Source organism: Bidens hawaiensis, unplaced genomic scaffold, assembly GCF_021521415.1.
Source record: "Bidens hawaiensis isolate Kalapana, Puna unplaced genomic scaffold, B.hawaiensis_p1.1 tig00012646_1, whole genome shotgun sequence".
NCBI lineage: Eukaryota > Viridiplantae > Streptophyta > Magnoliopsida > Asterales > Asteraceae > Bidens > Bidens hawaiensis.
In genome coordinates, this window is record NW_027492046.1 from 611182 (window position 1) to 683270 (window position 72089).

Sequence of the window (72089 nt, forward strand, 5' to 3'; positions counted from 1 at the left end):
CAGCTTGCAACTCGGGTGGGTCATGGTTCAACCTCGACATCAATTCTTTGTTTAGTCTGCTTTGAGTTTCCCTGGCCTGCTATATTTAGCAAAGCCATGACCGTTGAACTTGTTGAGAACTCGTACTGACATGGCGACGTATGAGACCAAAATAGTGTTTCAGTTTTTTTTTTTTTCGTTTAGGCTCGCGAATGTACTCAAACTCGATAAGTGAATCTCGGGCACGTTGATGACCGTGTCGTACCGATCATGCAAAAACCTAATTTACCTATAGACAGGGTAAGTCAGGTATCGAATCCAGAAGAGTATGTTGTCAAGGCCATCCGTTTGGTTGTTTATTTAATTATAAAGAAACATTTTTTAAGTTTTGTCGAGTGCTGATCACACTAGCAGGTTTTGTTTGGAAGCAACAAACACTTAAACGAGTTTAACAATTAACGATAACAGAATCACACGTATGGTTCAAGCATGCAACACGGCCAAAGAACATAGATGGACGATATCTTATTAGGGTTCGTAAAATAGAACATATAGGTCAAAACCCTTTTTTTCACGTTTTTATGTCCATGGCGTATCGCGACGGACATATACACGTTGCATAGCGAAACGCGGTCAAAGAAAACCATATATTCAGATTCCTTTCGTCGAGAAACCCGGTCGTAACGAATATTTTAGCCCAAGATATGCTCGTTTTACTTTTTGGTTGTTTTTGATAGGGAAACGCGGTCAAAGAAAACCACATATTCAGATTCCTTTCGTCGAGAAACCCGGTCGTAACGAATATTTTAGCCCAAGATATGCTCGTTTTACTTTTTGGTTGTTTTTTATCAACCCATCTTGTTCGGTCCAACCCAACCCAAGCATTATTAAAAGCAAATGATTTGAGTCATTTGACCCATAACATGATCCAATCAATACTTACTATTTATGTAAGGTATGAACCCAATATGATGGACGATTGATGTGATTTGAATTTTGATTGGTTGGATATATGACTTTTTATATATGCCTGTTCAAAAAACATGTATTTGAGTTTGATAATACTTACCGTGATGTAATTTTTAGATGGTTGGATTTTATTGGATTGAACAATATAAAAAACACCGATTTTTATATGGTAATTCATTATGACTCATTCAATATTATTCAAATGAAAACAAGACACAATACAATGATCTCACACCCATGTATAGCTTAGATCAAGTTTCACTTGCTTTTTCATTTCAGATTATCAGTTCCAACCAGATTTGAATTAAGGACATCCATCCATCACATATGTTTTTGTATTATCCAGGGTGGGTTCTATTTTATTTTATCTTGATAGATGTTATGTAAAAGGATAGATTAATTACTACAAATAGAGTTCTTAAATTGTATATCTACATGTCCTGAAAGGTGCTTGGAAATGTAAAAAGCAGAGATTATTAAATTTCAAGTTGGGAGGAATTGAAGTAAATAATAATTGCAAACTTCAAATTGCAATTAATTTGAAGGCAAAAGCTACTATTACGAAGAAAACTTTATATAAGAAAAGATAGGCATAGTGGCTCTAATATTCTAAATGAGAGGTTCTTGTTGTACTAAGGAATCAGGTGAAACCTGGTTAGTACTTGGCCACCAAATAGTAGGATTTCATCTATTATGTATATGTATATGTTTATGTGTGTGTTAAACAGAGAATAGTTACTAGAAACAACAACATTCATAAGAAATTCTAATTTGGGCCAATGCAGGAGTCAATCACACAAATGGCTGGCAATGAAAGGGAAATTGAACACACAAATACACAATCAAAATCAAAACCAAAAGCCTTTCAAAATGCTCTCTTCTCTTCTCTTGTGCTCCACTTTATTATATTTATGTTATCATGTGGATCACCCAGCCCCTCCTCCTTTTGCCTACTCATCAACAGCCAAAGGAACAGATTCCGCCTTCAAACACACAAATCACCATGCTTAATTAACTATACTAATACTGCATATTATTGATAATCAAATTAAATATATTTGGGGCCTGCTTACCATTTTACGGTACTTGAGAGCATAGAACATTTCGAGATAACGACGGATCTCAAGCCTGTCAAGCTTTGACACATGCTTCCAGAATCCGTAAACTCCGGCCAATGTCAGCAACCTGTCCGAGTAGATCTGCCATGTGTATCTACAAAACAAACAAATACATGTTTTTATGTTTATGTTTATGTTTATGTTTACTTGCTTAGGTTTAATCGCTTGCTTGCTTACTTCTCCTGGATACGCTGCAGGCCACCCTTGGAAATGGTCTCCCAGTACGAAGGATCTTGTTTGGTCTTCTCAAAGAAATTGACAAGCAACTCGGTGACCTGGTCCCCATGATACGGGTCGATATGGAACCCAGATTTCCCATGAACAATGATCTCAGCAGGGCCCCCGTGAAGTGTTGCAAACGTGGGCAGCCCACAGGTCATGGCCTCCACCACCGTCAGCCCGAATGCCTCATAAAACGCAGGCTGAATAAACGCTCCCCTCGTGTCTGCAATCACACGATACAACTCCCCGTTCCTCACTCTGTTCATCTGGGAAGATATCCATCTGAACTGGCCGTTGAGCTTGTAGTTCTCGATCAGCTCGTGCATCTTCTTCATCTGCGCCTGCTCTTCAAGGTCTTTAGACTCCTTCCTTCTGTCACCACCCACCACAACAAGGTTCACCAGCTCACGAAGCCGGTCATTCTTGGAGTACCACTCCACCAGTCCTGTTAGGTTCTTCACATTGTCGAGTCTGGCCATGGTGAACAGAATCGGCTTACTCTTGTCTTTCAACACACATCTGCATCACGTTCCATTCTATTCTGTTAGCATGACCACATGTTTGAATCAGAAAATGAATCCAACTAACTTACAGGTGTTCTTCATTCTCAACAGAACTGAAGAGAAGCTCATCGATTTCAGGGTGGAGGGCTGTGAGCCTCTTGTCTTTCTCGGTGTAAGAGTAGTAGATCCCCATATCAGCACCAGGGGATACAATATTGAACTTGGGGTCAAAAACATCAATCCCATGGACCACCCTGTACAGTCCAGGCATTGTGAAGGCGGTATGGGACTCGTACTGTCCAACTGTGTCCTTGCTGAAAACAACAACATATGTCAACACATGTTAAGCAGTAGCAATTTGAAAAGTATGTATGTATTACCTTCCAGCAATCTCTTGGAAAGTACTGGTGATGATGAAGTCGGTATGGTTCATTGCAATAAGATCAGCTGTGAACTGAGAAGAGAAATGATACTTGTTGTCAAAGTTCTTCCAGTAGATATCAGAATCAGGGTACTTGGTTTTCTCCAGGGCATGAGCAATGGTGCATTGAGTCACACCCAACTTGTGAGCCAGCAAAGAGGCAACCAGATTGCCCTCACTGTAGTTACCGATGATCAAATCTGGTTTTGCCTGCAGCTCTGCGGTAACTTCCTTAGCAACATCCTCGGTGAAGGTCTCAATGTATGGCCACACCTCAAAGCGAGAGATCCATTTGCGAAGAATTCCCTTTTCGGTTCTAAAGGGGACTCGGAGGATGTGAGAGTGCTCTGCTCCAAACACTTTCTCAAGACGCTGCCCGCAGGTGGTGCCTACAGCATCAGGGAGGAGCCTTGTGACAATGAGGATGCGAGGAACGATATCAAGGCCTTGCTCCTTTATCCTCCTCAGCATCTCCTTCTCCAAGGCGGGAACCTGATCCAGAATGTAAACCACCTGGCCACCGGTGTCCGGGTACCCCAACACGTTCTCCTGGGCGAAGTAGCCATGGGGAGAAAGGATGACGACGTTGAACACCATGGGGATTCTTCCAAGGAACTTCTCGAGCGTGCAGGCGTCAGGGGCCTCCAGGAGGTCCAGCAGCATCTGGATCATCTCCGTGACGCCCTCGGCTTTGTTGCCCCAGCCTCTCTCCAAGCCGATCTCTTGGAACTTATGCTCGAACTCAGAGTATGGAGTGGATGCGTCCAGCGTAGACAGGTACTCGGAGGCCTTCCTCAGCACCGATTGGAGAGCATTCATGAAGAAACACTAATCGACCCCGGGCAGATTACGGATAATCTGGGGGTTAAATAGATGTTTCCCACGAGGGTTGTGTCCGGCAAGATGGTTATTCTTCCGATGACCTGCAAAACAGACACCGTGAGCTCGTCACTGAGAAGGGGGGGGGGGGGTACCTCCTTGTGACCACCCTCCGGCGTGAGAATCAGACTAGATTGCTCTTGAATATAAGTGTATATTAAGAGAAATGACTAGAGCAGATATCAGATAATATATGGAGATATAAGATGATGATACCGTTCCAAGGTGTTGGAGTATTTATAGCCGAAGGTAGGTTTCCAAGCAGGTACAGCCGGCTAAATAGTATTCCTGTTTTACCAACTGTGGGCTACGCACGTGCCATGCTGATGGTTGGTGGGTAGGCAGCGGCTGATAGTGACCAGGCCGGCTGTGTACTATTCCTTTTCCACCAACTGCAGGCTATGGACGTGCCCCGACAGGGGTTGGTGAGTAGGCAGCGGCTGATAGTGACTTTAAGTACTAGAGCGTGCTGCCCGTCGTACTGTTGTCAGTGAGCTGTCGCAGCTTTGGTCAGATCTTTTGTCCATACCTTGGCAGGTACAGTACAAAAGATCCTCCAGTATCGTATGGACTGGCTCATTTGGGCGGGAGTATTCCCGACTTTTGGCGGGAGTGTTCCCGGCTTGCTCATTCCTTCTTCAGGTGACATTATTGAATTATTTTGAGAGTTAGTGCCTTGTGCGTGTAGCCTTGCTGTGCGGGTAGCCTTCCCTGATGGCTAGTATCCGTAGCTGCGAGAACAGGCGGAGTACGTCGACCATTGGGAGGCGTTTCCTGCGGGAGCAGCTTGCGTACTGCGCGTAAGGACGTCGCGTCTCTGAGCATGGTGGGTCCTGCGGATCCAGTTGGTCTTTGCGCAGACGTCCCTCCTAAGGTGAGTCTTGCGGGTCCAACCGCGGAGACGTCCCTCTTTGAGGTGAGTCTTGCGGGTCCGACTGCGCAGACGTCTCTGAGGTGAGTCTTACGGGTCCAACTGGGCTCTGCTGGGACCTACCTCTTCAAGTCCCCCCAGTCCAATGTTCTTCTCATGAATTGTTAATAAGGTGAACTTTTGGACTTAAGCAAAGGGGTTTTGAAAAGGGTTTAGTTTTAAGGTTCTCCGCGGGGATTCTTCCCGCGGGTTTCCTAATGTCACGTGCAGAATTTCCCACTGTTCTGCTTGATCTTTGGGTATGATTCGGGTAGGTGTGTAACCTCCTCGCAAGTCAGGAGCGTTGAGTTTCACTTGTGTGGATTCTCCACGGGGTTTTGGTAGTTTTAAACATAGTGATCAATTATGTTAAACAACCAATTCCATCTTGGAGCTTCCAACAATCTAGTTCTCAACGTTCCCGCTATGCGGGGATGTTATATCCCTTTCCGCAAGCATGGCCCAGAAGATCCTTCTTGGTTTCAATTCCCTACGGAGTGCTAAGTATGTGAAGGGTTTCGCCTTAACACTGTACCCGCACTCGTCTTATAGTTACTTTACTTCCAAGGTATTCCTGGCTTCAATTCCCTGCGGGTGCTAAGTATGTGAAGGGTTTTGCCTTGACACTGTACCCGCACCCGTCTTATAGTTACTTGGTTGCCGAGGTATACTTGGCTTCAATTACCTGCGGGTGCTAAGTATGTGAAGGGTTTTGCCTTGACACTGTACCCGCACCCGTCTTATAGTTACTTGGTTTCCAAGGTAAGGGGTATAGTCCCGCTTACTTTTGAATCTTTTTGAAATTCGAAGAGTTGGTGAAAGGATAAGAACAGTCTAACCGTTGAAGGGACGTCAGCGTGGTCTGACGGTTTCTTCTGACAGTTTCAGGACGTGCATGAAGTTATGGCGACGTGACAGTATATGGTCATTCCAGACGCTTTTTCAGGCGCGTGGGCGCTAGTTTTCGGGCGCGTGGCCGCGAAGTTTACGGCGCGCGTCCTGTCGACAGTTGTTGTCAGCTTGCTTTTTCCACGTGTCATAGTTTCATTGCACCTGCGTTTTCCTCTCTCTTCCGCATTAAATTCATCGCATTCATTGCGATGAGTATATAAAGGGAGGAGAGGATGCATCTCAACTCACAGTTTCACTTCTCTCTTCTTCTGCTAAACGATTTCCGGCGAATACTCTAACTTTTCTGTCGAGCATTCTCCTGAAATCGTTCTTCTTTACATCTAAAACATGTCTTCTACTCATGATCCTGAGGTTACTGTCGAGGAGTCCGATGTATACCTCGAGAATCCTTCGTCCACGTCGGACAAGGATGACAAGAGTACTGCTGGTGAGTGCCAGTGTGCTCTTTCCGTCGACGCCTATCAGTACATGGTCAGGAAGTTCATGCTCGAGCCTTTCGAGCCTGAGTTTCCTGGGCCTCATCAGACGGTGTACGATGCCCCCAAATGCAAGATAGGGGTATATGATGCGTTCTTCGTCTATGGGAATCTCAGGTTCCCATTGACGAAGTTTGTATACCGTGTTTTGGAAAGACACGGTGTGCACCTGACGGAGGTACATCCAATGGCGATCGCCAAGATCCGTCATTTTTAATGGGTGTGCCTCATTCTTGGTGTGGAGCCCCACGTCGACCGCCCGATGACCTTCTACTCCTGGAGGTGCATCCAAGGCTGGTACACCTTGGTCACCCGGATCAAGGGTTTGAAGATCTGTGCTACCGAGCGCAGTCTTCGGTCTTGGAAGCGGGAGTTCTTCTACATCTCTGCCCGTGTCGTCCCCATAGCGAGGACATTCAAGAACGGGAGAGCACTTCCGAGCCTTCACGCCTCCAACTACCAGGAGGCGGAATGGTTTTCCAAGATTTCCCGGATCCAGACTCCGGTTTACCGCTTTGCGGAGTCCGGGATGGTTATGCTCGGGATGAGCCGGGTGTGGAAGGATGCTGGGGCGGAGGCGCCACAGATTCCCATTGTCCTCGAATACGGTTTGAACTCTATCCCGTACGGTATGCTTCATATCTTTTTGCTGATTTAGGGTTTTTCTTCTAACTGTTTCTGTCTATTTTCAGAGGGAAACAACTTGCAATCTCTTCTGCAGCCGCGGGAGAGCGGTGGTCCCGCTCGGATGGGTACTCGTGCTCTTGATGAGAACGAGTTGCCCATCCTTGAGCAAACTGCGGATCGGTTTGTGGAGGTCTACCCGCCGTGCCACGAGATACTGAGCGCCACGCGGCCAGGTAAAAGATTATTTAACCCTCGCCCTCTCAATGCTCAAACCTCTGCTGGAATTCCTCTAATTTTGTCATCTTCTGATGAGGAATCCGCAGATGGTCCTTTCTTCGCGAGGAAGAAGGCTGCTGGCGGGAAAGGCAAGGCGAAGGTTGCCTCCGCCGATCAGGGGAACCGGTCTGACTCGGAGACCGAGAGTGAGGAGGTGGCGGGGAACCCTGGTGGTGGTGAGACAACTGTCTCGGAGGTTGAGACAGCTGTCACCTCCGATCCGCCCAGTACGACGACGGTGACCGGCGTGAAGAGGCCGGCTCCATCTGGTTCGTCCCCGCCTGTCAGAACCTTCAAGCTCAAGAAAACTCGTAAGTGTAAATTAATCTTACCCGCAATTCTTTCCGCCATTGTTTTTAATATCGTCTTCATGCAGGCGTGGATGCTACCGCATTCCAAAGTGATGCGGGGAGGAGCAGTTCTGGACCCATGACGGTAGGTTTGGTCAACCTACCCGAGGCGATGACCCAGGCGGCTACGCCTGTTTGCAGTATTGGTTCAGTTGCTCATCCTGTTGAGGCAACTGTTCCAACTGTAACATCATCCCCGCCGGCTGTCAGTGCGATCTTCACGGAATCCTTCACTGAGCCGGCGGTGATTATTTCCGCGGGCTCCTTCGCAGCGGCGGCCACGGTTGTGAGTTCACCTCCAGTGAGTTCACCTCCGATGGTCTCTACCGCGGCGGCTTCAACCGTGCCTCCGGCACCGGCGACTACCTCGTCCCCGGCCGGTTCAGCAGGTATGTTCGGGGCTTCTAGCCAATCTCTGCCTCCTTCCCATCTGCCTGACCTCTTGGATGGTTATCCGTTAGGTTCGGGTGATGGGTTTGGCGGCTACCGGCCTGTTATCGACCCTACAGGCGCGTAGGGTTATTTTGGCCTTTTTATATTTTTATCATCTTTTCCTAACTGTTTTTTGTTTTTGCAGTGTCGGATTCGAATGAGGTGTATGTTCCACGGTGGAACATCCGCCGGGGAACAACCCTTCGGACGGCTGTGGACTGCGTCGAGTGGGCGCGTCACGCGGCCCCAAGTGGCGCGTTGGGGGAAGCCATGTCTAGCTACCAGGAGGTTAGGCTGACAAATGAGCTTCGGATTCTCCTTGCCCGGATGCAGCCACGCGTCGAGTTGCTTTGTCGTGAAAATGACAAGTTAAAGGTTGCGCGTATCCAAGAAGTGGCTCAGGCGCGGGCTATCCGGGAGGAGAACAGGAGACTTTCCGCAATTGCTGCGAGAAGGAAAAGGCCTTCAAGGCCCTCGAGGTTGAAGTGCAGGCCCGGCTCGAGGCCCGTTCCAAGGCTACCCAAGCTGTTAACGAACAACTTCGGTTGGCTAAGGAAACTGCGCGGAACGCGACCGAGAGGGCCACCAAGGCTGAAGCCGTTGCTGAACCTCTGCGCGCCGAAAATGAGGAGCTTAAAGCCAAACTAGAGAGGCTTCAGCAGGCTCATGATGCTTTGGCTATGGAAGACGCCAAGAAGCTCCAAGAGATCTTGGATCAGAGGGGTATGCTTGACCACACTGAGCGTAAGCTAAAGGGCGTTGAATAGGCTGCTGCTAAGGAAGTGTTGCTTGCCAACCTTAACAAAAATGAAGCCGAACGCGCCCTTAACCAAGCTCAAGCTGCCCTCCAGGAGGCTCTGATCACCAAGGAATGGCTTCTACGAGAAGCGTTATCGCAGGTATGCGTAGCTTCATAATATCTTTACGCTTTTCTTTGTACTTAGAAAAGGTTTTGATACTGTTTTTTTTCTTGTAGGTTGTGCATCGGATCTTCACGAACACATCTTATGACGATGCCATGAGCGCAGCCCTCAACGCTTCTCATGAGGATGGGGAAAAGGCTGGCTTCCTGCTTGGTCTAGGGTTTGTTGAGAAGGGCATTCCGCCTTCCAACTTCCCTCTATATGATGTGGATACTGAACTTGCTTATGACCAAGCAGTGAACCAGTATGCTGCCTTCCCGCATCCGGTGGTGGAGAAGGTGAAAGAAATTGCTGCTGCTGATGATGGGCTAACCATTCTCAAGACTTTCCTTGAACCGCCACAGCCAACTGATGGTGCGGGTACAAGTGGGTTTGGAGGGAGTGGTCCTGAAGTTTGAACCTTGAGATCCCTTCCCACCGTTAGGATAGATTTATATTTCTGTAGGCGGGTAGATACCCGGCCATTGTAATGTTTGAATTTTTTATGAAATATAAATGTTTGTGCGGGTAGGACCGCCAATTTTACTGGATGACTTGCTTTATAAACGTTATATGACTTGCTCATGCATATTATAGCTTAATTTGGCACTTGTTTTGCCGCATAAACAATATATGATTCGCTCGTGCATACTTTAGTTTAACAGCAATTTTCCAAGTGTTTTGAATAAGTTAACTGTTCGACGCGCGGTTGTCAATAGGTTAGTGTTTAGTTTCCTCTATCATGATTGTGCGGGTAGGACCGTCACTTTCATTTAGTGGGATGACCAGTCTTCACCTATAACTGACCTGCGTGAAGGTTTGCCGTTTTTTGTGTTTATGCGGGTTTTGCCGCCGTCCACACGCAACGACGTCTCCACTTATTTATGCGGTGAATACCGGCATATCAGTGTTTTGAATAAGTTAACCGTTCGATGCGCGGTTGTCAATAGGTTAGTGTTCAGTTTCCTATATCATGATTGTGCGGGTAGGACCGTCACTTTCATTTAGTGGGATGACCAAACTTTACCTATAACTGACCTGCGTGAAGGTTTGCCGTTTTTTGTGTTTATGCGGGTTTTGCCGCCGTCCACACGCAACGACGTCTCCACTTATTTATGCGGTGAATACCGGCATATCAGTGTTTTGAATAAGTTAACCGTTCGACGTGCGGTTGTCAATAGGTTAAAGTTCATTTTCCTCTATCATGATTGTGCGGATAGGACCGGCACTTTCATTTAGTGGGATGACCAAACTTTACCTATAACTGACCTGCGTGAAGGTTGTCATCTGTTTGAAATTTTTGCCGTTTTTTGTGTTTATGCGGGTTTTGCCGCCGTCCATATCAGTGTGGAAAGTTTATAAATGTAAGATCATCAGCGTCAATGTGATAAGGAGAATCATTTCCATTAGAAGTGGCTCTAGGCCTTTTCTTTACAAGTTTGGAATTGATCTACATGCAGCCTGTGTAATTGAGCTCATTTCCATGTTCTTGGGATGGTAGTGTCATCGAGCCTTTCGAGCCGATATGCACTTGGTTCGAATCTCGTTGTTTACGCAGTATGTAGTCTCCAACATTGAAGCTGCAGTTTCATTCGTGTTTTTCCCAACTGGGGTTCAACACGCATTAGCCTGCTCAGCGTTCATTACGCCACGAGGTGCGTGAGTGTCCCATCTCTGACAAATGCTTCGACGATGTCCTTCAAGTCTAAGCATTCCTCGGTGGTGTGGCCTCTTGTCCTGTGGAAGTCACAGAATTTGCTTTGATCAGCGTTTGGACGCTGTCGGATAATTGGAGCCTCTGGCCATGAGAGCCTCTCAGTGGCGAATATGTCGATGACGCTTTTGGTGAGTGGTGTCCATCTGGAGTTCCGGTTCGACGACTGCATGTTGTCCTTTCCGCCTAACCGAGGGTGCGAGCCGGATGAGGTGTCAAAGTTTACCCTTGACTGCCAAATACCTAGCTTCCTCTTTTTGTTTAGTCGGGCGGTAAGGACGTTGTTTTCTCTTGTTTTCTGGGTGTAGAGGTTTGTGCTTTGGGGAAGATCTCTACCCAGTTGCTTTTCTGTTTCCTCGAAGCGTTTAGCTGCTGTCATGATGGCATCCCATGTGGATGGCATGCCGTCTTTACCCGTTAAGGTGCGGATGAGCTCTGGATCTTTCGCGCTCTGGATGAAAGCAGCGCGAACAAGATCTTCGCTAATAGCGCCCAGACTCAGCTTCTTTGAGTTGAAGCGAGTGATGAAGTCTAGCAAATATTCATCTTCCTCTCGGATGCAGTTGAGGATCGTCCATTGTTCTTCCGTGTACTTTCTTTGTTGACTGAAGTGTTGGCTGAACTTCTGTTGGAAGTCTGCCCAATCGTAGATGTGGTGGACCGGTAGACGGTCAAACCACGCTCTAGCCGCTCCAACCAGCGTCATCTGGAACATATAACACCACGTGGGTTCCGTCCAGTTGCTGACGGTTGCCCCCGCTATGAATCTGTTCAAATGATCGTCTGGGTCAGATATACCATCATAAGTGCCGATGTTGGACATCTGTTTGGCACTTCTCGGGGCGATTGCTTCCGCAATGTCCCTTGCAAACTTGGATGTTCCCGCATTTGCAGCAGTTGGTCTAAAGGTTTTGGAGAAGTCGCGTGGGTTTCCCCCCGCGTTCCTTGGTTTGAAGGTGACTCCGAAATTTCTTCTCGGTTGGAAGTCCGTTTCCTTACGCTTCCCTTTCGCCCTATGGCGAGGGTTTGCGTCGGTGTCGGATTCCTCCGAGTACTCGCACTCACTACTCATGTTGAGCTGTTGAGTGCTTCCAAATTCGTCAGCCTGTTGGATGGAACGTAAGCGTTCGTCCAACTCAGCTTGGAATTCCTTCTGACGTGCTTCCGCCCACGCTTTAACTTGTTCAAGTGTTTAGCGGGGGAGCCTCGTCTGTTGTCTTTCCACCTGGGTATCAATGAATCCCAGGGGATGATTGTTTACTGCACTTGCCCCGGCTTGGGTAACCGGGGTAGTGTTCGTAAAATTTACTGCACTTGCCCTGGCTTGGGTAACCGGGGTAGTGTTCGTAAAATTTGTGTGCTCGCCGGTGTTCCCCCCAGTAGCTGAGGTTGTGGTTACCGGAGTTTCTTGGTCACTCGTTGGCATTGGCAACGGAGTAACCTTAACCATCTTTCCAGAAGTTTTGAAAAAAAAACTGAAAAAGATTCAAGTTCTATCTTTTATGCACGGATGGCGCCAATGAAGAAACACTAATCGACCCCGGGCAGATTACGGATAATCTGGGGGTTAAATAGATGTTTCCCACGAGGGTTGTGTCCGGCAAGATGGTTATTCTTCCGATGACCTGCAAAACAGACACCGTGAGCTCGTCACTGAGAAGGGGGGGTACCTCCTTGTGACCACCCTCCGGCGTGAGAATCAGACTAGATTGCTCTTGAATATAAGTGTATATTAAGAGAAATGACTAGAGCAGATATCAGATAATATATGGAGATATAAGATGATGATACCGTTCCAAGGTGTTGGAGTATTTATAGCCGAAGGTAGGTTTCCAAGCAGGTACAGCCGGCTAAATAGTATTCCTGTTCTACCAACTGTGGGCTACGCACGTGCCATGCTGATGGTTGGTGGGTAGGCAGCGGCTGATAGTGACCAGGCCGGCTGTGTACTATTCCTTTTCCACCAACTGCAGGCTATGGACGTGCCCCGACAGGGGTTGGTGAGTAGGCAGCGGCTGATAGTGACTTTAAGTACTAGAGCGTGCTGCCCGTCGTACTGTTGTCAGTGAGCTGTCGCAGCTTTGGTCAGATCTTTTGTCCATACCTTGGCAGGTACAGTACAAAAGATCCTCCAGTATCGTACGGACTGGCTCATTTGGGCGGGAGTATTCCCGGCTTTTGGCGGGAGTGTTCCCGGCTTGCTCATTCCTTCTTCAGGTGACATTATTGAATTATTTTGAGAGTTAGTGCCTTGTGCGTGTAGCCTTGCTGTGCGGGTAGCCTTCCCTGATGGCTAGTATCCGTAGCTGCGAGAACAGGCGGAGTACGTCGACCATTGGGAGGCGTTTCCTGCGGGAGCAGCTTGCGTACTGCGCGTAAGGACGTCGCGTCTCTGAGCATGGTGGGTCCTGCGGATCCAGTTGGTCTTTGCGCAGACGTCCCTCATAAGGTGAGTCTTGTGGGTCCAACCGCGCAGACGTCCCTCTTTGAGGTGAGTCTTGCGGGTCCGACTGCGCAGACGTCTCTGAGGTGAGTCTTGCGGGTCCAACTGGGCTCTGCTGGGACTTACCTCTTCAATTCAGGTTTTGGATGCGATCATTGAGCATCATTGTCTTGCCCTTGCAGTGGTGGGTTCGTAGGAAATCGAGGAGCGGGTGCATGCTGTCCTTGTCATGAAACATCTTAGCAGAGAGATGCCTGTTGACGAACTCCACCCCGTTCCCAATGGACTTGGTGAGGGTGGGGCGGGGGAAAGAGGCCGTGAAAGGTTCGAAGTCCAGTTCCAGAACGAAGTTGCCGTTGGAGGTTCCATCCACCAGTTCCTCTTTGAAGTGAATGTACTCGGGAACACTCAGCTCCTCCACCACCAGGGCGTTGACATTGACTCGAACATACTCCCATACACCCGGCCGGAGACGAATAGCAAGGGCCACCCATGGAGGCAGCACAATCGCTTCCTGGGTGGACTTGAGGACCTCATAAAAGGCGCCGTCATGGATGAGTTTGCTCTGATCCTCTTTGCAGATCTCTTCAAACTCTGACATCAGCTGGTGGGGCTTCAATATTCCTTTACCATGGCTTTCAATCCTGAACACAAACATATATATATGCTCTGATGATTAATTAATTAAGCTGCTACTACTACTACGAATAATAATTAAGAAGAGGATGTATATACCTTGAAAGGACCATAAGGATTTCATTACGATGGGTGGCGAGAGTAGAATCGAGGCGCTCACGAAGACTGTGAACACGGGTCAGTACACGTTCGGCCATCTTCAACTCAACTGCAGAGGAGGTTTACAGATCGATCAAGAGTATGTTTACAAGTGCACGGAACTGTTCTGATGGATTGATTGATTGATTTGTCAAGTCAAATATGATTATTATGTAATTGTATTATCCGCATACCAAACATTTTATTTTATTTTATTTAGTAAAATGGAATTCATAGCTAAATTTCTCTAGAAACATTAAGTTAAAAGATGCAGAAAGAAAAATGAAGAAAAAAATGCATACCTGAGTACTAAAAGAAAAATAACGAAACCAACGAAACAGAGGATGGGATATAGAAGAACGGAGTGAAATGGGATGAGAAGAAGAGTGGAGGAAGGAGAGTTTAAATAGGCAAACCCAAACCAAACCAAAGCAGAAAGTGGATAACACGCACTCTTCACTTTTTCCTGGATAACCTTTGCTTTCTCTACTTTCACTTGTACTTTTTTATTCATTTATTTGTTTGTTTATTTCGGCAGGCACCTTCTATTATACGTCATCGTCACATGTTTTTCTTAGAAACACAGATGAATTCACAAAATTAGTTTCACTTTTAACTAAAGCTAATTCCTTCAAATTAAATCACACAAAAGAATGTTTCACTTTTTATTGAAATTGAAATACATACAAAGAAAACCAAACCCCCCCCCCCCCCCCATCATCAAGTCATCCAATTCATATATTCACTTCCTCACTTACCAAGTAATTAATACCTACCACTCCATTTCCTGCCGTCACGACTTACTTTGATGTCGATTAGGGGACTCACGCTGATCCATTTAAGGGTATTGCATGTACCTTGGCAACAACTTGATTTCGTGGTCCCCTAAATGGCAATCCGCTATTTCCCGATCAGGTGTTAAAGTTGAATATTGGAAGGAGGTAATGCAGAAATAAGTTGGTTACAAAATTTCCAAGTCTAAAAGATGAATACATTTATCTTATTAAAAATATATATGTACCTAAACGTAGTATGTAAATGAATACAAATGTGAAACACACGTTATTAATAGCATTTTCAGCCTGTTCTCTAAAAAATATGTGAATGAGATTTGTAAATTATATGGTATGGTTATGAGTGGTTGTGAGTAGAGGAGAGAGAAAATGTTATGTGGGAAAGTTAAATTTGAGGTTTTACTGTTTATATTTAATACCGTATAATTTTTTAATATTTTTTAAAAATAATTATAAGTGGAGAAAAGAGAAAAGATAATAATAAAGATAAAGATATAAAAAGTATTATTTTATTAAATAGAAGAGGGAAAAACAGTGATTATTAATATAATTATGATATATATGGTAGGGAATAGATTGAGAATGCTCTAAAAATTGCGTTCATGAACTTAATCAAGATTTACCCATCTAGATCTTCCAAGCAAGTGGATGAGCACTTTATCAAACTTATTGATAATGTGCCATACTACATGACCATCAAATAGTTAATCTTGTCTAGAGAAAAAGTTAATCTTTTATAGTATAAATACTAGTTCAATGTAAAGGAGAAAATGCATCTCATACATACACATTCATAAGTGATATATTTCACTACTTTCTCTCTTTACTAAAATTTTCTAAAGTTCTCAAGTTTTAGCACTAATCTTGTGTTAATTCTTGTAAAATCATAACACGTTATCAGCACGAGCAGCTTATATCCTAATCAAGAAATGTATTAGACACAAAGGTATCCACATAAATATCATAAACACTTCTTTAATTTTATATATTATAAATATACACACACATACATATATAAAGTAATACCAATAATAAGTAAGAATAAAGAATGTTATTAAAATTTGACAACAATGAGACTACTAACAATCTAACTTTTATTTATGCATCTAACATTTAATTAAGCATCTAACTTTTACTAACTTTTATTTACGCATCTAACTTTTCATTATGCATCTAACTTTTACTTTCATCGCAACTAACTTTTATTTATATATGCACACTAATATTCCAGTTAAAGCTTACATTTATTTATGTTTACTAACATTTTTATTCTTATCATTGTGCGTACTAATTATATACTTTATAAAATAAACTTCATTTAATATCTTATTTATTATCTTACTTTAAAATAATTAATATTATATATATATATATAACCGTTATGCAACGGTTATAACGGTAATATTACCGTTATCAAACGGGTATAAAATTACCCTATAAATTTTCAATTTTCAATCTCGTTTCTTTCACCATAAACACTCTTCAACTCAAGATACTCAAGATAATTTTCAAGAAATGATCCATCCGGTTTTGGTGTTAACCACCATAATATTGATAATCCTATTGTTCTTAATTTGTAATCTCCCACCTAAGGAGTTTGATTTTTTCATTTTCCTTTATCTATTTCTAGCTCTACCTTTGTATTTTCTTTCAATTTTAGTAAGTATGTAATCCTAATGTTTATCTTATTTGTGTTTAGTAATAAAATGGCAAGCATCGCAAAACTTGAACTTCCAGCTCTTAACATCACCGGAGATAATTATATGTCGTGGACGGCACATGTTAAACGACATCTCAAATCAATAGGTGTTTTGAAAACGATAATGGAGGGAAATAATTGCGAAGAACAAGACAGGGCAAAAGTCGATGTCTTCCTCCACAAACACATTGATGAGATGTTACAATTTGAGTATTAAAATTGTGAGGATTCATACATTTTGTGGAAGATTAAAAAAGCAGATTTGACCATCAAAGGGAAGTTCTACTTCCCACTGCTAGAGATGAATTGAACAACCTCAGGTTCCAAGATTTAAAAAAAGTAAATGAGTACACCTCTGCTTTGTTCAGAATATGCTCAACGTTCCGATTTTGTGGGCAAACTGTTAGAGGAGGATATGTTGGAGAAAACTTTCTCCACATTTCATGCATCAAATATATTTGCAACAACAATATAGGTTGCAAAATTTTAAAAGATATTCCGATCTAAATTCATTTCTCCTCGTAGCAGAAAAGAATAACGAGCTTTTAATGAAAAATCATCAATCTCATCCCACCGAATCACTAGCAATCCCAGAAGCAAATGTTGCTACTAATAATGATACTAAAGACTCTGGGAAAAAGTGGGTACGAAGCTGTGGTCGTGGCCATTTTGATAAAAGTTATTTTAATGGTCGAAACCGTCTTTTCAAAAGTAATAATAATTACCGAGGAAATTTTCATGGCCGTGGACGTGTTCGTGGCCTTAATCAAAGAACTACCAATTATCACGCTCCACAAAAATAGCAATTCCAACCAACACAATAAATGGAATGAAGCTGGTAGGTTCGAAAACAATAGCACTTCATGTTTTAGATGTAGTAGTACAAACCACTGGTCAAAGGCTTGTCGCACAGCTCCACATCTATGTGAACTTTACCAAGCCTCTCTCAAAAGAAAAGAGAAGGAAGTGAACCATGTGGACAACTTTGATGATCTCGGTGTTGAGCTGAACACTGCAGACTTTGATGATCTCGGTGGACAACTCTTTACTTGGAATTAATTTTGTATTCACATCATAATCATAATCATAATCATAATCATAATCATAATTAACCAATATATCTAAGTGGTTTTTAGATATTCAGATAGTTATCCTATTTAGGGTTGAATCGATCGGACATATCACATATGTCTCCATCTCCCCACGCATCTCCACTCATGAGTCATGACCCACAACAATCACGAATGAATGCATCACATCCCATCTCATGACATTCCATAATAGCTATTATGCATGTGTCACACTTTTTACTCTTTAACACATCTATTATGTACATATATATTACATGTAAAATTAAACCTAATCCACCAATAATATTAGTAATAGACGGTGATATACTAATTGAAAACAAGAAATAAATCATATGGTGTTGATCGCGCAAGATTAAAAAAAATATATGATGTGATACTCTTGTAATTCAGTGAAACGGTATGTGCAAATCAACTCTTGAAAACATAAAAATGATACAAAATGGTAAAAGTTTAGTGAATATATTGGTGATTACACTACATGTACTGAGTATACTTTGGTGTGTGCATTATGTTAATCACATGCACTGCGCATGTCACTAGTGATACTATTACTTTAGTTGTATTGAGATCTCGTTTGAATTTGATTTTTATTAGAAGCAAACGATGTTTTAATTGTGATACCTTATTTGGACATATGCATTTACCCCTATGTGTCACAAATTAAATAATATGAATTGGAAAAAGGTATAACTGATACTCCAGATTTAACCCAGTAGATGTGAAATCAACAAACGTTAAGGGATGCATGAAATTCTCTCAAGCACAACACGTCACCTGACTAAACAATAAATATTATCCCTTTATATATATTATTATTATATTATATATATAACATTCACGTCCTAATTATTCAGCCACATGGGAATCAAAATCATTTCATATAATCACTTTCTTTTACTCCTAGATTATAATAATAACCAACCAGTTATTTATAATTTTGGTTCTGTCGACAGAAGAAAAATAAAATGTAAAATTTGAAAGAAAAAAAAAATTCCAAAGTATTAGATTAGAATTATTGGGTTGTGGAGCCTGGTATTATTTTATTGATTAGGATTGGGCCATGGTTTTAAATAGTGGGGCAGCCCTGGTGATGTTCATGTTTAAACTAACATATGAACAATCAAGTCCAAGCTACATACGTGCCTCATCATCGATCACCACAATTGCTAGCTATCATCTTTTTTGGGGCATGAGACGGCACCACCACATAAATATCAACCATGGATTATGGATATGGAATTCGCTAGCGTAGCATGCAATAATTAACATGGAAGCTAATCATGTTATTGGACAACTAAAGAGCGACCTTAACTCTTTCGTTCATGTAGTACAAAGGCAATATTAATCTCCATTTAGGATTGAAAACAAAGCTTCTATACCCATCAATAATAACTATTAATATTATACTAGTGTGACAGAATTGATGGTGAAATTGACTTTTTTTTTTAATTAAAATACTTTCTTAGTATAGAACCTTTACTAAAAATATTTATTGAAAATATGAAATAAATGTTAAAACTGTTAAACTTGGGACAAGTGAACCGATAATCAAAAACCAACCAACAACAACAACCGATTTGCTCAAAATTTGAGAGTGACTCTTTTTGATTAATGAAAACAAGAAAATAAAAAGTGCATAAAAGAAATAAAGAACTAATTGGGTTTATATAACCACCCGTACAAGACTCCTACCCAAACTCAAACACTTCAAATTTTAAAACTTAAACAAAGACTAATAGATTAATGCAAATAATGGATAAACCAAAAACTTAAACTTAAAAGATAAAGATAAATTTTGATCTCCTCCAAGCCACCCCATGAGACCAACCTATCCACCCAACAAGTCAATGATGCATATCGTTTAATACTCCCTCTCAACATCGACTGTATTCATTCCCATCGTAGCATAGAACTCATTCATTTTAGCACTCGGTAACCCCTTCGTGAACACATCTGCTACTTGCTTACTTATATCCACATACATGTGGATACAAGTAATGATGATTCAACACCTTGTCACGAACAAAATGATGATAATGTACCTCCACGTGCTTAGTACGCGCATGAAACACCGGGTTCTCGGCCAAGCCGACTTGTTATCACAAAACAACTCCACTTCATACTCAATATTCTGTCCCAAATCTTTTAACAAACGAACCAGCCATACCAACTCTTGAGCCGCTAGTGCAGAAGCACGGTACTCCGCTTCGGTAGTTGAAAGAGACACTGTCGGTTTTCTCTTACTACACCATGATATGACACTTGAACCGAACATAAACACATACCCCGACGTCGACCTTCTACTTCCCGGATCGCCGGCGTAATCGACATCACAAAAACCTCTAAGTTTAGCATACGACTCCTTCTTAAATTCAACACCCATCCTGTAAGTTGATTTAACATACCTCAAAACTCTTTACATGGCATACATATGAGGCTTTCTTGGAGTTTGCATAAACCTACTTAAAACACCAACCGCAAACGCGATATCGGGCCTTGTCAACGTGAGATATACCAAACTTCCCACCATGCGCCTATACTCGGACGGATATTCTAGTTCAGTTCCTTCGTCCGGATACAACTTTGCATTCACATCGATTGGAGTTGACGCCGGTTTGCAACAATTCATACCAAATTTTTGTAGCAAATTAATTACATACCTCCTTTGATGCAAAACCACAGACCCTTTTTTGTATTCAAGCTCTAGCCCAAGAAAATGTTGTAACCGACCTAGATCTTTCAACTTGAACCGCGTGTTAAGGTTTTCTTTTAGTTGATTAATCACCTCTTCGAAATCACCGGTGATTATTAAATCATCAACATAAACCAATACTACCACCACCTTTTTTCCAAAGGTCTTAACGAACAAACTTGAATCTGAGGTCGTGATGGAAAACCCATTGTGTTCGAGAAATTCAGCCATCTTCCCGAACCACGCCCGCGGCGACTGCTTTAGACCATACAAAGCTTTCTTTAATCTACAAACATAATTTGGATTACTCGAGCTAACGAACCCAGCCGGTTGTGTCATTTGTATGGTATGATCTAAGCTTCCGTATTAGAAAGCATTATTAATATCCATCTGCCACATATTCCACCCTTTGCTTACAGCCAAAGCTATGACGGTTCGGACAGTTGTTAATTTTGCAACCGGGCTAAAAGTTTCTTCGTAGTCTAAACCGTATTGTTGTGAGAACCCCCGGGCCACGAGCCGAGATTTACATCTTTCCACTGTGACGTCTGGTCTACGCTTCACTTTTTAGACCCATTTACACGAAATTGGCTTCACTTCTTCCGGTAACGGAACCAATTCCCATGTTTGATTTCCTTCAAGAGCTGACATCTCGGCTCGCATTGCTTCGACCCACTCTGCTTTCTTACTCGCTTCATCAAACGAGTCCGGCTCGACAACCTGTTCTTCAACCATTGCTACATTAGCATATCGTGGGTTTGGCTTCCGATCTCGAGTCGATCTTCTAGACGGTACTTCTTCTTTTTGAACTTGATCGCTTACCTCAGTTGTCTCATGACTTGTACTAGCCTCATCATTATCTCCATTAGAATTATCATAAAAATTCAAACTTACTTGAGACAATTCTTCTTTCAAAACTTCGGTATCGGGTAAAGCTTGTCTACTTGACGACCACCAAGCCGACATCTCATCAAACACCACATTACGAGAGATGTAACACTTCTTTGTTGTCGAATCCAAACAGCGCCACCCTTTTCGTTGAGAATCGTATCCCACAAAAATACACCGAACAACTTTCTCCTCTAATTTATGACGTAGGTGGCTGGGAATAAACAAGTAACTCACACACCCAAACACTTTCAGATGCTTAACACTCGGTTTTCTTCCAAACATCCTTTCATAAGGTGATGTGTACTCCAGTCCTTGTTGTGGCAGCCGATTAATTACATAGGTTGCTGTCATCATTGACTCGGCCCAATAACCTCATGGTACATTCTTATCGTGCAACATACTTCCCGAAACTTCAGCTAAATGCCGATTCTTTCTCTCCGATACACCATTCTGTTGAGGCGTATTTGAACACGTAAGTTGTCTCCCAATCTTGTTTCTTTTCAGAAAATCATTGAACTCGTGCGACGTGTATTCGCCACCATTATCGGACCTTAGAACCTTTATTTCTTTTCCTGTTATTCGTTCGACTTCTAGCTTGAATTCTTTGAATTTCTCAAACGCTTCGGACTTCTGTACCATAAAATATAGCCACATCAAACGTGAATAATCATCAATAAACGTGATTATAAAGCGCTTACCACTTATCGATGGTTGATTCACAGCCCCAAAAACATCCGTATGGACAAGGTCGAGAGGAGCACTCGACTTAGTCTCGGATTCATCAAACGTTGTTGTTTCGCCTTCCCAAATTGGCATCCAGCACATACATGATCCGGGTGCACTTCATAAGCCGGCAAATCCCTTACCGTTTGCTTCTTCATCATAATATCGAGTTTATCGAACCAGACATGACCGAGCCGTCGATGCCATAAATCGGCGTTTTCGTTACTTCGGGTCTTCTCTACATAAGCAATTCAGCCGAGAGAACATACATTGTCTCGTTTCTTTTACCTTGTAAAACCGGTTTACTTGGAGTTTCAAAGTGGTCGAACACTTTAACATCGTTCGGCCCGAACAACACGTAATGACCTGCATCAGTAAGTTGAGGGACTGACAACAAATTCTTCTTCATACCGGGCACGTGATACACATCTTTCAGTGTTAAATCGTTTTTACTTGAACCGGCCAGGAACGCCACGTCTCCGATATGCGCGATCGAATGTTTTGAGTTATCAGCAAAAACAACCACTTTGCTTCCACCATATTTTATTTGATTCAATAACTTGCCTTTTTCCCCGGTCATGTGGTTCGAGCATCCGGAATCAACAATCCAGTCATCAAATTTATTTGCTTTCGGTTGAACAGTTCCCGTGTAAGCATGCGCATCGGTTTCTTAAGCGAAGTATGCTTCGACATCCCACTCATCATCTAGTTCAACTTCCGCATTATTCCCTTCTTCTTGATTCTTTCCTGGACAATTTTGAGCTATGTGACCCTTTCTTCCGCACTGGTAGCACCTGAATGAAAACTTCTTTTCACCAGAACTCTTGTTATTTTCTTCGGCTTTGTCTCCTTTAACCTCTCTTTCTTTCTTATGCCATGGCTTCTTTTTCTCATTATACTTTTCTCGACTATGAAACTTCCCGGTTCAAAAACCGTTCTTCCCTTTCCCGGCATACAAGGCTTGGTCTTCGGGCCTTTGACGGACCAACCGAAACCTCTCCCATCTACTTCATTAAAGCTTCTTGGCTTGCCAAGTAATTTTTAAACTCACCAAGTGTAGGTGGGTTTGCCTATCCTTGTAGAGCTGCAACGAAGCTTCGGAACTCGGGTTTCAACCCGTGAATAATGATTCTCTTCATCCTTGCATCCCCGATCCTAGCTTGTTGATCCAATTCTCCAATTTCCCAACATAACGTCTTCACTTTGTGAAAGTATTGTGGTATAGTAAGTTCCCGTTGGCTTATCGACAATAACTCATTCTCCAAAAGTTGGAGTTTGGTATCATTTTTCTTAGAGAATAACGCAGCCAACGCATCCCACGCCGGTTTCGGTGTTTCGAGATCTTGGATATGTTCCAACAGCTCTTCATCGATTGTTGTTTTCAAGTAGAACATGGCTTTACCGACTTTCACTCGCCACTTCCCAACAGCCCCGTTCACATCATTCCTCGGCTCCACGGTGCTTTCACCATTGACAACTTCCCACAGATCTTGCCCTTGCAGATATGACTTCATACATGTCGCCCATGTATTATAGTTCGAGTTGTTCAACTTCTTCACACCACCAACGACTTGGACCTCTGACATGATTCGCGGGTTTGGCTTTGATACCACTTGTTAAACTTGGGACAAGTGAACCGATAATCAAAAACCAACCAACAACAACCGATTTGCTCAAAATTTGAGAGCGACTCTTTTTGATAAATGAAAACAAGAAAATAAAAAGTGCATAAAAGAAACAAAGAACTAATTTGGTTTATATAACCACCCGTACGAGACTCCTACCCAAACTCAAACACTTCAAATTTTAAAACTTAAACAAAGACTAATAGATTAATGCAAATAATAGATAAACCAAAAACTTAGATAAAGATAAATTTTGATCTCCTCTAAGCCACCCTATAAGACCAACCTATCCACCCAACAAGTCGATGATGCATATCATTTAACAAAAACAAATGTGAAAGAGTCCAATTTTAAGAATATTGTAAGATATAATATTTTCAGTATATAGTGCGTTTGGTTACAAGAACTTGACAACCTTAGTAGAGGGTTGGTTGTGGATCCAACTATGGCATATGACACAGGTCTACTAAAAAGATGAATATGTAGAGATCAATTTTAAATATACTGTATGTATATTATGCATTTAACAATTTGTGGTATTATATATATATATATATTTGTTCTTTAACCTCACCGGATGGCCAAACAATGCCAAAAAAATCTATAAGTGAGTGATAGACATTCGCACAAAAATAAAAACTCCCATACATATTAGCATCCTGAATGTTCATGTCATCTCGTCCGTGGCACACCCTAAGTTTGCGATGAGAAATTGAGAAGTTGACCCAAAAGTTGGTTGACTTTTATATGGACTACGTAAAGAAAAACATAACATAAAATTTCCAAACTTCAAAGCAACATAATTTGGCTAGGAGAGGAGTTTTGTCATGTGTGGCCAATTATCATACTTGAATTCCTTCATTCAAGTGTTCGATTTCATCATTGATTGACTCTTTTTACCCTTAAACGGGTACATCGTTGATTGACATAATTTATGCGCTTATTTTTTTATTAACTAATTTACGTGTCTATTAATGTATTCAATTTAAGTATTTAATTTCTAGTTCATAATTTTGAAATTTTAGCGATACCTAACAAAATTAGAACCTATTGCTTGTAAGGAGCGTTATATAGCCAGCCAGTCGGGTAAGGAGAAGAAAGATGACATGATGGAGAGAGATGATTCGGATGGAAGATTTAATTCCAAAAGCGATAACAGATGTTATAGCAGAACCCAAGCCTATATTCGTCTTAATTCATAAAATATATTAATGATTGGTACTAAATAGAATTTGTCATGATGGTGCACACTCACAAAACGCTATGCACTTTGTCAAATTAAATGTACAGGTTCTTTAAGTACATCGTACAAGATTTAGACTTACATCATACGCTATATGTAAATTTAAACTCACCTTGTATTTGTAATCTTTTTATTATATATTTAAGAAAAGTATTTTCTCAATGACAGCGTACATAGTTATTTTAAAAAGTCATACAATAATCATTAAATTTGAAACCTTGAATTTGTGTACTGAATCAATATATAATGTCCAAACAAATCTTTCAGTTGTTTCCAACTTAGCCGAAAACTTTACTCCATAATATTTGAATAAATTCCATGATAACTAAATCAAATACTGAGTTTTATGTTAAAGAAAGAAAGAAATGATAGATTCATTTGTATAAATAAATGATAGACATGCAAGTTTGTTGAGTTGTTTTGTCAGCTACCTGACTGAATGAATTAAAGAGTCTGAAGCAACTTCAAGGTCTCGTCAATGTGTTTCTCAGGCTGAAACTGGTTGTTGTAGATAAGCTGAACGACCCCGTTCTTGTCAAGAACATACGTCTGTCGGCCAGGCAATGTACCAAAAAGATCAGACGGGACACCCCAGTCTTTTCGCACTTTGTTGCCCTCATCGCTCAGCAACGTAAACGGGAGTCTGTATTTCTTTGCAAATGCCTGCATAGAAATAGTAATATTAATAAACATCGGCCATATATATATTGCACTTATATATATATATACCTTGTGTGATGCTGCATCATCACCACTGATCCCAACAACCTGCGCTCCCGCCTTTTTGAATTTTTCATAAGAGTCCCTGAATGCACATGCCTGCGGAATAACGTGCGTACAACGGGTATTTAATTATTAATTAAGTAATAATAAGTATCAAACATGAATGCCTAGCTAAGGGAGGGTGAGGGTGAGTGAGCTGCCTGTTTGGTGCAACCAGGGGTTTCATCAGCAGGGTAGAAGTAGACGACAACAGGCTTGCCTTTGAATTTGGAGAGGCTCACATTCTTACCGTCTTGATCTTTAAGTGTGAAAGACGGGGGCACAGACCCTTTGTTCACCTAAACATAATTATAATATATACTTTAAGTGTCCGTACGTCAGGATATTATTATTATTATTAATAAGCTGTTAAATGTAGGTACCTTTGCACAAACAATGGGGGAGGTCTTGCTGCTGGTTAAACAAGTAACAGAAGATGAAGAAAGTGAGAGGCTTTGGCCCTGGAGGAAGTTGGATTTGAAAGCAACAGCAGCGAGTGGGTGTTGTCGATTACAACAGGTAGTCGGGAGCACAGATGGAAGAAGAAGGGGCTTTGCCAGAGACGCCATTAATTAGTTTTACTTTCTTTCTTTCTTTCTTTGCATATGAAGAAGAAGAAGAATATGGAGGAAGATGATGATGAGTGAGTGAGTGAGGGGAGGACAGGACACCATATCTTCACCCAAGTTGACGTGGATGCATCTCATCCAACTACAAAACTAAAATCATCTATCTAGTAACTACTAGACTATGCCTCTAACTGGGCCTGGCCCAAACAAAGAGGTTTGTGTCACTCGTGCATACGTCATCTCTACTTCTTATACCTAATTAATACATGCCCTACTTAGATTTTCTATTATATATTCATATATGCTTATCAATTCTGAATTCATTACTAATTTGAGACTCCTTTTAAACAATGTTTTCAGACTCGTACCGAACATTGATACGGATATCTTACTGGGTCACTGGTCGAACTGGCTCAGAAGATCGGACCGAACATTGACACAGATGATGTAATAAATAATATATATATATGTAAAACAATAATAATAATCAACTTCCCGTCCAGTTACAATTTAGAAAATAAACTAGAGCAATAAAATTAAAGCAAAAATAAAACCATTATAAACTTACAATGTGTAAATTACTAAACATACGGTGGTGGTCTGGTGGAACTCTAAACGTGGGGTTTTACTTTCCTTTTGAAGCTCCATAATTGTTTTCAAATGAATTTAGAATCAAAAATCCACAATTAAAAGCACCAACATAGGCTGGTTGGTTGGCATTTGGTGTTTCTCAAAGCATTCAAATCGGGATCTGTCTGGGTTCAACTCCCGTTTGGTACGTCCTTTTTTATTTAATAATTAAAAAAGGTAGTTTTTCCGGTTTAACCAGTAGTCCACCAGTTCCGGTCGAACCGTGACCCGCCAGACCCGGCCGGGTTATTAGAAAACGGGCTATATAATGCGAACCGGACCGGAATGCCTACTGGGTCTTGGTCGAACCGGCCGGTCCCGGTTTCAAAACACTACTTTTAGATACTTCTTTATGGTACTTTTGCATGTGTGACATGAGTTAGAGAACACCAAATGTAGTAGTTAGAGGTGAACAACTTAACTGCCATAATCATTAAACCGAACTATAACCGATATAATCAAACTGATTTTAACCGATAACCGACATAACCAGTGGGTCGGTTAATGAATTTTTAAAAACCGTCAAATACGGATCGGTTTTGGTTAGAAATAATTCAAAACCTCTATAACCGAACCGAACCGACCCATTTATTTAACCAACAATATGTTTGGGATTTAGTGATTAAATTCCGCCAAACATATTGTTGGATTATATAATTTTAAAGTTTTTGTTTCAACATTTGTTATTAAATTAAATTGAGTTTCATTGTTCGATTGTATATCATTCTTTTTAAGGATTCAAAGATAACTCTAGTAAATAGTAATAAGATCACACCATCTCTTCTCACATCCCAATTCACAACCCTTACAATTACCCCCACAGCAATCTTAATCCACCTTTCAACCAATTTATTTTTAATATTAAACTAAATTATTTTTAAATTAAAAACATAATATAACATTAAAATAAAAAAATAGTTTTTTAAATAAATAAATTAAGTGTTGTTTTTTATATAAAGCTAAGGAAAAAAATATAATTTAATCTAGATAGTTTTTTTAATATTTAATCACCCTTCAAAATTATTTTTTTGTTAAGATATAAAATACTGAAACTTTTTTAAAATTTAATCGATCTCCAAATAAAGCTATCTAAATGAAATGTGAGGGGCTAGAAAACAATTGACATATTAAGAAAAAGCCCTAAAAGAACGTCGTCTTCATCTTCAACCACTGTCGCCACCATCGCCCATCATAGCCACTGATCCACCGTGCTCTGCCACCATCAATCACCACAGCCACCATGCCAGACATGTTTTTTAGATAAAAAATAAGAAGGAAAAAGAAAAAATAATTGGCAAGGAGAGTGGCATGTACTCGCAACGCCGGGATGATTTTTTCAGTACCGTTGGTCACGGGACGGTGCTCCCGATCTTCCCATACGGTACCTCCTAGGGGGTCCTGAGCCCCACTCCATCCACTAAAACTCAACAAATTTATACATCTTAATCTCTCATTCTTGCATTTATGGTTGAATTGTAGATCAAAAGACAACCAAGAGAGGAACTTAAAAGCTTTCATGTTTTTACTTGCAAATTCTTGTATTAAGGTGATCATTACCTTAGTGAGACCAATACACCAATTTAATTTATACATCTTGATCTCTCTCATTCTTCCATTTTATAAAGTAGATCAAAAGACAATAAAGAGAGGAACTTAAAAGTTTTTATGTTTTTACTTGCAAATTCTTGTACTCCATCTTTAAATTTAAAAAGAATTTACTAAAAACTAACTTCAACGCATCCATTATTTGTTTATCCCAACCCTAACTTATAAAAAGTTGCTATACAAGTTTTTTATATATAAAAAGTTACTATTCACCACTCTTTAAATTTGCGTGAGTGTATGAAAACAAGAAATATGATAAATAATTGTTTGTGATTAAGATGAAGATAAAGATGGTGGATGGGTTGTGGGAAATTTTTAAAAATGAGTATTGTAAGGCCAAAAATATGACTTGCGATATCAAAGTATGAAACCCGTTATATATTTACGATCAAGTTAATAATTAAAGTGAGCTAGAATTTCGGGCACGAGACGAGAACTTCGACGCACGTGCTTAGCTTCAACGGGGGAGAAAGATCTTCTAGAATGTACTTGTTTTAGCTATAAATAGGGTCATGTAGTCATATGTATGTGTGTGTTTTGCAGTGTGTAAACAACCACCCAAGGGGAGCTCATCTTGGGTGGGATCGGTTCATTTAATATTATGAATCTTTTGTTACCGGTTACGGAGTTGTTCAATATTATTTTTATATATTTGTTCGATCGTTTGTTTATACCGCACCCGTCTCGAGCACTTATCAAGAACAAAGCCCTTTGTTATCGGATCTGGTTTCAGGACCTACAATTGGTATCAAAGCGGGTCGAATCTTATCATTCAACTTTGTTCTTGATAATCGGGTTCTATTTCCGCTATTACTAGAACCGAGATGTTAATTTCATTGATACTTGGAAATAAAGTGTGAAGATTTGGGGAAATAAAGGTGCTCAATGTTTGTCTCTTTGTGGATCTGGATTCACTGCCGGTTAAAGGTTCGATTTAGAGTTTTATGAAGTTTTTATGAATCTTGTATTAAAAAAAAAAAAGAAAAATTGAACAGACGGTATTTGTGTCAGTGGAGGTTGAAGAATGTAAGCTCCATCCCTAATAATCAAATCATTGGTTCATTCTCGTGCTATGTTACATCATGCTGTTAAATCATTGGTTATGTCACAAACACTAGAGTGAGAGTCTGGAAGGAGAGATGGTCGGCTACCACCTCCGGTTACAGTGATGGTCTTCGTGAAGGAAGTGGTTATGGCGGAGGTCACCGGTGGCTGGTGATGATGACGACACTTGATGTTGTTGACCGGATTTTTTTTTGTAAGGGTGGCCGGAAATGGGTGTCAGAACTCCGGCGAGTTTCAAGTGTTCAGTCACACTTTACTGTAACGATGGTTGATAATGGTAGTTGTTGTTGATTAGTACGTGGATCTGTGGAAGGAGGAGGAGGCGGCGCTGTGGTGGTCGGAAATGGTTGCCAGAAAAATGTCTTTCCGGCAAGTTGATATATGAGGGGGCAGCAACATAATAAGTTTGCAGCTAGGGTTTGTGACATATACATGCTGGGCTTTATTAGTGTGGATCTGGGCTGAATTTTAAATTGTAGGCTAGAGTGTATTGTAAGTTTGGGCCAGATTATTTTATTATGGACCAGATGCTTGTAAGTTAAATTTTGGGTTCAAGATGTTAAAATTATTTTTGTTGCTGATGTTCGGGGTTGACCAAACTGAAGAAAGTCAAATTTGTTCGGGTTTCGTCATTATTGGACAGTGTTCAAAGCATATTATTTATATGTTATTTTCAAGGCGTTCGAGAATTGGATCCAGAAAACGTGGGCTACGAGCATCCGAGATGCTTATTTATTAAGGTGATAATTTTTGAACAAGTTGAATTTAATAGGGAATTAAATTGTTTAAGTTCTCACCCAGAAAATGTGGGATACGAGTATCTAGGATACTTATTTATTAAGGGTGAGTTACTTAAATAATTTCATTCTCGGAAATAATAAGCGTTGCCATTTGATCGTTGTCCCCGGTATTTCGTCAAGCTCTTCTAAACCTATATTGCTTAAGATCCGAGAGGGATAAAGAAGCAAGAATGTCTTCATGAATGAATTATGTGGATCATACCTTGAGGGGTGATTGAAGAAGTTTCGGTCATCGGGTTGATTTGCGAAAATGAGAGACACGGTTCGACGATGTTTTGAGATCACAAGTCAAGGGGGTGATTGTAAGGCCAAAAATGTGACTTGCGATATCAAAGTATGAAACCCGTTATATATTTACAGTCAAGTTAATAATTAAAGTAGGCTAGAATTTCGGACACGAGACGAGAACTTCGACGCACGCGCTTAGCTTCAACGGGAGAGAAAGATCTTCTAGAATGTATTTGTTTTAGCTATAAATAGGGTCTTGTAGTCATATGTATGTGTGTGTTTTGTAGTGTGTAAACAACCACCCAAGGGGAGCTCACCTTGGGTGGGATCGGTTCGTTTAATGTTATGAATCTTTTGTTACCGGTTACGGAGTTGTTCAATATTATCTTTATATATTTGTTCGATCGTTTGTTTATACCGCACCCGTCTCGAGCACTTATCAAGAACAAAGCCCTTCGTTGTCGGATCCGATTTCGAGACCTACAAGTATCAAATTTTAAATAGTATGAATTTTAGTTAAATTATAGGGTAAAAATGATGGATGGAATGTGAATGTTCTGTGAGACCAATACACCAATTTAAGGTGATAATTACCTTGTTTAGCATGGCGTTTGTAAGGTATCACCACCTATACCACTAGTGAGACGTTTGTATGCCGGTGGACGGTGGTCTCTGCCATTTAGGGAGACGGTTAGTGAAGCATGTTGCTTACATGGAGGATCAAAGGAAAAGAGTATTCCATAATCTAACAAATAATTATGAAAATTTTTATGAAATTCATTCGCCCTTTATTTTCTACATAAGCCTAAAAGAAACATTCGATTTAATAAAAAATAGTCTGTATTTATAGCAATGGATAAATAGAACATTTTAAAATCATTGTTATGAAACAAGACGAGTATAAACTATTGTTGAAACTTGGAAGTGATGCTTAGTTTAATTCATAGTTAAACATCTTGTTTAATAAAGTGTGGCTTCTCTAGAGTGGGTTACCATGAGAGAGTTACTTCTCCGGAGTAGTAGAGTATTACGTGATGAATGATACGTGTAAGAATTTGTGTACTACGGATGAAGTGTTTGTTTTTCTAATTCTTTTACTACATTTGAGACTCTACTCCTGATAAAAGGTTCACTATAGGGAATAAACTTCAAGAGGTGTTTTATACTTCTTGAAAGATAGTTAGTTAGTGTCCAACAACAAGCAGTTAGGATATATAAGGGCTTGTCATAGACGTGGTACTTAGTTCGTTCAATTTGATTTCATTCATGATCGTTTTCATTCTCGTCTCTTTCATTTCTTTCATATTTAATAAAAATGTGTTAACCCTAACTCAATTTGGGATTTCATCTTGAATTGATCTAGTTCATAAGTTGTGTTGAGTTTGCGTTCTTCGATGTTAAATCGATACAATTCTGCTAATTCATTAACAACTATCATAGAGTTTGTGTTTATTGATGGAATTGTGTAATTATATTTTAAAATTATGTTTTAGAAAGTATATAATGCAACCATAAAATGTTTAGTGTGCAATCGTGTAACATCCTAAAATTTTAATGATGAATAAAGGAAGTTATGTTTAGTGATTTCGCGCAATTAATTAATATCGGGTAAGGAGCGGGTCTTGGACTTGGATTAATTGAGATGGGTTAAATGAGAATGGGATTTTAGGGATATAAATACCCCCAAAATCCCAAAATATCTTCATTTTTACCATACTCTCTAACACTTCCAAAACACGCACACCACACACCTCAACCGCCAGCGGCCGGAAGAGAGAGGCGAGATCCGAGAGTGAGAGAGAGAGAGACTAGTTGTGATTAAGCAAATAAACAAGACCCAAACAAGCTCATAAAGGTATGATTCTTGATCTTTGAAGTTTAAAGATCCGAGCTTTTAGTGTATAAACGACCGAAAATGGTCGGGAAGCGTAGTGGGTGATGTTGAACCGTAACAAGGGTGTTAAAATCGCTCGAAATGTTGGACAGAAACCGAAACTGCGGTTATCTGGGCAACTTCGCCTTCATCTGGGCAACTTCGCCTTCAAAGTGATGAACTTCGCCTGCAAGCCAAGTTCGCCTGATGAACTTCGCCTGCAAGCTAAGTTCGCCTGAAAGCTAAGTTCGCCTGATGGCAACTTCGCTGTAAAGCTAAGTTCGCCTAACTGGTAACTTCGCCTGAGGTCAAGTTCGCCTAACTGGTAACTTCGCCTGAGGTCAAGTTCGCCTGCTGACAACTTCGCCTGAAGCAAAGTTCGCCTGATGGTAACTTCGCCTAAAGCCAAGTTCGCCTGATAACTTCGCCTAGAGCTAAGTTCGCCTTAGGTTTAACTTCGCCTAAAGCCAAGTTCGCCTGATAACTTCGCCTAAAGCTAAGTTCGCCTAAGGTTTAACTTTGCTTAAAGTCAAGTTCGATTAGAAAATAAATTAAAAAATCTAATGAAAAATGTGTTAAGACAGTTAATGGAAATAAAATTTTTCCAAGCTGACCTGGCGGCTCGACCCCAGCCAGGGGCTCTGCCTCTTGGACCCTGCTAGGGGCTGCCGCCCCTAGACCCCGCTGCCAGGGGCGCTGCCCCGGACCCCCGTTCGTTGTGGGTCATATAAAGATAGAAATACATTATGAGAAGTGATAGTTAATTGATACGTATACTTGTTATACAGTCAGCCGTGCACAACTGAAGAAAGGGATTACGATTAACGGTGAACGTAACCGTGTTCAGGTGAGTTTCTAGCCCCATTTATGTGTTATGTTTTCGGGGCTGTGTGCATACTCAATATGTTTGTTAATACGCTTATCCTAAGAGATAAGTGTATGCTTATGTGGATAATGTGAAATGTATGAATGATTGCTTGATGATACGTGAACGATCTTCGGATATTGCACGTACTGTCAGGTTGTAACGCTATGTATAAGATAAGTATGTTATGTATGTTTATGTGTATGAACGTGATAGAGATAATAAAAGAAAGAAATGATAATGTATGGTTGTATGGTAACGAAGACGGAATCGAACCCTACTAATATTCGAGAACTAGGGAACCGAACTCTACTAATATTCGAGGAAGGAGGGAACCGAGCCCTAATAATACTCGAGGAAGGAGGGTACCGAGCCCTAATAATACTCGAGGAAAGAGGGTACCGATCCCTAATAATACTCGAGGAAAGAGGGTACCGAGCCCTAATAATACTCGAGGAATGTAGGGCGTAATGCTCTTTATAACGTAAGATATGAAGGTAAGTTAATACAAAAGAAAGTAAGAAAGTAAGAAAGTATGAAAGTATGAAAGTATGAATGAAAGAATATAATGTTATGTGAATGGTATGATTATGTGATTATCTAGAACTCACTCAGCGTAGCTGACTTTTAGTATGCACGCAGGTGAGTAGGATGAGGCAGCTCGCTTGAGGAGACACGTGGCACTGAACAAGAGTCTGGCATCTGAAGACGTATGATGTTTTAATTTTAATGCTTAAATGTTGAAAGACAAAGGATGTTTTGAGACAAGTTATGAATTATGTAAATGTTTTAGTTAACTCTGATATTTAGAACTGTGTTTATGAGTAAATCTAACACGAAAGTAGGGCTACCGGTAACGGGGCCTTACAAATCGTATAATAGAAAAGCATGTATTCCGTTCACTTTTTGAGAATATATATTTGTTTGTAAACAAGCACAGGCATCTTCTTGGCTTATTTGTTATTTGTTTGGTAGTGGTCGTTTCTTTGATTAACAAACGGTATCATATGGTGGAGGAAGAAGACAAACTAAACGACTTATATTTATCCCTCGCACATGGCTGTCGCTTTCCAATCCTATTGATGCATGAACCTTATAAATAAATATCAAACCCCCTTACCTTACATAGCCCTAAATTTATTGTCTTTCTTAATTAAAAAAAAAGGAATAAATATATCTTAATAATCTTAACCCGACGTATTGGCTGATAATTATCAATACTTAAACTTGAAACTAATGATAATTATAACTTTCAATTTGTTAACAATAACAATCCATGTAGCATAAATATAAATGTCATAGATTTATACTTAATTTTTATATTAATTACTTGATGTCTTTCACAATAATGATTTTGAACGATAAGGAGAAACGTACTAGCAACATCAAGCATTAACCAAATGTAAATTGAGTGTAAAATATATAGCAAATATGCTATCGGGATTACTCTTTGCAACAAAACTGACAATTAGAATTATCATTAGCCAAACTGTAAGTATGAATTGTTATTGGTCAATATATGATAGTTTGGATTATTAAAATCAAAATATTAGAAATAAATCATATGTTGGTTATTGTTCATTATATCTTTTGAGTTATTGACCCACCCGTTACCCTCCTTTGCATTCCAGTTGGTCCAAATACGAGTCAATAGTTTGTAGCAAGTGAAATCCACTAGATAAAACGGAGTGGGACATTTGCACAATAAATACTAGGCAAATTAGAGTTATGGTGTCTAGTCTAACTCCAGTGAGTTGAGCAGCGATTACTAATGGGAAGAGAAAGAGAAGTATAACGAGAGTTGTAGGGTTACAAGAAGATATGCAACCAGTTGATTTGACTTATTTGAGTTTAACAGGCTGTAAACGGTTTAGAAGCTTTTACCTGATATTGATCACAGCTGTGGAAGAATCTTTGATAGGGAGCTCCACCATTAATCTCTCTTTACACATATATCAGCTGTACTATTGTGATCCATGTGTGAAGTTGAATCGGGAATTGGATTGGATTGGATTGAATTATATAATGGAAGTGTATAGATAGAGATGGGGGATGTCTATAACTGTCAAAGCTTAAACAGATCGAGGGACAATTACATATATGTTCTCATCTTCTAATCTTCTTGACACATACCAAAATTTAATAGATAAAAGTGAATGGCAGTAAGGATAAAAGACAAGAAGCGAAGCAATTTTTTGTATAAATGACACTCATTGAAATTCAATTCTTTAAATAACATATATTCCAGAAGTTGCAATACTGTAAATAAACAAAAATTATAAGTTAGTCTAACAATAAAAATATAGATATCATGTCTCTTTACTTATAAAGCATCTCCTAATTAGAGGCATTTTCAAACAACTTAAAATAATTAGTACTATGTATATTGGGATTTTAAAGTTAAAATCAATTTCTTGTGTTTAAGTGAAGTGAACCTATTGCTTTCCCTTTCTTTATTAAAAAAAAGAAAAAAAAATAAAAGACAAAAATGTGAAGAACTTGGGGTTTTCATCTCCTATTAGAATTTAAAAGAGGCCCAGGGAGAATATCTTATCTTAATCTTAATCTCTCTCCATTTTCGTTAAAGATTCCAATCATTTACTAAATCCCAAGCCTGATTTGTGATTTTAATCAGACTTGAAATATAATGCCTCTCTCTCTCTCTTTAGGTTTCAATCATTTACTAAATCCTAAGCCTGATTTTAATCATACTTGAAGTATAATGTGTCTCTCTTATTTTAAGGTTTCAGTCATTTACTAAATCACAAGAAGGAACCAAAAAAATATAACATGCTCTATAATATTTATGAAAAAAGCTAGGGAGGTTTTTATGATTGTGAAGAGACAACCAACAATTATGCCCCAACAGCCAAAAACTAGCTACGTACAGTATATTAATCAACAACTAATAGACACCAGACCAGACCAGACCAGACCAAATCTCAAATGGGTATGTCCTCCAACTTGTCAGTATCAGCAACCTGCCAGCCATAACAACAATGTGCATGGCCCCACCACCCCAAACATGCTGTTTTCTTCTACCCTACTTACACATACATATATATAATGGCAAGCATACAACCCTATTCTCTCATACATTCCTTCCCACTTGCTCATCATTTTAATACTCATCTTCATCTCATCCATATATATTAATATGGCTAGAGGTAAGCTAACAAAGCTTAAATCAGTGCTCAAGATATGGCACTCCTTCAGTAAGCCTAGCAGAAGTAGCAATAGCAGCAGTAGTGCTATTGCGGCCGACTACCATAACCCTGATCATTGCCATGCGGTCTATGTTGGCAAGTCGAGATGCCGCTACTTGAAGAGGTATGTACCCGCCTTAACATCGAGCGGGGGCGGGTCAACCCACAAGATATAGACAAGAGGCTTGAAATCAAGATATCATGAAGGCACAAAACCAAAACCTATGCGCATGGCGCATATCACATATGCTCACGCATATCACATATGCTCACGCGTATCACATGCTCACGCACCATATATGCTCACGCATATCACATCTGCGCGTGGCGCATCTGCGCGTGGCGCATATCACATGCTCACGCATCATATATGCTCACGCATATCACATCTGCGCGTGGCGCATCTGCGCGTGGCGCATATTACATATGCTTGCGCATATCACATCTGCGCATGAAACATCTGCGCGTGAGAATAAAGAGAAGACCTCGCGCATCCTCAGGATAGGCGCATATCACACATGCACATAATCAACCTCGTCCTTATCCAAATCAGGATAAGGACAACCTTGATTGTGCTCGTCAGACAACCTTCCAGAAGGTATCCTTTAAGGAATAAGAATATGCTGATGTTGACAGCTGCCAATGAAAGGTGGACAACTCAGCAAAACCCATGTGCTACCACGTGATTGCACATGGGTCAGGTGAAATACCTAGGTCAGAGAATAATCAATGAAAAAGCACCAGGTGTCCTAAGGACACGTGGCGCAAAGCAATAGGAGAAGGCCAAAAAGGCCCTAATGGGATCTGAGCCCAATTATTGGAAACCCTAACACTATAAATACCACACCACCTCCACAAGGGGAGGTAAGCAAGAAAATACATTCCAATTCCTTACTCACTCTCAGATTATTATTATCTTCTCCTACAATCTCTTATTCTCACACCGGAGGGTTACCCCAAAGAGGACCCCTCTGTCCCTTTCTGAGGGGTAAGTTCACGGTGCTGCTCGTTTTGTAGGTGGAAGAATTCATACTCCGGAGAACCATCGGTGAAATAGCATACTCATACCCGAGGAAAATTGATCGTCTACCTGTGAGCCGATCCACGTTTCTTCACTACTATATAAGCTTAGAGCTTGCGGAGCACCCGGTGTTCCAGGAGCTGCTAGAACGTTCTGGTGACAGGGACACGGTGGATTGCGAGGTGGTTCTCTTCGAACACCTCTTATGGATGCTTGAAAACGCTCGTGGACTTGTATGCTTGCTAGCTAATTCATTTATTATTTGTTGCTGGCCTTGTTTTCAAATTCTCATACTATACTATATATAATACTCTTCTGTAAACCCTAGCTAATTGTATTTGTAAGCTGCTAGTGCTTCCTATTTGTGGATGTATGGTGTACACTTTGTAGATTTACAGCCATTAATATCCAATTTCAAAAGAGATTGCTTATAGAGTTTACTTTTGGTGTCCACTTCAGATACAAGTAAATTGTTTTGAGGGATTAAACATATATATATAATTGTATCTCCAACACTTTAATTTGCTTTCTTGGTTGAGATTTCACAATCCATAGTGGTTCCACAATAAGAGATAATACATATGCAATTAATGTTTAGTTGACACATGCTGTATACACATGTATTAGTCACATGGTTTTTGTGTGTGCTCTCTTGGCTTGTTTGGGAATAAAATGATTAGGTTTGTAGGTCAATGGCTTTGAACAATAATTGATTTTGCTTAAAGAACAAGATATGTCTAATATTACTTTTGTGGCATGTGTCATTTTCTTGTATTTGTTTTCGTATTGTAAACCGGTCCATTTTGTTTTTCGGATCTTTGGATATTAATAAATTAATGTAATCATGTTTCATACATGTCATTTTATTCTAAAGTCTTTAATGGTGTTTAAAATGTTTATTTTGTACTCAAAACGACTTAAAACAAACTACATAGATTAAATTGCCAAAAAACAAAGTTTGGCCTAGAACCCCCACCTCACGTAGCGCGTAGGGCTGGCCTCAGCCCACTGCGTAGCTTGCCTACAGTTTGTTTCAACAAAATTAGTTTTTTTAACGTTTTTGGTTCGTTTAAGCTCGTTTAAGGGCCGAACTCGTGTTGTAACCATCCAAACCAACAAAGACTTAACCCATAATTATTCTAGAACTCTCCAAACATGTTTTTATCCCTGTTAATAATTTATTTAATTTAAAACTTATTTTTAAATAAAGTATCAAAGTGTATTGGTTTATCCACCGGACAAAGCTTTTACCCAATCCTTCGAACCCTAATCTTTCCTCATAAATACCCATCCAATCTCAGTCATTTCCCCTTCTCGTCTTCATCTTTCTCTCTCAAATTGTTTGAACTTGCAAGTTGTTATAGTTAGTTTTGCTTAAGTTTGACTTTAAAAGTCAACGGAATCGATTCTTGCATTTCAATCCTTTTCGGGTATATGTTTTTTATATTTTCAGTTGTTCTAAGTTATTTTATGTTGAGAAAACCATTTTCATCTTTATTTAAGGCTTGTGGGCATTCAAACACATATTTATGCATTTTAGGCCCGTTTCGATCGTTTTCAGGAAGTTCACTCGCGTAACTTTATTGTTTGAGTTTAGGTTTGGAAAATTTACTTTGTTTTAGTTCTATGGTGACATGTGGTAACCATCCTTGGTTTCATACCGAGTCAAGGATCGAACCAAAACCGAACACTCGTTTAAACACTTTAATTAACTTTTAAGCAACCATGTTGCATGAAACATTCTAGATATGAGTTTTCCTTTATATTTTAGTTCTATGGTGTTTGAAATGTGGTAACCATCCTCGGTTTCATACCGAGTCAAGAACCAAATACTCGTTTAAGCACTTTAATTTACTTTTAGCTACCATGCTGTATCAAACACTTTAGATATGAGTTGTTCTTTATATTTTAGTTATTATAAGGTTGTTATGGAAGTTTAGAACAAATCTTGGCTTGAATCCAAGTTTCGGGTAAAAACCGGGTAAAACAGAACACTTGTTTTAACAAGGTAGTCAATGTTCAAACCACCAAAAGTTCAACATATCTTTTTAGTTATGTTTTACTTTATATTTCTCATATTACTTAATAATTTGGAAGTGTTGGAACAAATCTTGGTTTAAACGAAGTTTCGGGTAAAAATAGAGTAAAAGTCGAACTGCTCGTCTTAATGAGCTAGTCACCGTTCAAACCACAAAAAATCTTTCCTAACCTTTTTAACTTATGTTTCACTTTAAATTATTTATATTTCAAAGATTATGGTATGTCGGAACCAAACTTGGTATTATACTAAGACGGGGCCGACTTACACTCGATTAAAACCGAGTTTGAGACTTTAATTAATAAAATTCTCAAACTTGTTTAAGCTACTGATTTTATTGAAGTAATTCATATATTTAAATAGTTTGGTAAGTTGGATTAGGATTTGGTGCTTTATCAAGTCTCGAACCGACTAAACCGAACAAATCTTTAAAAGTTGGATCTTGATTCTTACATTAGTGGAATCGTGCACACCAGCACTAAAATCCCGAAAACCCAAGCCTTGTTTTTATGAACTAGTTTATCATTTATATTCCATCTTCAAGACTAAATATTAACTCAAGTCTTCCAAATTTAGGACACTGATGCTAGACTGTCGTTATCTAGTCAAAACCAATTAAATCAGTGTCCTAATCACCTTAAGCTATTTAGGGTAAGTAGGGTGTCGAACCACGAGGAGTATGTGGTCAGTGTAATGTGAAACTGGTTCTTAACATTATGAGGTAGTTCAATTTAAAGTGCTGATCACACTAGCAAATGAATTTGTTTTACGATAAACAAACAAACAAACAATTATCAAGCAATTACTAAGAGCAAATTACACCCGGGGTTCAAGTAAGTAAATAAACAGCCATCTCATGTTCAATTAACATATTAACTATCAATGATCAACTCAAATGGACTAACTAGATAAACCTTAGGCATCCACGCTCGCTAACACACGGCACTGGTTATCAAACGGTCCCTGCCAGTGTGACTCAACTAAGGGCAAGCGTATGCTTCATCACATTCAAACTAGTCAAAACAACCCTATAAGCAATTATCATAGCAACTGGCAAACTAATCGTTCTGATCGATATAAACCTAAATTGACTGAATGCACAATAATACCAGACATCAATACATGAGAAAAACTGTTAAATACAATACTCTACATCCCGGGTATGATTCGGAGGGTCTAGCCTCTCATGGTCATCATATGATCTTCAAGTCTTGATTCGGGATGATGAAACATGGATTTTGTAGTGATTGGAGGTGTTTTGGATCTCCCAAAATGGCCAAAGTTCGTCCCCAAAACGGGTGGAATGATGTTCTTTACGATCTAGGGTTTTATGGCTTATATAGCAGATGGACCCATGCTTTAAAACTGAATTTCGCGACCCAGCGTAAGCTACTCTGACCCCTGGCGTAGCTTACTTTGGGTGAAAATCCTTACTCTGAAATCTAACTGCCTTACTCTGAAATCTGACTGCCTTACTATGACCTAATTTGGCATCGGAGTAGGCTACTCTGATTCCAGAGTAGCTTACTCTGGGAGCTGAATTTCAACCAATTTGTTTCTCTTTGTTTCCAACACTTGTATAACGGGTCCGATCTTCCCGAGACTTCATTTCATGCTCGTGTAGGTCCAAATTAAGTGCGTTAAGTACTTGTGACCTGAAACACAATAAACACGTATGAAGTACCAAAGTTCCTACTTTAAACGAATAAAACAACTACGTTAACGAACTAATATATGTACAAATAAACCAAACATCAGACACGTACGTTGAACCGTTGAGCTCGTTTTCTTGAAGTTTTATTCTAAGTAATTCTTCATCAACGTCTCTTTTTCTAAGTGAGTAATTTCATCCCCGTTTTCGCTTTTATACTTTGGGGGTAGCTTTCTTACTCAAACAAAATGATTTAAGACTTGGATCTTCAAACCGCAAACTCTAGTTTATGTGTTATTTAGAATAATTGCTCGATTGTGTGTTATGTACCTCATATGACTAATTGCTAAGTGTTTATTGTTTTTTGTTGGTTGGTCTTATCCTCATCCTCAATAAGTATGATCATACGTTTCTCCTTATAACTTGGTAGTTTTACCTATTAGAAAGGAGCCTTACCGCAATTGTCGTTATTATTTATGGTTTCACATAAGAGTTATGGATTTTGACTCATATTATATATACTAGTAATATAGCTCGCACTTCGCAGCGAGGTCGTATGAACGTGTTGGAGAAGACGTATTATTATCATTTTTTATTTTTATCTCGATTTCATTCTTGCAAGATAGAAATTACAAATAATCAAGATAGAAATAACTAAACCATTTCCTATATAGATTTTAGACTCTTACAAACCTTGTAACCTGCAAACGGAAGTTATAATCTTCCCCACCTAACAACCACACTGCTACCAGATGTAGTGTTTGCTTTCTAGTTGTAGTTGCAACAGACACAACACGGTCATACATGCACTGAATCTCTTCCTTGTACTCTGTTAATGATTTGTCTAGTAACCCTTGGTGTTTACTTAACCATATCCCCCCACTTTTCAGCTTGCAACTCGGGTGGGTCATGGTTCAACCTCGACATCAATTCTTTGTTTAGTCTGCTTTGAGTTTCCCTGGCCTGCTATATTTAGCAAAGCCATGACCGTTGAATTTGTTGAGAACTCGTACTGACATGGCGACGTATGAGACCAAAATAGTGTTTCAGTTTTTTTTTTTTTTTCGTTTAGGCTCGCGAATGTACTCAAACTCGATAAGTGAATCTCGGGCACGTTGATGACCGTGTCGTACCGATCATGCAAAAACCTAATTTACCTATAGACAGGGTAAGTCAGGTATCGAATCCAGAAGAGCATGTTGTCAAGGCCATCCGTTTGGTTGTTTATTTAATTATAAAGAAACATTTTTTAAGTTTTGTCGAGTGCTGATCACACTAGCAGGTTTTGTTTGGAAGCAACAAACACTTAAACGAGTTTAACAATTAACGATAACAGAATCACACGTATGGTTCAAGCATGCAACACGGCCAAAGAACATAGATGGACGATATCTTATTAGGGTTCGTAAAATAGAACATATAGGTCAAAACCCTTTTTTTCACGTTTTTATGTCCATGGCGTATCGCGACGGACATATACACGTTGCATAGCGAAACGCGGTCAAAGAAAACCATATATTCAGATTCCTTTCGTCGAGAAACCCGGTCGTAACGAATATTTTAGCCCAAGATATGCTCGTTTTACTTTTTGGTTGTTTTTGATAGGGAAACGCGGTCAAAGAAAACCACATATTCAGATTCCTTTCGTCGAGAAACCCGGTCGTAACGAATATTTTAGCCCAAGATATGCTCGTTTTACTTTTTGGTTGTTTTTTATCAACCCATCTTGTTCGGTCCAACCCAACCCAAGCATTATTAAAAGCAAATGATTTGAGTCATTTGACCCATAACATGATCCAATCAATACTTACTATTTATGTAAGGTATGAACCCAATATGATGGACGATTGATGTGATTTGAATTTTGATTGGTTGGATATATGACTTTTTATATATGCCTGTTCAAAAAACATGTATTTGAGTTTGATAATACTTACCGTGATGTAATTTTTAGATGGTTGGATTTTATTGGATTGAACAATATAAAAAACACCGATTTTTATATGGTAATTCATTATGACTCATTCAATATTATTCAAATGAAAACAAGACACAATACAATGATCTCACACCCATGTATAGCTTAGATCAAGTTTCACTTGCTTTTTCATTTCAGATTATCAGTTCCAACCAGATTTGAATTAAGGACATCCATCCATCACATATGTTTTTGTATTATCCAGGGTGGGTTCTATTTTATTTTATCTTGATAGATGTTATGTAAAAGGATAGATTAATTACTTACAAATAGAGTTCTTAAATTGTATATCTACATGTCCTGAAAGGTGCTTGGAAATGTAAAAAGCAGAGATTATTAAATTTCAAGTTGGGAGGAATTGAAGTAAATAATAATTGCAAACTTCAAATTGCAATTAATTTGAAGGCAAAAGCTACTATTACGAAGAAAACTTTATATAAGAAAAGATAGGCATAGTGGCTCTAATATTCTAAATGAGAGGTTCTTGTTGTACTAAGGAATCAGGTGAAACCTGGTTAGTACTTGGCCACCAAATAGTAGGATTTCATCTATTATGTATATGTATATGTATATGTTTATGTGTGTGTTAAACAGAGAATAGTTACTAGAAACAACATTCATAAGAAATTCTAATTTGGGCCAATGCAGGAGTCAATCACACAAATGGCTGGCAATGAAAGGGAAATTGAACACACAAATACACAATCAAAATCAAAACCAAAAGCCTTTCAAAATGCTCTCTTCTCTTCTCTTGTGCTCCACTTTATTATATTTATGTTATCATGTGGATCACCCAGCCCCTCCTCCTTTTGCCTACTCATCAACAGCCAAAGGAACAGATTCCGCCTTCAAACACACAAATCACCATGCTTAATTAACTATACTAATACTGCATATTATTGATAATCAAATTAAATATATTTGGGGCCTGCTTACCATTTTACGGTACTTGAGAGCATAGAACATTTCGAGATAACGACGGATCTCAAGCCTGTCAAGCTTTGACACATGCTTCCAGAATCCGTAAACTCCGGCCAATGTCAGCAACCTGTCCGAGTAGATCTGCCATGTGTATCTACAAAACAAACAAATACATGTTTTTATGTTTATGTTTATGTTTATGTTTACGTTTACTTGCTTAGGTTTAATCGCTTGCTTGCTTACTTCTCCTGGATACGCTGCAGGCCACCCTTGGAAATGGTCTCCCAGTACGAAGGATCTTGTTTGGTCTTCTCAAAGAAATTGACAAGCAACTCGGTGACCTGGTCCCCATGATACGGGTCGATATGGAACCCAGATTTCCCATGAACAATGATCTCAGCAGGGCCCCCGTGAAGTGTTGCAAACGTGGGCAGCCCACAGGTCATGGCCTCCACCACCGTCAGCCCGAATGCCTCATAAAACGCAGGCTGAATAAACGCTCCCCTCGTGTCTGCAATCACACGATACAACTCCCCGTTCCTCACTCTGTTCATCTGGGAAGATATCCATCTGAACTGGCCGTTGAGCTTGTAGTTCTCGATCAGCTCGTGCATCTTCTTCATCTGCGCCTGCTCTTCAAGGTCTTTAGACTCCTTCCTTCTGTCACCACCCACCACAACAAGGTTCACCAGCTCACGAAGCCGGTCATTCTTGGAGTACCACTCCACCAGTCCTGTTAGGTTCTTCACATTGTCGAGTCTGGCCATGGTGAACAGAATCGGCTTACTCTTGTCTTTCAACACACATCTGCATCACGTTCCATTCTATTCTGTTAGCATGACCACATGTTTGAATCAGAAAATGAATCCAACTAACTTACAGGTGTTCTTCATTCTCAACAGAACTGAAGAGAAGCTCATCGATTTCAGGGTGGAGGGCTGTGAGCCTCTTGTCTTTCTCGGTGTAAGAGTAGTAGATCCCCATATCAGCACCAGGGGATACAATATTGAACTTGGGGTCAAAAACATCAATCCCATGGACCACCCTGTACAGTCCAGGCATTGTGAAGGCGGTATGGGACTCGTACTGTCCAACTGTGTCCTTGCTGAAAACAACAACATATGTCAACACATGTTAAGCAGTAGCAATTTGAAAAGTATGTATGTATTACCTTCCAGCAATCTCTTGGAAAGTACTGGTGATGATGAAGTCGGTATGGTTCATTGCAATAAGATCAGCTGTGAACTGAGAAGAGAAATGATACTTGTTGTCAAAGTTCTTCCAGTAGATATCAGAATCAGGGTACTTGGTTTTCTCCAGGGCATGAGCAATGGTGCATTGAGTCACACCCAACTTGTGAGCCAGCAAAGAGGCAACCAGATTGCCCTCACTGTAGTTACCGATGATCAAATCTGGTTTTGCCTGCAGCTCTGCGGTAACTTCCTTAGCAACATCCTCGGTGAAGGTCTCAATGTATGGCCACACCTCAAAGCGAGAGATCCATTTGCGAAGAATTCCCTTTTCGGTTCTAAAGGGGACTCGGAGGATGTGAGAGTGCTCTGCTCCAAACACTTTCTCAAGACGCTGCCCGCAGGTGGTGCCTACAGCATCAGGGAGGAGCCTTGTGACAATGAGGATGCGAGGAACGATATCAAGGCCTTGCTCCTTTATCCTCCTCAGCATCTCCTTCTCCAAGGCGGGAACCTGATCCAGAATGTAAACCACCTGGCCACCGGTGTCCGGGTACCCCAACACGTTCTCCTGGGCGAAGTAGCCATGGGGAGAAAGGATGACGACGTTGAACACCATGGGGATTCTTCCAAGGAACTTCTCGAGCGTGCAGGCGTCAGGGGCCTCCAGGAGGTCCAGCAGCATCTGGATCATCTCCGTGACGCCCTCGGCTTTGTTGCCCCAGCCTCTCTCCAAGCCGATCTCTTGGAACTTATGCTCGAACTCAGAGTATGGAGTGGATGCGTCCAGCGTAGACAGGTACTCGGAGGCCTTCCTCAGCACCGATTGGAGAGCATTCAGGTTTTGGATGCGATCATTGAGCATCATTGTCTTGCCCTTGCAGTGGTGGGTTCGTAGGAAATCGAGGAGCGGGTGCATGCTGTCCTTGTCATGAAACATCTTAGCAGAGAGATGCCTGTTGAGGAACTCCACCCCGTTCCCAATGGACTTGGTGAGGGTGGGGCGGGGGAAGGAGGCCGTGAAAGGTTCGAAGTCCAGTTCCAGAACGAAGTTGCCGTTGGAGGTTCCATCCACCAGTTCCTCTTTGAAGTGAAGGTACTCGGGAACACTCAGCTCCTCCACCACCAGGGCGTTGACATTGACTCGAACATACTCCCATACACCCGGCCGGAGACGAATAGCAAGGGCCACCCATGGAGGCAGCACAATCGCTTCCTGGGTGGACTTGAGGACCTCATAAAAGGCGCCGTCATGGATGAGTTTGCTCTGATCCTCTTTGCAGATCTCTTCAAACTCTGACATCAGCTGGTGGGGCTTCAATATTCCTTTACCATGGCTTTCAATCCTGAACACAAACATATATATATGCTCTGATGATTAATTAATTAAGCTGCTACTACTACTACGAATAATAATTAAGAAGAGGATGTATATACCTTGAAAGGACCATAAGGATTTCATTACGATGGGTGGCGAGAGTAGAATCGAGGCGCTCACGAAGACTGTGAACACGGGTCAGTACACGTTCGGCCATCTTCAACTCAACTGCAGAGGAGGTTTACAGATCGATCAAGAGTATGTTTACAAGTGCACGGAACTGTTCTGATGGATTGATTGATTGATTTGTCAAGTCAAATATGATTATTATGTAATTGTATTATCCGCATACCAAACATTTTATTTTATTTTATTTAGTAAAATGGAATTCATAGCTAAATTTCTCTAGAAACATTAAGTTAAAAGATGCAGAAAGAAAAATGAAGAAAAAAATGCATACCTGAGTACTAAAAGAAAAATAACGAAACCAACGAAACAGAGGATGGGATATAGAAGAACGGAGTGAAATGGGATGAGAAGAAGAGTGGAGGAAGGAGAGTTTAAATAGGCAAACCCAAACCAAACCAAAGCAGAAAGTGGATAACACGCACTCTTCACTTTTTCCTGGATAACCTTTGCTTTCTCTACTTTCACTTGTACTTTTTTATTCATTTATTTGTTTGTTTATTTCGGCAGGCACCTTCTATTATACGTCATCGTCACATGTTTTTCTTAGAAACACAGATGAATTCACAAAATTAGTTTCACTTTTAACTAAAGCTAATTCCTTCAAATTAAATCACACAAAAGAATGTTTCACTTTTTATTGAAATTGAAATACATACAAAGAAAACCAAACCCCCCCCCCCCCCCATCATCAAGTCATCCAATTCATATATTCACTTCCTCACTTACCAAGTAATTAATACCTACCACTCCATTTCCTGCCGTCACGACTTACTTTGATGTCGATTAGGGGACTCACGCTGATCCATTTAAGGGTATTGCATGTACCTTGGCAACAACTTGATTTCGTGGTCCCCTAAATGGCAATCCGCTATTTCCCGATCAGGTGTTAAAGTTGAATATTGGAAGGAGGTAATGCAGAAATAAGTTGGTTACAAAATTTCCAAGTCTAAAAGATGAATACATTTATCTTATTAAAAATATATATGTACCTAAACGTAGTATGTAAATGAATACAAATGTGAAACACACGTTATTAATAGCATTTTCAGCCTGTTCTCTAAAAAATATGTGAATGAGATTTGTAAATTATATGGTATGGTTATGAGTGGTTGTGAGTAGAGGAGAGAGAAAATGTTATGTGGGAAAGTTAAATTTGAGGTTTTACTGTTTATATTTTATACCGTATAATTTTTTAATATTTTTTAAAAATAATTATAAGTGGAGAAAAGAGAAAAGATAATAATAAAGATCAAGATATAAAAAGTATTATTTTATTAAATAGAAGAGGGAAAAACAGTGATTATTAATATAATTATGATATATATGGTAGGGAATAGATTGAGAATGCTCTAAAAATTGCGTTCATGAACTTAATCAAGATTTACCCATCTAGATCTTCCAAGCAAGTGGATGAGCACTTTATCAAACTTATTGATAATGTGCCATACTACATGACCATCAAATAGTTAATCTTGTCTAGAGAAAAAGTTAATCTTTTATAGTATAAATACTAGTTCAATGTAAAGGAGAAAATGCACCTCATACATACACATTCATAAGTGATATATTTCACTACTTTCTCTCTTTGCTAAAATTTTCTAAAGTTCTCAAGTTTTAGCACTAATCTTGTGTTAATTCTTGTAAAATCATAACACGTTATCAGCACGAGCAGCTTATATCCTAATCAAGAAATGTATTAGACACAAAGGTATCCACATAAATATCATAAACACTTCTTTAATTTTATATATTATAAATATACACACACATACATATATAAAGTAATACCAATAATAAGTAAGAATAAAGAATGTTATTAAAATTTGACAACAATGAGACTACTAACAATCTAACTTTTATTTATGCATCTAACATTTAATTAAGCATCTAACTTTTACTAACTTTTATTTACGCGTCTAACTTTTCATTATGCATCTAACTTTTACTTTCATCGCAACTAACTTTTATTTATATATGCACACTAATATTCCAGTTAAAGCTTACATTTATTTATGTTTACTAACATTTTTATTCTTATCATTGTGCGTACTAATTATATACTTTATAAAATAAACTTCATTTAATATCTTATTTATTATCTTACTTTAAAATAATTAATATTATATATATATATATATATAACCGTTATGCAACGGTTATAACGGTAATATTACCGTTATTAAACGGGTATAAAATTACCTATAAATTTTCAATTTTCAATCTCGTTTCTTTCACCATAAACACTCTTCAACTCAAGATACTCAAGATAATTTTCAAGAAATGATCCATCCGGTTTTGGTGTTAACCACCATAATATTGATAATCCTATTGTTCTTAATTTGTAATCCCCCACCTAAGGAGTTTGATTTTTTCATTTTCCTTTATCTATTTCTAGCTCTACCTTTGTATTTTCTTTCAATTTTAGTAAGTATGTAATCCTAATGTTTATCTTATTTGTGTTTAGTAATAAAATGGCAAACATCGCAAAACTTGAACTTCCAGCTCTTAACATCACCGGAGATAATTATATGTCGTGGACGGCACATGTTAAACGACATCTCAAATCAATAGGTGTTTTGAAAACGATAATGGAGGGAAATAATTGCGAAGAACAAGACAGGGCAAAAGTCGATGTCTTCCTCCACAAACACATTGATGAGATGTTACAATTTGAGTATTAAAATTGTGAGGATTCATACATTTTGTGGAAGATTAAAAAAGCAGATTTGACCATCAAAGGGAAGTTCTACTTCCCACTGCTAGAGATGAATTGAACAATCTCAGGTTCCAAGATTTAAAAAAAGTAAATGAGTACACCTCTGCTTTGTTCAGAATATGCTCAACGTTCCGATTTTGTGGGCAAACTGTTACTGAGGAGGATATGTTGGAGAAAACTTTCTCCACATTTCATGCATCAAATATATTTGCAACAACAATATAGGTTGCAAAATTTTAAAAGATATTCCGATCTAAATTCATTTCTCCTCGTAGCAGAAAAGAATAACGAGCTTTTAATGAAAAATCATCAATCTCATCCCACCAGATCACTAGCAATCCCAGAAGCAAATGTTGCTACTAATAATGATACTAAAGACTCTGGGAAAAAGAGGGTACGAAGCTGTGGTCGTGGCCATTTTGATAAAAGTTATTTTAATGGTCGAAACCGTCTTTTCAAAGGTAATAATAATTACCGAGGAAATTTTCATGGCCGTGGACGTGGTCGTGGCCGAAATCAAAGAACTACCAATTATCACGCTCCACAAAAATAGCAATTCCAACCAACACAATAAATGGAATGAAGCTGGTAGGTTCGAAAACAATAGCACTTCATGTTTTAGATGTAGTAGTACAAACCACTGGTCAAAGGCTTGTCGCACAGCTCCACATCTATGTGAACTTTACCAATCCTCTCTCAAAAGAAAAGAGAAGGAAGTGAACCATGTGGACAACTTTGATGATCTCGGTGTTGAGCTGAACACTGCAGACTTTGATGTGGAACTGTGAAACAAATGTTGCTTGACCACAATAATTATATGCAACAACTGAGTGTGTTTCCTACTATATTTAATTGTGTGTTTTATCTTTAATTATGTGTTTTTCCTTTATGTACCGTTTGTCTTTCGATGAAATAAATTTCTAATTAAAATATCTTAATGTCTTCGTTATACACTTATTATTTTTCTTAATACTTTCAAGATTAAAATGAACATCAGTGGAGCACAAGGTCAAACAAATGAAGAAGATATATGTATAGCGGACAGTGGAGCCACGCGTACTATACTTAGATTTAAAAAATATTTTTATGAAATGAAACCAACAAATGGGATCGTGAATACAATATTAGGTCCTGCAAACTTGATAGAAGAAGTGGGAAAAGCTAATTTAGATTTACCAAATGGTACAAAGCTCATTATATAAAATGCTTTGTTTTTCCCCAAAATCAACAAGAAATTTGTTGAGTTTCAAAACATATATCATAATGGATATGATACTCAGTCAAAGACTGTTGGTAATGAAAAATATTTGCATATCATAAGCAAAGATCAGATATTAGAAAAACTGCCAATGCTCCATTCTGGCTTACACTATACACATATTAATGTGCCGCAAGCACATATGGCAGTCAAAGAAAATTTTTGTGATCCTGAGACATTTAATTTATGGCATGACAGATTAGGCCATCCAGGATCTAAAATGATGAAAAGAATAATTGAGAATACTCAGGGGCATTCATTGAAATATCAAAAGATTCGACAATCAGATAAAATTCCTATGTGTACATCTTGTTCTCTTAGAAAATTAATTACAAAGCCTTCGCCTGTAAAAGTTGAAAAGGAATCACCTGTATTTCTGAAAGAATTCAAGGAGATATATGTGGGCCAATTCATCCAGCATGTGGGCCATTTAGATACTTCATGGTTTTAATAGACGCATCAAGTAGATGGTCTCATGTCTCTTTGTTATCAACTCGTAATATAGCTTTTACTAAATTTCTTCCACAAATTATTAAATTACGAGCACATTTCCCTAATTACACTATTAAAAGAATGAGACTTGATAATGCTGGTGAATTTACATCACATGCTTTTAACGCTTATTGCATGTCTGTGGGAATTATAGTCGAGCACCCCGTTGTTCATGTACGCACACAAAATGGCTTAGCTGAATCGTTGATTAAACATCTACAGTTAATAGCTAGATCATTAATAATGAGAACAAAACTTCCTGTGTCTATTTAGGGTCATGCAATTTTACATCCTGGCTCATTAATTCGTTTGAGACCAAGTGCAAATCATAAATACTCTCCTCTACAACTTTCCTCTAGCCAACAACCTGATATATCCCATATTAGAATTTTTGGGTATGCAGTGTATGTTCCTATTGCACCACCATAACGCACAAAAATGGGACCTCAAAAAAGGTTGGGAATATATGTTGGGTACGAATCGGCTTCCATTATAAGATATCTTGAACCTTTAACGGGTGATGTATTTACAGCACTTTTTGCTGATTGCCGTTTTAATGAGGCATTTTTCCCTCCATTAGGGGGAGAAAAGAAAAAACAAGAAAATGATGTCTCATGGTATGTACCTACATTGTTACATTTTGATCCAAGGACTAAACAATGTGAGACAGAGGTTCAAAAAGTAATGCACATACAAGAAATTGCAAATCAATTGCCTAATGCATTTACTGATATAAACAGAGTTACTAAATCTCACATACCAGCTGCTAATGCCCCAGCTCGAATTGAGATTCCAAATAATCAAGTAGATAATAAAATGGCTCATGAATCTCAGAAACGTTTGAAACGTGGAAGACCAATCGGTTCAAAAGATAAAAATCCTCGAAAAAGAAAAACTCTTGAAAAGGAAGTTAATCACAAAGTGAATGATCTTGATGAAACATTGAATACTAAAACCTCCCATGAGGAGGATGTTGATAATAATAAAGAAATGTCAATAAACTATGGTCAGACACATATCTTGTGGAATCAATATGAAATGGAAAATATTGATGAAATATTTTCTTATTCTGTAGCAAATGACATCATGAGTAGAGATGATGATCCTGAGCCAAAATCTGTTAATGATTGTCAAAATAGACATGACTGGGATAAATGGAAATGCGCTATGCAAGCTGAATTAGATTCACTTAACAAACGAAAGGTTTTTGGACCTATTGTTATTACACCAAAGTTTGTAAGGCCAGTAGGGTACAAATGGGTTTTTGTACGAAAACGAAATAAGAAAAATGAAGTTACAAGATACAAAGCTAGGCTTGTAGCTCAAGGTTTTTCTCAAAGGCCAGGGATTGATTATGAGGAAACATATTCCCCTGTTATGGATGGAATAACCTTTAGATATTTAATCAGCTTAGCAGTCTATAAAAATTTAGAGATGCGCCTTATGGACGTTGTCACAGCTTACTTATATGGATCACTAGATAGTGACATCTATATGAAAATTCCTGATGGATTTAAACTCCCAGAAGTATTAAGCTCAAAGCCTAAGGAAATGTATTCCATCAAGTTACAAAGATCCTTATATGGACTAAAACAATCTGGAAGGATGTGGTATAATCGTTTGAGTGATTATTTGATAAGTAAAGGATACACAAATAATCTTATTTGTCCATGCATCTTCATTAAGAAGACAACGTCAGGATATGTGATCATAGCTGTGTATGTTGATGATCTAAATATAATTGGAACGCAAAAAGAAATCAATGAAGCAATTGCTCTTTTAAAGAAAGAATTTGAAATGAAAGACCTTGGAAAAACCAAATATTGTCTTGGTTTACAGATTAAGCATATGCATAATGGCATACTTGTGCATCAGTCAACTTATACTAAGAAACTCTAAAGCATTTCAATATGGACAAAGCAAATCCTTTAAGCACCCTGACGGTTGTCAGATCACTCAATGTTGATGTCACACCCCGACCAAAGGCGGCAGAACATGCCGAGGTGTAACGATTGTCCATAAGCACATGACACTAATTAAAGTGACAGTATTTAATAAACTCATTTCATTTCACAACATCGAAAATGTCACATAACAATTATCCATAAAATAACCATAAACAAGATATCAAAAAATATGGCAAATTTGATATTGTTCATTTTTACTAATATCCTATGGTCTTTGATATCGTTTTCTTCACAATCATAAATCAACCAAGATGCAAACTGCAACATTTCATACAATAAAGTTTGTCAACACAAAGGTGGGGTGAGCAATTCATAAGTTTAATCATATTAGTATATAATAAAGATAGCCACAAAACTTGCATACGAAACGATAAATAAAAGCGGTAATTTGGATAAATAGATATCGCTAAACACATTAGCGACACCTAGCTATAAGGGGATGCCAAATAGTCTAAGATTTTATAGTTATCGTTAATTGCATTACGTTAACGACACCTTGCTATAAGGGGATGGCAAATAGTCTAGGATTTTATAGTTCCACCAACCAAAAGCGATAAACACATAGGCATATAAGCATAGAACACCAAATCGAGCAATTATTTAGGTAAAGTATACAACTACGTTTGTGGTTTAAGATTCAAATATAAAGCATTTTGTTGAATAAGTATGAAATGTCACCCCCAAAATAAAAGATGGAAAATGGGGTATGAAGTACTCACCTTCAAGTGGTAAACTTGAAAATGATAATTTGGAGATTTGTCGGAACGACGAGTTTAACGCACAATGCCTAAAAAGAAAAGAAGTCTTGAATTTAGAAAGGTTGTCTTGAAGGTCTTTAAACAAAATAAATGTTGAGAAATGTAAATAATTAAAGTTCAAGGTTTAAAATGTGACTATTTAAGAATTTATAATAATAACCCTTTAAAAATGTAAGTTTGCTCGAAACCGGGTTAAAGTATCTAACCTTAATATTTACTCAACCTATGTTAAGTAATAAGGTGGGTAAAATGCAAGAATGCAAATCCCTTTGGAATAAAGATGCTAAGACAGGTTTTTTTTATCGAGTGTTCGGGTTGTCGGTTCGGGTCTTGATAATTGGTCAAACCCAAAGTCAACTTTCCAAAATATTGAATGTTATGAGATAACTCAATAAAATTTAATAAGACTTAACCAAGTATGTAGTTCCATTGTTTTAGAACTAACAACGCACTTTAAGCGAGTGTTCGGTTTTGTCGGTCCAAACTTTGTTATGAGATCAAGTTGGATCCAACATTTCCAAGTACTTAAGAAAATATTTAAAAATCAATTTGTAACTATTTTTAAAGAAATATACAAGTCTTGATGGCTAAAAAAACACACTTGTGTGTCTTAAGCGAGCAAGAATCGGTTTGGTTCGGTTTCCATCTCACAACAAGTTCATAGATGGTTTCCACATGTCCAAACACTAAAGAACTTGTATAATAATGTACAAATAAAAAAATACCAAAAGTTAACAATAAAGTCTTTAAACAAAAGTTCGGTTTTCGATTCGGATCGTGTTTCGGGTTAAGACCGAGGTAAGATTCTACAAACCCATAACCATAGAATTTGTAAAAATGATTTTAGAAACTTAGATCTAACACTAAGTATGTTTAAACAAACAAAACTAGTAACAAAGTTCGGTTTACGGTTTAGAGCTATTTCCGGTTAAACCGAAGCATAGACTTTTAAAAACCCATAACCATGGAACTTGTAAACATGACCAACAAACTAAAATAAGCAAGATTAATATGTATGAACAAGTTATATAGATGTATATATATCAAAGACACGAAGTCCTCCATGAAGCCTTGCCTTATGGGGTCCGAAACCTCACCGACCGGAATCGGAGAAGTAACTACCAAAGGTAAACAAGGGGTGTATATTATATATATGTTGCGCAACCATAAACAAGTATTAATAAGGCTACATAAACTAATTAAGATGAAAGACCAAAATCCTTCAAGAACACTTAAGAAGATAACATTGAATCTTTGATGTTTGAGAGAATTTTTTTTTTTGGAGTTGTAGCAAAGGAAAATGAAGAGGAAAGGTGGTGTATATATAGGGTAATGTTGGTGGTCAAATATGGGTGTGAGACACAAGAGTTTTCATGCAAAATGGATCAAGACAAAATCACAAAACAACAAAAAAATAAATAAATAAATAAATAAATAAAAATAAAAATAGGATGTTTTCAAGACCCAACAAGTGTGAAACAATATTGTAACATAAATCCATCATTTTGATTATAACATAAGCTTCGGTTTACAAATCGGGTCGGTTTACATAATAAACAAATACAAACAAGACCCGAAATTGACAAATGTCACAGTTGACAATGATCCATTTCGTCCTTGTGAAGATGATGAAGAGATTCTTGGTCCAGAGATACCATATCTCAGTGCAATTGGAGCTCTTATGTATCTTACTAACTGTACAAGACCTGACATTTCTTTTGCAGTTAATTTGTTAGCAAGATTTAGTTCAGCCCCTACTAAAAGGCACTGGAATGGGATTAAACACATTTTTCGATACCTTCGAGGTACTGTTGATTTAGGCTTGTTTTATCCTAATGATTCAAAAGAAGGGTTAGTTGGTTATGCAGATGCAGGTTATTTGTCTGATCCCCATAAAGCAAAATCTCAAACTGGATACGTATTTAAAAATGGAGGAACTGCAATTTCATGGCGTTCACAAAAGCAAACACTTGTTGCAACATCTTCAAATCATGCTGAAGTCGTTGCACTGCATGAAACTTCAAGAAAATGCGTATGGTTAAGATCTATGTCACGACACATATTAACTTCTAGTGGACTAGAGAAAGATCAAAGTCCAATTCCTATCTATGAAGGTAATGTAGCTTGTGTCTCGCAGTTGAAGGAAGGGTATATCAAAAGTGACAGAACAAAGCATATACCACCAAGATACTTTGAGTATACTCGGGACCTTATTAAAGACAATCAGGTTGAGATGAGATATGTCCAATCAAGCAACAACTCAGCTGATCTTTTCACAAAAGCACTTCCCACAGCAACATTCCAGAAACACGTTCATGACATTGGCATGCGCCATGTACAGAGGATGTAACACATTATATATTGCAACTTGAGGGGAAGCTACAAACTGCACTCTTTTTTCCTTAGCTAAAGTTTTTATCCCATTGGGTTTTTCTTTAGTAAGGTTTTTAACGAGTCAGTACTTCAAGTCCCCAAAGTTTGCCAAGTGTCAACCAAAGGGGAGTGTTATGAATATCTATTTCACAATCAAGATTTACCCATCTAGATCTTCCAAGCAAGTGGATGAGCACTTTGTCAAACTTATTGATAATGTGTCATACTACATGACCATCAAATAGTTAATCTTGTCTAGAGAAAAAGTTAATCGTTTGTAGTATAAATATTAGCTCAATGTAAAGGAGAAAATACACCTCATACATACACATTCATAAGTGATACATTTTCATTACTTTCTCTCTTTGCTAAAATTTTCTAAAGTTCTCAAGTTTTAGCACTAATCTTGTATTAATTCTTGTACAATCATAACGTATGATACATTTTTGTGTAAATTCTTTTTTTAACAAAGGTAGATGTTTTGTGTAATAAATAATATTAAAATAATTTCGTTAACAAAAGAATTTGTGTACACTATTTTCAAAAACACGTGGCCGTTACTCCTACGCTTTGAACAACTATTTTTGACCATCACTTTTGATTCCAGAAGAAAAATATATTATTCGTTAAAATATATTCCAGAATTTGATATTTTATGAGGATAAGAAACAAAATTATACCGTGTGTAAATCATGACTTCAAAGTGAATTAATACCTGTGGCAGGCATGGTTTTGTTGACGGTAAAGAAACACTTGACTTATTTAATTAGAAACCGGTAGAAATAGTAAATAATAAACAAATTGAAAGAAATGACCCACCAGTCCTATCCTATGAATTCTAACATTGTTTTTAATATTTAATTTAATTTCAATGTACATATCTACACTTCAACTAAAAGGACACGTGCCTCATGTATAAGTGGCTGATAAATAACTAACCAAAATAAGAATTATATATTTTGTAATATACGTTTTTTTTATCAAGTTAAACAATTAATCAAGACGTTTGTATAGGATAATAAATACATCATTGGCAATATTTAATGCCCATGTTATGACTTTTTATTTTTATAATAGTGGATACCAATATTTTATTCATTTTATATATATTCTAGACTAGTCATCAATGGTACAGGCTTTGCAAATCAACGGTGCATGCGTAACAAGGACAAAATTGATGTTTTTTTATTAACTAACTTAAAATATATGTTCATCAATTCATCTTAAATCTTATCAAAATTGAGTTGAACTATTATATGATGTCTTCCTTTTTTTCCCATCGCCATCCATTATATTAGCATACAAATTTTATTTTATTTTATTTTTTCAAAATGTGAACTTTATATTAGGCTGAGGGGTGTGGAGCGCTAGAAGGGGCGCGAAAGCCCTTCCGCTCGCGCCCCGGGGCGCGAGCACCACACCACCGAGGCGCGAGAGGGGCGCGAGAGGGGCGCGAGCGCGGAAAAAGAGGCAGGCGCGGATGGGCTAGCGGCTGGGAATGGCGTGAAGGGTTCTTGGGAAGTGAAATAGAGCCGTTGGGCTCATTGTTCTTCTTTTCTTCTCCTCCTGCTACACACATAATATATAATATATATTAATATATACAATATATACATATTGTACCTGCATATATATAATACGTACATATTGTACCTGCATATATATAATATATACATACACAAAAAGACAAAGCCTAAGAGATTAAGCACAAGCCAAGACAAGTTTACACACAGTCCAGTGTGTAATTGTGTGTATTCTTTAATAATACGTTTAAGCACAGTCCAGTTTTTTTAATAATACGTTTTTTAATACATTTATAAAAAATTAAAAAAAAAACCGCTTGCGTCCCCTCTCGCACCCCTCCACACCATGTCCCGGGGCGCGAGCACAACTACCAACACCCATCTTATCAACTTTCTCTCTCTGCCACACGTCACAATATTATTGGCTGGCGCCCCCACTCGCGCCCCCCTCTCGCGCCCCCCACACCCCTCAGCCTTAGGCCGAGGGGTGCGGAGCGCTAGGAGGGGCGCGAGAAGGCGTTCGATAGCGCCCCGGGGCGCGAGAGCCACACCACCGGGGCGCGAGTGGGGCGCGAGAGGGGCGCGAGAGCGGAAAACGAGGCAGGCGCAAGGGAGGTAGCGCTCGTTATGGGCTGTGGGAAAAGGAAAGAGCCGTTGGGAGGCTTAAATAATTAATAAAAAAATATTTTTTTTTTTAATAAAATCATCTATATATATCACAATACATATCAAACACCAACCATTCTCACATATCAAACTCCAACCATTCTCACATACTACAACCAAAACCAATATCACATACCACACACAAAACCCAAAATCACCCTATCTTCGAAACCTTTAAAAATAATGTCGTCGTACTCGTCTGATTCCGACTCCTCAGAAGAGGATGATTTGCTTCTTCAAGTAGGGGGAGTTTTGACCGCAGCCGTGGTCAATCTCTTGCAAAATCAAGCCCATCAACCCCGACTCCCGAGGGTTAGAGCACCACCTCGTGATCGTGATCGATCGGGTGCTAACGAAACTTTGATGAGGCATTATTTTAGCCCTCAACCGGTATACGCGGAGTCGGATTTTCGAACTCGTTTTCGAATGAGCAGGCAATTGTTCACGCGTATAGCGAGTGATTTAGAGGCACGGTATCCCTTTTTTCAACAAAGGGAGGATGCTAGGGGTCTTCCCGGTTTTACACCTCTTCAAAAATGCACGGCTGCTATCCGTCAATTAGCGTACGGCATCTCGTCGGACGCTTTGGATGAGTATTTACAGATGTCGAAAAGGGTTGCACGTGAATCCCTTCATTTTTTCTGCCAAGGTAAAAAACATTAATTTTACTTTTTACTAAATATTTATTACATTTTCTAATATATATTGTACGTAGGAGTCATATCGACTTACGCTCGGAGATATCTGCGTAAACCTACAACGTATGACATCCAACGCATATATGAGGTGCACGCAGAAAAACATGGTTTTCCTGGGATGCTAGGTAGCATCGATTGTACGCATGTTGGATGGGCTATGTGTCCAACGGCCTGGCGAGGTCAGTTCCACCGTGGTGATCATGAAGGGCCGACCCTCATACTTGAGGCGGCGGTGTCACAGGATCTTTGGTTCTGGCATGCTTTTTTTGGTGTTGCTGGGTCAAATAACGACCTTAATGTTATCGATCAGTCACATTTGATCAACGACCTTATCGACGGGGTTGAACCACCTCAATCTTTTGTTGCAAATGGAGAACTCTTCAAGTACGGGTACTATCTGGTCGATGGTATTTACAACGAATGGGCTGTGTTAGTTCAAGCTTTTACAGATCCAATCGCCGACAAACGGAAGTATTTTACGAAGAAGCAAGAGTCTGCTAGAAAAGATATCGAAAGAGCTTTTGGAGCTATAAAAAAACAATATTATGTTCTGGCGAACCCGATACGTTATTGGACTCGGGAGAGGATAATGGACGTCGTCTACACGTGTCTTATCCTACACAACATGACGTTAGAAGACGAGGGCAAAGCTATATGCCAAAACTACCAAGGTGACATTCCGCCACAACCGTCCACAATCAGTGATCAACAAAAACTTCATAACATAGCAAATATCAAGAGCCGTGAGATACACGGGGAGCTTCGACATGAGTTGGTTGAACATTTGTGGGCGAGGAGACCAGATGATCTTGTATTAGATTAGTGTTATTATTAAATATTATTGTTTGTTTAATTTTTAGTATGTTTTTTTTATTATGAATTTTCAAAAAAATGTGTGTTTTTTAAATAATTTATTGTTTTTTTAATAATACGTTTTTTTAATACATTTATAAAAAAATAAAAAAATAAACCGCTCGCGCCCCCTCTCGCGCCCCTCCACACCATGCCCCGGGGCGCTATCACCACTACCAACACCCATCTTATCAAGCTTCTCTCTCTGCCACACGTCACAATATTATTGGATGGCGCCCCCACTCGCGCCCCCTCTCGCGCCCCCCACACCCCTCAGCCTTAGTATACAATAATAATAATAATAATAATAATAAGGAAAATTAATACTAATATGTTTGAAAAGGAAAGGCAGAAAAAAAAGTACAAGTGTTGACTATGCTGGGCAGGGCGAAAACCATGTGCGGTTTGTTTGTTAATGAACCCAAAACCATGAATACTTATCAGGTGGCGGTTTGCATGTTTTCAACAGTGGATGCCACATGTATAGTCTATGCATGCAATGCCATGTGGCTTCCTGCAACTCCACAGCCCCATCTTATATCATGGATCATCCACGTATATGTATGTACTTTACCCACCTTTTTTCAATCCCTTTACATGTTCACAATTACACTTCTTTTAGCAGTCATTTGACGCTTCTATTTTTTAAAAAATTTATCGTTGAGAAAAGAAAGTGATGTAACTTTTAACACATGTGAAGAGGTAGGTCCCAGCAGAGCCCAGTTGGACCCACAGACTCACCTTGAAAAGGGACGTCTGCGCAGTTCAACCCGCAAGACTCCTTAAAGGACGTCTGCGCGGTTGAACCCGCAAGACTAAACTAAAGGAACGTCTGCGCAGAAACCAACTAGATCAGCATGATCCACCACGCTCAGAGACGTGACGTCCTCACGTGCGGTACACAAGCTGTCCCCGCAGGAAACGCCTACCAATGGTTCTCAGGTACTCCGCCTGTTCCCGCAGTTACGGATACCGGCCATCAGGGAAGGCCACCCGCGCAGCATGGCTACACGCACAAGGCTTAACTCATAATAATTCAGCAGTCACCTGAAGAAGGAATGAGCAAGCCGGGAACATTCCCGCACAAAGGCGGGAGGGGGAATACTCCCGCCCAAATGAGCCAGTCCGTACGATACTGAGGATCTTTTACTGTACCTGACGAGGTATGGGCAAAAGATCTGTCCAAAGATACGACAGCTCATTGACAACAGTATGGCGAGCAGCATGCTCCTGTACTGTATGTCACTATTAGCCGCTACCTACTCCCCAACTCCTGACATACCACGTGCCTAGCCTGTAGTTGGTGAAAAAGGAATAGTACACAGCAGGCCTGGTCACTATCAGCCGCTGCCTACTCACCAACTACCAGTATGGCACGTGCGTAGGCCACTGTTGGTGGAACAGGAATACTATTCAGCAGGCCACACCTCCTTGGAAACCTACCTCCGGCTATAAATACCACAAATGGTATGACCATCTCATCTTAACATCATATCTTATCATATTATACCTGATATCTGCTCTAGCAATCTCTTAATATACATTTATATTTAAAGAGCAATCTAGTCTGATTCTCACGCCGGAGGGTGGTCACAAGGAGGAACCTCCCCCCCTTCTCAGTGACAAGCTCACGGTGTCTGTTTTGAAGGTTATCAGAAGAACCATCTTTACCGGGTCTAACCCCTCGTGGGAAACATCTATCTAACCCCCAGGTTACCCGTAATCTGCCCGGGGTCCGGTTAGTGTTTCTTCATTGGCGCCATCCGTGCATAAAGCTAGAACTTCATTTTTCTCCAGTTTTTTCAAACTTCTGGAAAGATGGTTAACGTTACTCCGGTCCTAAGGCCAACGAGTTACCAGGAAGCCCCGGTAACCACAACCCCAGCTACTGGGGGGAACACCGGCGAGCACACAAATTTTACGAACACTACCCCGGTTACCCAAGCTGGGGCAAGTGCAGTAAACAACCATCCCCTGGGATTCAATAATACCCAGGTGGAAAGACAGCGGACGAGACTCCCCCGCCAAACACTTGAACAAGTTAAAGCGTGGGCGGAGGCACGTCAGAAGGAATTCCAAGCTGAGTTGGACGAACGCTTACGTTCCGTCCAACAGGCTGACGAATTTGGAAGCACTCGCCAACAGCTCAACATGAGCAGTGAGTGCGAGTCCTCGGACGATGATCAGGAGGAATCCGACACCGACGCAAACCCTCGCCTTAGGGCGAAAGGGAAGCATAAGGAAACGGACTTCCAAACGAGAAGGAATTTCGGAGAAACCTTCAAACAAAGAAACGCGGGGGGAAACCCACGTGACTTCTCCAAAACCTTCAGACCAACTGCTGCAAACGCGGGAACATCCAAGTTTGCAAGGGACATTGCGGAAGCAATCGCCCCAAAAAGTGCCAAGCAGATGCCCAACATCGGCACCTATGATGGTATATCCGACCCAGATGATCACCTGAACAGATTCATAGCGGGGGCAACCGTCAGCAGCTGGACGGAACCCACGTGGTGTTATATGTTCCAGATGACACTGGTTGGAGCGGCTAGAGCGTGGTTTGACCGTTTACCGGTCCACCACATTTATGATTGGGCGGACTTCCAACACAAGTTCAGCCAACACTTCAGTCAACAGAGGAAGTATATTGAAGAGCAGTGGACGATCCTCAACTGCGTTAGAGATAAGGATGAACCTTTACTAGACTTCATCACTCGCTTTAACTCGAAAAAGCTGAGTCTGGGCGTTATAAGCGAAGACCTTGTTCGCGCCGCTTTCATCCAGGGCGCCGAATACCCAGAACTTATCCGCACGTTGACGGGAAAAGATGGCATGCCACCCACATGGGATGCCATCATGACGGCAGCCAAGCGCTTTGCCGAAACGGAGAAGCAACTGGGTGGGAATCTGCCCCAGACTACAAACTTCTACACGCAGGGGACTAGAGAAAATAGCGTCCAGTCCGCCTGGCAAAACAAAAGGAGGAAGCCAAGCATATGGCAGTCAAGGGTAAACTTTGACACCTCATCCAGCTCTCGCTCCCTATTAGGCGGAAGGGATAATACACACCCATCAGGCCAACACACCAGGTGGACGCCCCTCACCAAAAGCGTCACTGAGATATTTGCCACTGAGAAACTTCCATGGCCAAAAGCTCCAACGGTCCGACAACGACCTGACGCAGACCAGAGCAAATACTGTGACTTTCACGGCACAAAGGGTCACACCACTGAGAAGTGTTTATCTCTGAGGAATATTATCGAAACATTCGTCAAGGAAGGCAAACTTACACACCTGGTGGCATCAATCAGGAATAGAGGGCAGAATGACAACCGATACAAAAGCAACGGACGAAAGCCCGTTGACATCAGCATTCACATGGTTCGTGGTAACATCAGAGGAAGAAAAAGACAGACGACAGAACCATGCGCATGGAAAGAAGCTGAGGTGCGCTTCCCGCGAGTGACAGGAGGACCCAGCAAAGAGGGCCCTATCGTCATCAAAAGCCAGCTGGGACACTACATCACTTCCCGCACTCTTGTTGACAACGGTGCCTCATCAACAGTTATGTACAGGCAGTTCTTCGACAAGTTAGATGATGAAGACAAGGAACGCTTGGAAACGGTCTACGCCTCGATGGAAGGGTTCGACGGCAGCACAAACACCCCTCTGGGCATCCTATCTTTCCCCGTCACTCTCACAGACGGAAAACTCTCCCGCACAGAGGATGTAGACTTTGTCGTAATGAGGAAGCCACACCACACGTACGACATTCTCTTCGGGAGAGACGGGATGGCAAGATTCAACGCCGTAGTATCTTCAGTCCACGGCATGATGGGATGGCCAACAGCTGAGGGCGTGGCGATGGTCACCGGTATTCCCCAGGTATGCATCGCATCTGTCTCATCAACACCCAAACCAAAGATGGCTAAACCCACCATCACCGAACCAGAAGAATGGGCTTTTAATGGAAAATACCCCGACCAGGCGGTTACCATTGGCCCAACAATAACTGATCCTACGCGCACATTACTCAAACGCTTACTACAAAAAAACGCTGACATCTTCGCATGGAAACCAGCAGACATGACTGGTGTACCTCGAAGTAAAGCAGAGCATAAGCTCAAGTGTGACCAGGCTTTTACGCCGGTCATACAAAAGCGTAGAGTAATGGGGGCGGAACAAGCTAACGCGTGTAGAACCCAAGTCAAGGAACTCCTTGACGCGGGCATCGTACGCGTTAGCAGATATCAAACTTGGGTTGCAAATCCCGTTATGGTACCAAAGTCTAACAAGCAATGGCGCATGTGCATAGATTTCAAAGACTTGAACAAAGCATGCCCCAAAGATTGTTACCCGTTACCCGAAATTGATCTTAAGGTAGATTCGTTATCACCGTTTCGCCTTAAATGCTTCCTTGATGCGTATAAAGGATACCATCAAATCCACATGGCCGTTGACGATCAGGACAAAACCGCATTTCGGACGCCCGATGGCACATTCTGTTATCAAATGATGCCATTCGGACTTAAGAATGCCGGGTCCACATACCAGCGCCTGATGGACAAAGAGTTTCATGCCCAAATTGGGAGAAACTTGGAAGTATACGTGGATGACACCAATAATAAATTACCTTGCGGCGGGCATACTACCAGAGTCAAAAACACAGGCAAGAAAACTACGCTGTAAAGCATTGAACTATCAACTCATTGATGACGTCCTTTACAGACGTAACTTTCTTGGCCCCCTCCTCAGATGCGTTGACGACCAAGATGCCAACTACCTCCTAAGGGAAGTACACGAAGGCATCTGTGGGATACATGCAGGTCCACGCACAGTTGTAGCTAAGCTAAACAACGCGGGATACTTTTGGCCGGGGATGCATACGGATGCGCTGGCGTACATCAGAAAATGCAGGTCATGTCAGCTCTACGCACCCAACACGCATCGCCCGAAGAATGAACTTGTTCCAGTCACCTCTGCATGGCCATTTCAGAAGTGGGCCATCGACGTGACTGGCCCATTTCCCACAGCAGCAGGGAACGTCCAGTTTCTAGTGGTCGCCATCGACTACTTCACCAAGTGGATAGAAGCAAAACCCTTAGCCCAAACGACCGCAAAACATATCAAGAAATTCATTTGGGAATTTATCATTTGTCGTTTCAGGCTCCCACAGAATTTGGTGAGCGATAACGGCACCAACTTTGCTGACAAGAAGCTACAACAGTGGCTTAAAGAACTTCAAATCACCCACACCTTTACCTCGGTGGCGCACCCGCAGGGTAATGGTGAGGTGGAAAGAGCAAATAGGAGCATCGTCGACGGCATAAAGAGAAGACTATTGAAACACAGATCCGGCTGGGTGGACGAAGTTCCACACGTACTTTGGGCACACAGAACGATGAAAAAGGCAAGTACGGGAGAAACCCCGTTCAGCCTCACTTATGGCACTGAAGCCATGGTCCCGGTCGAAATTGGTTTACCCTCACCAAGGGTCATGATTCAACCAGAGGATAATAATGCGGAAAGACGGTTAGACCTTATGCTAACCGAGGAACGCAGAGACTTAGCCGCAATGCGTGAAGAGAACTACAAACGACAAATGCAAAAGTACTACAACACGCGGGTAAAACTCTGCAACTTCGATGAAGGAGACTACATATTGCGTAACAACGAGGCTTCGAACCAAGATCGCCCAGGAAAGCTGACTCCTGTCTGGGAAGGTCCGTACGTTATCAAACAAGTGCTGGGAAAGGGCGCATACCGGCTCGAAAGGCTCGATGGCACTCCCGTCCCAAGAACATGGAACGGAGCTCAATTACGCAAGTGTTACATGTAGATCAATTCCAAATTTGTAAAAGGCCCAGAGCCACTTTTAATGGAAATGATTCTCTTTAGAACATTGACGCTGATGATTTTATACTTGTAAACTTTCCACACGGATATGCCGGTCTTCACCACATAATTACGAGGAAAGTCGTTGCGTGGGGAAGGCGGCAAAACCCGCATAAACCCAAAAAACGGCAAACCTTCACGCAGGTCAGTTGAAGGGGAAAAGTTCAGTCATCCCACTAAATGAAAGTGCCGGTCTATCCGCATGAATTATGATAAAGGAAACTGAACATTAACCTATTGACAACCGCGCGTCGAACGGTTCAAAACAGAATTTCTAACAAAAGGATGAGGAAAACCTACACGCAGGTCAGATATAGGTAAAGTTTAGCCATCCAAGTGCAAGTGACGGTCCTACCCGCACAATCACGAAAGAGGAAGCAAAACTTCACACCTATTATCTACCACGTTCAAAGGTTAACTTATCCTAAACACTTAGAAATTTCAAAAAAAAAAGGATGAGGAAAACCTACACGCAGGTCAGATATAGGTAAAGTTTAGCCATCCTACTAAGTGCAAGTGACGGTCCTACCCGCACAATCACGAAAGGAAGCAAAACTTCACACCTATTCTGTCACGTTCAAAGGTTAACTTATCCAAAACACTGGGAAAATTGCTAAAATAAACTAAAATATGCGTGCGCAATTCATATAACGTTTATAACGCAAGTCTCAAAGATTCAAAAGTAAGCGGGAATATACGCCTTACCTTGGCAACCAAGTAACTATAAGACGGGTGCGGGTACAGTGTCAAGGCAAAACCCTTCACATACTTAGCACCCGCAGGGAATTGAAGCCAAAAATATCTCGGCAACCAAGTAACTATAAGACGGGTGCGGGTACAGTGTTAAGGCAAAACCCTTCACATACCTAGCACCTGCAGGGAATTGACGCCAGGAATACCTCGGCAACCAAGTAACTATAAGACGGGTGCGGGTACAGTGTTAAGGCAAAACCCTTCACATACCTAGCACCTGCAGGGAATTGACGCCAGGAATACCTTGGGATTAAAGTAACTATAAGACGGTTGCGGGTACAGTGTCAAGGCGAAACCCTTCACATACCTAGCACTCCGCAGGGAAATGAAACCAAGAAGGATCTTCTGGGCCATGCTTGCGCACACGGGAATAACATCCCCGCATAGCGGGAACGTTGAGAACTAGATTGTTTGAAACTTCAAGATGGAATTGGTGGTTTTAACATAATTGATCACTATGTTCAAAACTACCAAAACCTCATGGAGAATCTACACAAGAGGTACTCAACGCTCCTGACTTGCGAGCAGGTTACAGACCTACCCGCATCATACCCAAAGATCAAGCAGAACAGTGGGAAATTCTGCGTGACATTAGGACTTCCGTGGGAAGAATCCCCATGGAAAACCTTAAAACTAAACCCTTTTCAAAAACCCTTTGCTTAAGTCCAAAAGTTCACCTCACTTTATTAAACATTCATGAGAAGAACATTGGACTGGGGGGACTTGAAGAGGTAGGTCCCAGCAGAGCCCAGTTGGACCCACAGACTCACCTTGAAAAGGGACGTCTGCGAAGTTCAACCCGCAAGACTCCTTTACGGACGTCTGCGCGGTTGAACCCGCAAGACTAAACTAAAGGAACGTCTGCGCAGAAACCAACTGGATCAGCAGGACCCACCACGCTGAGAGACGTGACGTCCTCACGTGCGGTACACAAGCTGTCCCTGCAGGAAACGCCTACCAATGGTTCTCAGGTACTCCGCCTGTTCCCGCAGTTACGGATACCGGCCATCAGGGAAGGCCACCCGCGCAGCATGGCTACACGCACAAGGCTTAACTCTCATAATAATTCAGCAGTCACCTGAAGAAGGAATGAGCAAGCCGGGAACATTCCCGCACAAAGGCGGGAGGGGGAATACTCCCGCCCAAATGAGCCAGTCCGTACGATACTGAGGATCTTTTACTGTACCTGACGAGGTATGGGCAAAAGATCTGTCCAAAGATACGACAGCTCATTGACAACAGTATGGCGAGCAGCATGCTCCTGTACTGTATGTCACTATTAGCCGCTACCTACTCCCCAACTCCTGACATACCACGTGCCTAGCCTGTAGTTGGTGAAAAAGGAATAGTACACAGCAGGCCTGGTCACTATCAGCCGCTGCCTACTCACCAACTACCAGTATGGCACGTGCGTAGGCCACTGTTGGTGGAACAGGAATACTATTCAGCAGGCCACACCTCCTTGGAAACCTACCTCCGGCTATAAATACCACAAATGGTATGACCATCTCATCTTAACATCATATCTTATCATATTATACCTGATATCTGCTCTAGCAATCTCTTAATATACATTTATATTTAAAGAGCAATCTAGTCTGATTCTCACGCCGGAGGGTGGTCACAAGGAGGAACCCCCCCCCCCTTCTCAGTGACAAGCTCACGGTGTCTGTTTTGCAGGTTATCAGAAGAACCATCTTTACCGGGTCTAACCCCTCGTGGGAAACATCTATCTAACCCCCAGGTTACCCGTAATCTGCCCGGGGTCCGGTTAGTGTTTCTTCAACATGTATATGAAATAGCTTAATTTACACTATGGTTAATTAGTTACTTGGCTTTTAGTTGTTACAAAATGGTTTACTCAATTCTAACCACAAAAACGTCATAAATTCTTCTGTTTTGCCAATTATGACAACTAACAAATGCATAATACATAACACAATAAACCCAACAATTTCAACTTCATAATTAATAAATTCTAAAATCCATTGCCATTTAATGTTTTACTTGGCCCCAAAGAAAACGACATGATGGTGAGATGCATCTCCTATATTCTAATGGCGGAGGGTTCAAATCATAAAAGATACATATATAGGTGGTATAGTGTTGGATATAAGGTCTTTAACTCGAAAACAACACATAATAAACACATAATATTTGAACAGCTTGTTTGACTCTTTCAATATTCTATATAAATGTCTACTAAAAAATCCTATGTGTCACTCTCTGGTTGCTCTTAACCCCCTCTAAAGCCACCAGATTACTTGATTTGTAATTTAAGACTTCTCATGCTTTTGACCGAATTCACGGATATGGGTCTTATCAAACCCGAATAGTCCTTAAATGGGTTATAATATCTCTTGTATTTGTGAAAACACTTTCATAATCAAGCAACAATTTTTGCGTGTCATGGGTCTTACCTAACCCGGATAGCTTTTAAAAGGGTTATAACTTCTCATTTATTTGTGAAATAACTCCTTAACCATCAAACAATAATTTTACGGGTTATAGGTTTCACCAAACCCGGATAGTCCTTAAACGAATTATACCATCTCATTTATTTGTGAAATATTTTCATCATCAAACCCTAATTTAATTTCTCTCTTCTACATATTCTCCACCGTCGGTCTATCCTTTCCGTCACCAGTTAACTTCCGATTACCACCCACCATCATCAACCTCCTCTCTCATGCATTAACCGCCTTCACCTACATTAGTCGGCCCTTTTTTATAAGACAAATATTTGTGTTCATGTAAGGAATAACAATGAAACCCGAACCCGATGGAAAAAACCAAAATATTTGAGACAAGTAATGCCCGGCCCACTAGGGTATGGATGGGTTTGGGATGACTTTTGAAAATTTTCACAGGTTTGCGGTGGGCATGGTATTTGTGGCTTACCCAATTACCTGATAACATATCCCTATTTACCCGATTATATACCCGAGTGTACCCGACATAGTTTATATATATTTAAGATCAGGATCATGTGAGAACCTTTTGGGAATCGAGAGCCATGAGAACAATTTTGGACCACCAAAAACCCAAAAATAAAAAAAAATCATAAAATAAAAAAACAAAAAAGAGTAAAAAAAACCAAAATTCTTATTTTATCATCCCGGTTTAATAAAAAAAATTATCGGTTTAGCTAAGTTATACATATATGTATAATCTACCTATACTAATAAAAGAAAATAATTCTGGACATATGGCATTCTAAGGTTAATTCTTACTATCAAATTCCCTCCCAAATCACTTCTCTTCTATTGGTAGAAAAGAAAAAAAATATCCTGGTTCTAAATATAGTATTGATTATAAATTCAACATATCGTATTAATTGGTCAATCTCCATTGATTGAATTATTAATGCTATAAATTATATTGTAAACATACTTAATATAAAAAAAATATTACTATATATATAATTACGTGTCATAAAGATATTTTTTAAAAAATTAAAATGTATATAAAAGAGTTTATTTGTAAAGAGTACACTCGCATCTAATTTTGAAGACATCTTCGTATTGAAGACAACTATAATAATTCTGTTTATTTCTTACAAATGTTCAATGTTTAATAAGTTTTAAAAATCATAGACAGATTTTCTATTTTTTTATATTTAGTATAACACTATTGTGACAGTGGACTTATACATTTTTGTGAAAGACTTCAGATCTAAAGAGCTTATTGTTTTAAATGTTGCTTCCAGTGGCATTGCTTTATTATTGTATACCGATGGTAGAACAAAAATTAAAGTATGAGAGAAAATAAAGATGTATTGTGATTACACAATTTTAAGCGTTCGTTACACATATGTAATAAGTCGACTCGGTGCGTAAAAAATTTTGTAATTTTTTTTACGTATATGTAACCTACATATATTACGTATGTGTAAAAAAAATTCAAAAAAAAATTTGTTAGATCGAGTTCTTAAAGCTCAATGTGGTTCTCATTTGAAATCTCCCCTATATATATGTGTGTGTGTGTGTGTGTAGGGTAAGGATCCTAAGAGAACCTTTTGCAAATTGAGAACTTTGAAAACCATTTTGGACCACAAAAAAAAAAACAACTAAAAAATTATAAAAAAACAAAAATTTTTAAAAAGTAAAAAAAACCATAATTCTTTTCATTATGGTTCCATAAAAAAATTAATTCGTATTATACCTATACACATGTGTATAATTTCATTTAATCTCCAGTTGCGTAATGTACACATATGTACATTATCATCTACCTTAAATTATACAAACATATATATATATATATAAAACATGTGTGTACATATATATACATACTAGCTTTAGAAACCCGTGTATTACACGGTATAAGTTAATGATCACATTTAATCTCACCACATAATCCAATCTATTTTGTGTGGTCATGAATAAGTTCTTAAGTTCTTCTCAACAAGGTTCTCAAAATATCCCTCCCCTATATATATATATATATATATATATATATATATATATATATATATATATAGGATTAGGTTCATTTCAGAAGTGTTTTAAGTGCTAGAAGTGCGAAAAATCATTATAACCAATCATAAATTTTCTTTTTAATTTTATCTTTAATTTGTGTTGAAGGGTATAGTTGTAATCTCCACAAATGTGTGAATATGGTAACTATTAATTGTTGGAGGTTTCAAATAATATTTTATTTTTTATTTTCTTTAAACATTTGCAAGAGGTTAGTTTATGTATTCTTTAAACATTTGCAAGTAATATTTTATTTTTTATTTTTCTTAAACATTTGAATATGACAACTATACTTTATTTGTCTTTAATTACTGTACATATTATACGTATTCCTTATCTTAACATTAGTGCCCCACAATTATTTAAATTAATGTTTTTCTATACAAGCTGTTGTAACTAGTAAACTATTTTGTATATTACGAATAAGCACTACATATCATACATGCCAACATACTCTGTTTTACCTACACATCCCATTGATATGAGTTTGCAATTTTTTTACATATGTTCACCATCATACTTCAAACATATTTTTATAAAAGAAAATTTTACATCATCTTAATTAATTAGTTTTGTCAACTGCTTGTATTTATGTGTAGGTATGTACTCACGGATGCATGTACGTATGTAGGTATGTTTGTATATAGGTATGTGTAGGTGTGTCCATAAGTACGTAGGTATGTAGGTATGCAGATATGTGTAGGAATGTAAGTATGTAGGTATGTATGTATGTATGTACGTACGTAGGTGCGTGCGTATGTATGTGGTATGTGTAGGGACGTACGTACGCACGTATGTATGTGGTATGTGTAGGCATGTATATATGTATGTATGTACGTTGGTTATGCATGTATGTAGGTTTTATATGTGTGTAGGTATAATAACTGAGACGATGTTAAAAATTTATTAAAAGTTATCACACCCCGAAAATCTTAATTAAACAGCGGAAGACTTTTACTAAGTCGTTTCGGGTGATGACAGACGCCATTTCAGCCAATCACAATCAAATCTACATATAATACATAAGTTGGACTTTATTTAACCATAAGAGTTTTTACACGTGTCATAATACACGATTTTATTCAA

At 39.6% G+C, this 72089-nt stretch overlaps 4 protein-coding genes and 1 pseudogene across 4 annotated transcripts; 1 reads left to right on the forward strand and 4 right to left on the reverse strand.

Annotated features, from left to right (window-relative positions):
• Positions 1-1738: 1738 nt before the first annotated feature.
• Positions 1739-3935, reverse strand: LOC143541789 (sucrose synthase). Its single transcript, XM_077034520.1, has 5 exons — positions 3172-3935; positions 2881-3105; positions 2244-2807; positions 2022-2160; positions 1739-1931 (listed from the first exon to the last, which is right to left on the reverse strand). The coding sequence occupies exons 1-5, from the start codon at positions 3882-3884 to the stop codon at positions 1899-1901; spliced, it is 1674 nt and encodes a 557-aa protein (XP_076890635.1). The 5' UTR covers positions 3885-3935; the 3' UTR covers positions 1739-1898.
• Positions 3936-22867: 18932 nt separating this feature from the next.
• LOC143541759 (uncharacterized) lies at positions 22868-23383 on the reverse strand. Its single transcript, XM_077034493.1, has one exon. The coding sequence runs from the start codon at positions 23381-23383 to the stop codon at positions 22868-22870; it is 516 nt and encodes a 171-aa protein (XP_076890608.1).
• Positions 23384-25103: 1720 nt separating this feature from the next.
• Positions 25104-25996, reverse strand: LOC143541760 (peroxiredoxin Q, chloroplastic-like). Its single transcript, XM_077034496.1, has 4 exons — positions 25811-25996; positions 25589-25726; positions 25395-25484; positions 25104-25328 (listed from the first exon to the last, which is right to left on the reverse strand). The coding sequence occupies exons 1-4, from the start codon at positions 25994-25996 to the stop codon at positions 25110-25112; spliced, it is 633 nt and encodes a 210-aa protein (XP_076890611.1). The 3' UTR covers positions 25104-25109.
• A 10223-nt stretch (positions 25997-36219) lies between these two features.
• LOC143541761 (auxin-responsive protein SAUR77 pseudogene) lies at positions 36220-37694 on the forward strand (annotated as a pseudogene).
• Positions 37695-43609: 5915 nt separating this feature from the next.
• LOC143541790 (sucrose synthase-like) lies at positions 43610-46604 on the reverse strand. Its single transcript, XM_077034522.1, has 6 exons — positions 46505-46604; positions 45049-46413; positions 44758-44982; positions 44121-44684; positions 43893-44031; positions 43610-43802 (listed from the first exon to the last, which is right to left on the reverse strand). Exons 1-6 carry the CDS (start codon positions 46600-46602, stop codon positions 43770-43772), a joined length of 2424 nt encoding a protein of 807 aa, XP_076890637.1. The 5' UTR covers positions 46603-46604; the 3' UTR covers positions 43610-43769.
• Between the last annotated feature and the right edge of the window lie 25485 nt (positions 46605-72089).

Bases quoted from the DNA above. Each gene is read 5' to 3' on its own strand.
- LOC143541789 (XM_077034520.1), bottom strand. From the start codon at position 3,884: ATGATCCAGATGCTGCTGGACCTCCTGGAGGCCCCTGACGCCTGCACG. The intron at 3,106-3,171 runs GTAATACATACA...TGTTGTTTTCAG, and splicing joins TTCCAAGAGATTGCTGGAAG to CAAGGACACAGTTGGACAGT. The intron at 2,161-2,243 runs GTAAGCAAGCAA...TTTGTTTTGTAG, and splicing joins CTGCAGCGTATCCAGGAGAA to ATACACATGGCAGATCTACT.
- LOC143541759 (XM_077034493.1), bottom strand. From the start codon at position 23,383: ATGTCAGAGGTCCAAGTCGTTGGTGGTGTGAAGAAGTTGAACAACTCG.
- LOC143541760 (XM_077034496.1), bottom strand. From the start codon at position 25,996: ATGGCGTCTCTGGCAAAGCCCCTTCTTCTTCCATCTGTGCTCCCGACT. The intron at 25,727-25,810 runs GTACCTACATTT...AATTATGTTTAG, and splicing joins CCCCCATTGTTTGTGCAAAG to GTGAACAAAGGGTCTGTGCC. The intron at 25,485-25,588 runs GCAGCTCACTCA...GTTATTCCGCAG, and splicing joins CCCCTGGTTGCACCAAACAG to GCATGTGCATTCAGGGACTC.
- LOC143541790 (XM_077034522.1), bottom strand. From the start codon at position 46,602: ATGGCCGAACGTGTACTGACCCGTGTTCACAGTCTTCGTGAGCGCCTC. The intron at 44,685-44,757 runs GTAAGTTAGTTG...AACGTGATGCAG, and splicing joins GTTGAGAATGAAGAACACCT to ATGTGTGTTGAAAGACAAGA. The intron at 43,803-43,892 runs GTAAGCAGGCCC...GTGTGTTTGAAG, and splicing joins CTCTCAAGTACCGTAAAATG to GCGGAATCTGTTCCTTTGGC.